Below are 72089 nucleotides of genomic sequence, written 5' to 3'. Positions count from 1 at the left end.
CACACTATTGACAAACCCAAATGAAAGAAAGCATAGTAGGAAAAGTGCGCAACGCTGAAAAAAAGCGTATCTGGATATGTCAACTGTTTTTGTTGAACAGTTATGCTTTTTGGGCTGATAATTTTGAGCATTTTTTTATCTCGCAAAAATTTGTGCATTTCTTTTGCTTTTGCCTATGTTTGTCTATCTTTCTGTTGTTGTACGCCATACACCTGATAGCGACAGGTCGCGATTGCTTCTCTAGGACGTATAAATCAACCTAGTTATAGATTTCAGTAAAAAATGTTTGTTTTAATGCCTTTTAAAATAAAGTTCAAAAAAATTTTTTTCAACTGTCTCTTTTTTGCTTTCAGATTCGTTACCTCAGTTTTTCGTAATTCAATCTCACTAGTTAGAAGTTTTAATTACTTTTGTTGATTAAAACTTTTTTCGCAAATGGTTGTACGTTGTGACTGATTGTTTTGACCATTTAGATTTCTCTTTTGTTCAACTTTTGGGTTTCTTTTTGTCATATCTTCGCATCCCTTCTCTAAGGAAGTCTCGTTCATGTTTAGATGAGGAGAAAAAGATGACTAAAGGTTCTTGCAGGTAACATCTCATAATTATAGTGCCATGAACAGTGTGATGTCGTAAAATTATTTGAAGTTTTGGCTTCTTTATATATTTGTTTTTATTTTGTGGGGTCGTGACTCAGTCTCATTTTAACAAGCCTAATGGGCTTCCTGAAGTGTTGCATTTTAATCTATCGCATTTCGTTAAAATTTTAAGTCTTTTATGACTTTTGAAAATATCTGTTTTCAAAATATTTGGGTTTTTGAGGTTCGTCTTTTTTTAAATAGTTTTCCGGTCAATTTGTCTCTCAGTCTCTGTAAACACAGACACATCCCGTTTCCAGTGAGATAGTATTTTTTCTTTTAGCTTCAAACATTTTTTCTCCGCTCTGTTACTACTGTTTCTACGAGATTTTACAAAATAATTTGTACATTTTAAAGGATTTTTGTTTTCCTTTTAATTTGTAACAATAATCGTAAGTCCCATTGGCTTTTAAATTTTGTGCAAAGGAAAATAGGATAATGACGTGTCTCAGTTGCTTCTTATGGAGGTATAAATGAACATTTTAATAATTTCACTTGACATCTAATGACATTAATAACTGTAAAATTAATTGTTTTCAAAAAGAGAAACGTATTTTTGAATTTCGCACCTCGTTGCTCTTTTTTGTCGATCTGCTAACCAGTCCATATGTTTTTTATTGAAATATAGGCTAAACTGTTTTTTTTAAGATTTTTATCATGTTTTTGTTTAATTTTCATCTGATGCAAGGTTTATTTTGATATGATTTTTTTAAAATATAGACATCGAGTTTTGGTCGTAATTAATATTTATTTGATTTTTTCAGTGTCTTTTCCATTATCAACAACTTTCAACGGCCCTCTAGCGTGGCATTATTGTATTCCATTTTTATTGAACGGTATGTATGTTTTGAAAGTTTTGTATCTTTTCATCATTAAGTTAAGAATGCGGATGAGCGGGGTCGGAACATTATGTGCGTACGCACGTTACCGATCCTCTTTATTGTTTTATATGCATATAAATTGTTTTATATACTTTGTTTTATATGCATATAAATTGTTTTATATATTTGAGAACAATTTATTATCTTTATTAGCATGAAATCATATATAACTCAGTAACAAAGCGATTGTATTATTTACCTAGGAAATAGGTATAGTTTGGCAAAAAAAATTTTTATTATCAGACGATAACTTACAACTACCAATCAACACTGGATGCGCGGAAAAAGACTTCATTGATGTCTTCAAATTTCAAAAAGTTTAAAACTTACTTACACAAAATAAGCTAGTTATGATTTAGTAGTAGAAAGTGATGCAGACTAGTCTGGTGACGTGAACTACAAAAAAAAATCAACGACGGTTTACTACTTCAAGCTCAACGGACGTGGCGCAGCACTCAGCTGGGGTGTCAAGAAGCAGGCCACAGTTAATCTTTCTTCATCAGAAGCAGAAGATCAGGGCATGGCAGCAGCAGTTCAACAAGCATTGTATCTGAAACTTCTGGAGGATTTCGACATCCAACAGAAACATCCAATAGCAATTGGAGAGGACAACCAGAGTTGTATTAAATTGTGCCAACACCCAGTCATTCACAAGAGGAGCAAACACATTGAGACAAAATTTCACTTCATTTGGGACAAGACGGAAGATGGGACTATTTCAATCCATTACATTACGTTCCTACTGACAAAATGGCAGCCGACATCTTCACAAAATATTTACCCGTATCAAAGGTGGAAACAATTAGAACTGTTTTGATGGGAACAGCTTCTACGCAATCAGCTTAAGTCTGAGTGGGGGTGTTAGAATATCGATCAAACCATAGTCTTAAACTTAGTGAGAATTAGAAAGAAAGTTTAACTTACCAGATTAGAGAGACAAAAGCAAATTGATTTTGATCAGAGAATTCATATAAATGAATTGTCCAGAAAGGGTGATTAGAATCAATATTCGTTTCAAATTGGTGAATCTAGATAAATAATATTAGAGTGAGATTATTTGATGTAAAATCTTTGCAGCATTTATTGAATGATTATGATACCACCCGAAATGTGAACGAATTCTTAGAAAAGTGTAAATGCTTACCATCTATGGTACCCCCTGCGACTGATTTGTGGGAAATTTGCAGAAGCAAACCATATTGGGTAACCCTTGCGACCCCCACTGTAAATCATGGTGCTAAGATTAGTTTTGTATCTTGACTTTCTCGCACTGATAATGGGTATATATACAGCTGATTTATGAGCCTTTTTTCATCCCCAAAATCAAATCACCTTCCTGATCTAATAATCAGATCTCTCCTGTAAATCACTAAATTAAACTGTAAAATATTATTCTTGTTATTCTCTTATTTTGAGAAATTAATTTTTCTGCTTAGTTCAAAACGCTTTTCATTCCGCTTGCGAAAATCCACAACCCAACAGGTTATGGGCCCAGCAATTTTCTAAGTCATAAAACTGATTTCTCAAATAAAACTAATTTGTTGTTGACAGTCAATCCTATTCTGCTTATTACCTTTTCTTTTCACAACTGTTTTGCCTGCTCAAACTACGATGGATCAACAGACAGTGAAGCTGCTGACATACACAGGAAAGGCACAAGACTTTCCAATCTGGAGCACAAGATTTGTGGCAACGATGCAGACGAAGGGACTCTACAAATCACAACTTGGGACAGAGGACCAACTCGAGCCTGCACCACTAGCCAATAGGGCGAGCAATGATGAAAAGAAGAACCACAAGGTGCTGAAGGATGCATATGAGAAGGAAGTTGCAGACATCAAGGAGAAACGGAACAATGTGTGGTGCCATCTGGCATTGACTCTAGATAAAACAACCCTCAGGCTGATGAGATATGAATGTGTGGGAGATGACGGCATGAGAGATTTCAGAGTTTGGAGACGCCGACCGTGGTGACTTTGGTGGCACAGCTTGCTCGACTGCAGCTCGAGGATGCTGAGGATTTGGATAGCTTCTTCATCAGAGGACAGGAGTTGCTCACAAGGCTACAAGAAGCAGGGGAAGCAGTCTCAGAGACCCTCAACAACGCCTTGGTCCTCAATGGTCTGCCAATGAGGTATGAAAGTTTTGTTATACTGGAAAGCTTCAACCTGGCAGCGAACTTTACAGAGTTCGGGAAAAGGCTGCAGAACTTCCTTGAGAGCAAAGTACAGGGACACAAGGAACAAAGCGATTTAGTGGCATTAGCAGTGAAGCGTGACTTCAAGAGGGGACCTACGAGAGGAAACTGCTTTGTGTGTGGGATCCCTTTGCCAAGGACTGCAGGAGGAAGGAGACAGCACGATGTAGCAAATGTGGCGAAAACGCCACCTAGACAGGGCGTGCAAGAGACAAAGGGATGGAGGCAAACATGAGTCAGTGGCAACGGGTCCAACATTGGCTTCACCAGACGAGGAATACTGTGCAGCTCTTACCCAGTGAAGACAGCAGGCATGCCAGTGGACAGTGGTTGTACAGATCACATAGTGACGAACATAGATGCGTTCCTGGACTTTGTGCCCATTCAATCAGTGGTCAGAAATCCCAATGGAGAGGCTTCCAGAGTGGTGCGCAGAGGCTGTGTGAGGATCAGCATACCCTCAAACAAAGGGGAATTCCAATGCGAACTCAAAAATGTTTTGTGTGTGCTGGACTATTCTTCAAACCTCTTAACAATCTCAAGATGCACTCGAGTGGGGACGTAGCTTCACTTTCGAGAAAGGAAATAGCTGCATGAAATTCCAGAAGGGAACTCGGGTAAAACTAGCACAAAAAAAATTGTTTTACTTACCCTGCAGCGTTGTAGAATCCAGTATGAGTTCCAACAGCGTGGAACTTGACAGTGCGAGGAAGTGGCACAGAAGATTGGGTCATTTGAATCAAGCGGATGTGATCAGGAATGCACCAGAGACAGTGGTAGAACTCGACGATGTATGCAATGTGTGCTCATTGGCCAAGATCACAAAAACTCCATTACCAAGAGTGGCAGACCCAAGCAGAAGAGAAGCTGGAGAGGGTATTCACAGATGTAGTGGGACCTTTCAGAGTAATGTCACTGTCAGGGTTCCGGTTCTGCATTGTGTTTGCAGACCAGTACACGAAAGTTGTGTTTGTTGACTTGCTTAAGGCAAATAGTGAAGCACTGACCAGCCTGAAGAAGTTTGTTCTCAGTGTGGAGAAGACCAAGAAGCTGAGACAAGACAATGCGAAAGAGTTTCTCTAAGAGCAGTTCAAAATGTACTGTTTAGATGCAGGCATTCTACAGGAGAAAACCATACCAGAGATGCTTGCTCATTGACTCGGGTCTTCTCAAGATGTGGGGAGCAGCAATTCTCCACGCAACAAAGATCAAGAAATTGGTTGTGAGACGAGGAGAAGAAAAATAACAGCAGAGCTCATGCGAGGAATAAAACCTAAGCTTTCAATTAGTAAACCATCTATTTTTGGGTGCACAGTCTTCATGAGGAAGCGGGACAGAGATGTCAGCAAACTTGAACCCAAGGCACTGCAAGGAAAGTTTGTGGGTTACACTGCAGGAGACAACTGATACCTGGTGTACGTAGCCAACACACGCAATGGCAGTTCGAGATATGATCATCAAGGCGTCCGAAGTGGGCTCAATCCCTGACAACACAGAGATGCCCGAACTACTAGATGAGGAGTCACAGCAACTGGGGATCTGGCACCCAGATGATGGTCATCTAGACGATGGCAATAAAGAAGATCAGGGCATATGTACTGCAATAGAGGTGGAATGGCATGACGCAGAGATCGTAAACACTCAAGAAACGACACAGACGAGATGCCTCAGATGTTGAGGAAGCAGCACTGGATGAAGAATCTACTGCAACAAGAGGGAGTCTCAGAGACTCGGACTCACTGGAAGACAGTGAAACGGGGGACTTCTCACAGTCAGAGACAGTTGGCTTCTTTGAAGAGGCACTGGAGCAAGCGGACGGGGCAGAGCCCAGACGAGGGACACGAGCAAGGAACGATCCGCGATTTTTTGGAGAAGTTAGGACCCATCTTGCTGTGACTGAGGTTGACTATGTGGAACCCAAAACAGTCTACGAAAAGAAGCATGGTGACGATTGGGACCAGCGGCACCGGGCAATGAAGGACGAGCTCAAGGCACTCCAAGACAACGAGACTTGGAACCTAGTGAGACCACCCACAGACAGGGACGTCATACCGGGCAAATGGGTCTACAAAGTGAAATTGGGACCAAGTGGTCAAGTGGACAAATACAAAGCACGTTATGTGGCGCAAAGCTTCAAACAGGGGGAGGGACTGGACTACTTTGAGACTTTTGCGCCTACATGTAAGCCAGAGACATTCAGGATTCTACTTCAAGCATCAGCGAGGCAGGGCCATGTGATGCACCAGTTTGATGTCAAGACGGCTTTCCTTCACTCACCAATAGAGGAAAAGGTGTATCTGGAACAGCCACAGACGTTTGTAAAACAAGGCTCAGATGGAGAGAAGTTAGTAGCCGACTTAATAAATCAAATTATGGTTTGAAACAGCCAGCTAACAACTGGCAAATTTCCTACTGAGACAGGGGTTCACCAGAAGCAGGAATGACCATTGCTTGTTCGCAAGAGCAGAGGCAGAGGGTCACACCTTCATCTTGATCAGGGTTGACGACATCATAGTGGCATCAAGAAGCATGACCATGATCTCCGATGTCAAAAAGGCACTCGGAGCAACATTTCACATAGAAGACAAAGGGAGAATACACTGGTTTCTTGTTCTAAGAATCAGACGAGAAGAGGGCAAAGTCACAGTCGACCAAGAACGCTACATAGAAACAATGCTTGAGCCGTTTCAAATGAATCAATTTAAACCCTCAAGAACTCAAGCTGATTTGAATTTGAAACTTCATACAGCACAGAACGGAGACGAAGAAGTGGACCAGAGGATCTACAGAGGCTTGGTTGGATCACTTCTGTATCTGGCGAAACAGACGGTGCCAGATATCTTGTTCACAGTCAACATTCTGTCCAGACACATGAATGCACCTACCAATTAACACTGGATGTGCGGAGAAAGACTTCTCTGATATCTTCAAGGTTCAAAAGGTTTAAAACTTACTTACACAAAAGAAACTAGTTATGATTTAGTAGGGGAAAGTGATGCAGACTAGTCTGGTGACGTGAACGATAAAACAAATCAACGACGGGCTACTACTTCAAGCTCAACGGACGTGGCGCAGCACTCAGCTGGGGTGTCAAGAAGCAGCAGTTCAAGAAGTATTGTATCTGAAACAACTTCTGGAGGATTTCGACATCCAACAAACATCCAATAGCAATTGGAGAGGACAACCAGAGTTGTATTAAATTGTGCCAACACCCAGTCATTCACAAGAGGAGCAAACACATTGAGACAAAATTTCACTTCATTTGGGACAAGACGGAAGATGGGACTATTTCAATCCATTACATTACGTTCCTACTGACAAAATCGCAGCCGACATCTTCACAAAATCTTTACCCGTATCAAAGGTGGAAACAATTAGAACTGTTTTGATGGGAACAGCTTCTACGCAATCAGCTTAAGTCTGAGTGGGGGTGTTAGAACATCGATCAAACCATAGTCTTAAACTTAGTGAGAATTAGAAAGAAAGTTTAACTTACCAGATTAGAGAGACAAAAGCAAATTGATTTTGATCAGAGAATTCATATGAATGAATTGTCCAGAAAGGGTGATTAGAATCAATATTCGTTTCAAATTGGTGAATCTAGATAAATAATATTAGAGTGAGATTATTTGATGTAAAATCTTTGCAGCATTTATTGAATGATTATGATACCACCGGAAATGTGAACGAATTCTTAGAAAAGTGTAAATGCTTACCATCTATGGTACCCCCTGCGACTGATTTGTGGGAAATTTGCAGAAGCAAACCATATTGGGTAACCCTTGCGACCCCCACTGTAAATCATGGTGCTAAGATTAGTTTTGTATCTTGGCTTTCTCGCACTGATAATGGGTATATATACAGCTGATTTTTGAGCCTTTTTTCATCCCCAAAATCAAATCACCTTCCTGATCTAATAATCAGATCTCTCCTGTAAATCTCTAAATTCAACTGTAAAATATCATTCTTGTTATTCTCTTATTTTGAGAAATTAATTTTTCTACTTAGTTAAAAACGCTTTTTATTCCGCTTGCGAAAACCCATAACCCAAAACTCAATTTAAGATATATCTAATGTAGAGACTATCATCACTGATTCCCACAAATGTTTCGAGAAGATATAGCTTGCTGCTGATGAAAGAAGATAATAATCTGACAATAAGGGCTCTATGTAAACAATATATAGGCGATATTTGGCTGCCCATAATATTTGGCTACGGATATTTGGCTACCCATAACTTGAAGCTATAGTTAATAAACGATGATAAATTGAGGAAAATAACTGCGCAATTCCACAAACAGACCGAAAATCAAGTGAGCTTCTGTGAATGTCCGCGTTACGGCTCAAAACAATTCCATTGTGAAGGAAGTTTGGAAAAAGGGTTTCATGCAAGATATACACCTTCAGTCCTCTTCTCTTTGTTTGATGGAGCCCCGCGTAAACAATTAGCTGGTTGGTAAAGCAATCCTTTGTAATTTTGATTAAATTGTCCGTACTGTAGACAATCAGAGGCATCAGAACAAAATTATTCAAAAAGCACAAACTAATATTAAAAACTCACCGATTCTCTTAAACATACTGACTTCAAAAAAAATTGCGTTGTTCATATGTACCCAATTAGTCATCTTAAAAGATTGTGATAAAATGATTGGGATGGATACGACGTGGCCGAAATCAAACTCAAAAGTCCAACGAAAAAATGCAAAATTTATTAAAAATTTTTGTGTTAAAGTTAGAATAATAAGTTATACGCAAAAAAATTGCAGTTATAATACGGAATACGAGATGGAGCGAGATGAAGCCTCATTTAAATATGACAAAACCTTAACTCCACTTTTACACATCAATTTTGCTATTCCATATGGGTTTAATTGTCCGGGAAATCCAAAACTATAATTGCAATCAATTTTGCTATCTGTACTTCATTTTACGCCAATTATAAAAAATTTCTTCAAGTATTCATGTCTCACCCTTGTCTAACGTTCATTGATACTTTTGTATCTTTGCGATATGACGCGTAACTAACTCTTGAAGCTGCCTTCTTTTTAGTACTTCAGTATCCATCTCTCGTCGGATAACTCAACCCAGTAACTTAAGTTAAGATTGGATTTGCGCCACATATCCACATTGATAAATTGAATTCAGTAATCGCCGCGAAATTACAGTTTTAGAATTTCTCCTCGCCACAAGGTACAGTCAGCAGTGTGCGATTTGCAAAAATCTATTCTCAAGTCTATTCTCTATATTCTGTAGAGCTCTTTTGGAAAGAGTCAACATTAGAGCCACCCTTGAGATAGGAACTTAAGAGAGTACAATCGAAAAAGGCAATTCTAGCCCAAGAACGAACTTCTGTTGACACTCTTCAATCCTCCACCAACTGAAGTACAATTGCCCAGTGAACCAGCATATGAAGAAACTTTAAATTACAATGCCAAAGTTCAACGCGATCGTCAACCCCAATGCCCAATTAAAAATCGCATGGAAGAATAAACGAAAGAAGCACACGAATAAATCGCATGAAAGAAGCACCCGCAACGCAAACAAGAAATTTCGCCAACAAGACAACTGATAATCGAGGCCCTTAGAACCCTTGCGGAAACTGTGTCCAAACATGGTATATTCTGATCGTAAACGAAGCTGTCCAGTTCAGGGAAAGACGAGCCTCAACTTTGCAGTGAACTCTCAATTTGCAGAAAAACATAACCACCAACGGCTCTAATTACTACTCATCAGATGACAATTTAATAGCTACTATCTCAAGTGAGAGTCAAATCATCACAACTCTGAATCAAAACGTCACATTTGGAAACTTCAACACTATTGTTATGGTGGATTCGGGCAGCGTTTGTACAATAAATGAAAATGTAGCAAATCGTATTGTAGCAACGGACGAATTTCCTTTCCGGATTTTCGACGCGAATACGAACGAACTACGTATATACTCCAATACACCAATACAAACTTCATTTTTTATCAGCAATCTCGTAGAAATTCCTGTCGATGTGGTGGTAGTGAAAGATGACCGTAAGCCTCTAATGTGCTCAAATTGATTCTTTCGACAACCTCAATTTCCAATTTCTATCGCAGATTTATATGTACTCGTCTACCTTTTTGATGCCGTTCCTTATATTTTCTGCGATACTTCGAGCGAACAATTTAGTTTATTGATTTTCTCATTCAAGCAATTAAATCCGGCAAAATTTAAACCACTTTCGCTTTGATTGAGCATTGATAAAGACCGTTATCAATGGGCTCACTTCGAAGTGCTCTATGAGATATTGTAATTCTCAATTTTCCACAGAGCCTAACATGCACTGCCTAATAGACTGCACTGTTCCCCGAATGCCCCCGAAATTCAGTGAAGTGTGATGATTCAAGGTTCCCGGGTTGAATTTTTCCGCCCAAAATGATGTAAGAGTGGGGCTGCAATGGGATGATGTTTTAGGAAAGTGCAGCTCAAAACTCTTACATCTTTTTGGGCTGCATTGGGCTTCCAAGGGGGGTCAAATGGTGTAAGAGTGAGGGGGTAAAAGACAAATTAACCCCCCACTCTTACATCTTTTTTGGTATGTCAAGGGGGGTAAAACGATGTAAGAGTTGGGGGGTAATTGAGAAATTAACCCCCCACTCTTACATCTTTTTTGGTCTGTCAAGGGGGGTAAAACGATGTAAGAGTTGGGGGGTAATTGAGAAATTAACCCCCCACTCTTACGTCTTTTTTGGTCTGTCAAGGGGGGTAAAACGATGTAAGAGTTGGGGGGTAATTTCTCAATTACCCGCCAACTCTTACATCGCTTTACCCCCCTTGACAGACCAAAAAAGATGTAAGAGTGGGGGGTTAATTTGTCTTTTACCCCCTCACTCTTACACCATTTTACCCCCCTTGGAAGCCCAATGCAGCCAAAAAAGACGTAAGAGTTTTGAGCTGCATTTTCCTAAAAAATCCTCCCATTGCAGCCCCACTCTTACATCATTTTGGGCGGAAAAATTCAACCCGGGGAAATTTGTTAATAGCATCCAGCTTTTACAGATTTATTTAACTTGAGCAACGACAAATTCTTCATCATATTTTGTGATCGGAACCGATTGATTTCAGCGTTTGTTCCAAATGATAAAACGAGATTCATTTTGCTACCGAAGTGATGCTTATTTCCGTTGGGAAAGATTGTAACTGATCAGACTACCTTGTTAATATTAATATTATTGGTTTTAATAGGATGTCGTTCAATAGGAAATTCCCGGGTCTAGGTGTCCACCGTTGAAAATCAGTGAAATGAGTAGAAAGATTGGACAAATTGTGGAATAAAGTGGAGTAAAGGTGAAAATTGGAAAAAGAAAGTGAACCTTCGAGTGGACATTTCGATTTAAAGGTGGAGTTATCAGGGGACATATCGATTTAAAGGTGGAAATAACAGTGGAAATTTCAATTTTACGGTGGAATTTACGCATGATGAACTTTTGAAGAGTTGAAATCTAGGTTTCAGCTATAGCGTTTCCTTCTTGCAACGTAACTAATATTTTGCTCAATCTTTTAGAAAGTTTGTTGATGCCTTCCTTGACAAATGATTTGCTGTATATTGCAGACATATCAGCCCTTATATTTTCTGCGATACTTCGAGCGAACAATTTAGTTAATTGATTATCTCATTCAAGCAATTAAATCCGGCAAAATTTGAACCACTTTCGCTTTGATTGAGGATTGATAAAAACCGTTATTAACCGGCTCACTTCGAAGTGCTTTGAGATGTTGTAATTCTCAATTTTCCACAGAGCCTAACATACACTGCCTTATAGACTGGACTGTTCCCAGAATGCCCCCAAATTCAGCGAATTAAGTGTGATGATTCAAGGTTATCATCACTATTATTTGCAATCGCATAATTACCTATGGATGATTCATAATTGGAATCTTAAGTTGCATTACATTTCTGAGAAAATTTTACATTGTAGTCAATGCAGGGTCATCTTCCACAATTCGACCTTCTGCTCCAACGGTTAAATAGGGAAAAGATACACGCATTTGATCGAGATAGACCAAGGTTTGTCGTCACAAAGGATGCCAATTTCCTTCATTCGCTGGCAACGTATCTCCCAAGCATGTTTTATATGTGAATTGCGTTGCTCTCACGTTCTGTAATTACATAATAATTGGGGATTTGTTCCTAATAAATGGTTTCTACATGAAGTATAACTTTATCCATTTGGGGTCCTAGAGGAGTCTATCGAAATATATCTCCGCTAAGATTGCAGGTTTCAATTGGATTTTCCATTTTTCAATCTTTCAGCCGTCCATCGTAGCGTTCTCTCAAAAATGTGCATTGACGAGCGCGTTTGGCAGTATCACGGGTTCCTGATTGTCCCTCTGTGTTCGAATACGCAACAATTCAATTGTGTAATCTGCGCTACGAATTGGAACTTTTAATAGTCAATTTATATTAACGTTGCCATTTCAAATGGCCAACTGGCGAGGCCAATTTCTGACTGAAAACCTGTATTTGCAGTGCAAAAGATTGAATTTTCAATCAAGAGCGAATCGACAAATCACAAGAGAATAAATAATATCCTTTATAGTTTAACATTTTTGAAATACTTGCCTAAAATCGGAAAACTGCGAATGGTTGGTTAGCAAAGTTCTTTATTTTGTAACATTTCAAAAAATCGAAATACTTTCAAGATATCACCATCAAATTTAGCTATGTATTTTTGCCTTACAGTTTTCAAAAGTCAATTGTGTTGGCAAACATCTGGAACATTTTTGTGTACCTTTGAACTTTTTCAAATCGCGATATGCGAAAAGCAGAGCTCATAAACTCTTCCTTTTGAGAAAAAGACAGCCAGTTATTCCACCTTTGATCAAGTTTGAACTACTCACATTTACTTGAAAAATCAAAATGAATTTGTTTGAAAGATTGTAGTTGACATGAAAACTTGTTTACTCTCAGCTATGATGTTAAAACATAATTGAGTCACAGTTGTGAAGTTATTGAGATTAGAAGAATAAGGAAAACATAACCGATAGAATTCCGGCATAGCTGCCAAAAAGACGCGTGCTGTAGAATACAGATGCAGAAGTCATTTGAAAAAACTATAGGAGATTTAAAAAGAAACTATGTACTATCAAGTAAACGTAAGTTTTTAAAGCGCAAAATTCATTTTGTGGAGTGAGGTATGTGATGATGCTCCCAATGCAGTCATGACAGGCGGGGCACTTAATTTCAGAGGGTTCTATTTTGACAACTTTTTAGGGTCCAACATTCGAGGTTCAAACCCGTGATCAGCGGAATAATTGTCAGACACCTTAACCACTCGGCGATACCACCCTTGCCAACTCAAATCAAGATTATGCCAAAAACACTCAAAGGTCAAGCGAAAGACAATTTCCGGAACAATTGTTTGACGAAAAATGATCGTCTGACGAAACCAAAAAAAAAAGCATAGCCGGAAGACTTCCGGAAGCGACTCGAAGCGTAAAAACTTGACAAAAAACCTTAATTGCAGCTGAAACCATTACCTTTTTTTAATAAACCATAAACTCATTACACCCACCCCCCCCCCCGGTCTGATCTAACCCCCCCCCCCCCCCCCCCCCCGCCGGTCTGAACTGTGGTGAAATTTAAACCACAAACCACTGTCACCAAGAGAAACAAAATGCCGCAAAAAAAATTATTATTGAAAACGTTTGGTAGGGATAAGTGCAAAATAATTAGGATAGTCAAAACACTGATAGTCTCAAAAAGCTGACAGGGCTATCGACTGCCCTCAAATAATTCATGATTCTAATCTCAAAAAGATCGCTAAAGCAAACGTCAGATAATAACTTAGAAACTAAATTAATTTTTTCAAAAAATAATGCTCAAAGTTAAGAATCAGAAAACTACTACAGTTAGATTTGACATCACTGCAATTAAGACAAAAACAAAATATACTTTTTTTCTTCTAGAATATATGCTAGAATACATGATTTCAAACTAATTCAAAAATTAAAATAATCATAGAAAAGCAACAGAGTAATATTTAAAGGCAAAAAATGATAAAGAACAATACCAAGGTCGGAAAATAATAAAACAAAAAGTAATAAGTGGAAATTCTGGAAAAGGCTTTCTGCTAAACTCTTGGTACTGCCTTATGTTGAATGAAATCAATTTCAACCCAAAGAAATGACGAAAATCTAAGAAAAAGCCGAAATCATTCAATTTGTTAATAACTGAAAAACTCAATATAACCATTATAAATGTAGGTGCCAGGACAGAGCTAAAATGATACAAGCTAGAATGTGAACATTATGGAAACAATTTAAGGAACTCCGTAACAAAGACTAATTCTTGATTTTTGAAAGTTCAAATCAAAGTTTTGAAAGTTTAAAAATCAAATTTAAAAAAAACAAGAAAAACTAACACCATTTCATTTTTCAGCATTCGAGACATGGAAAAGGCAACGATTCATCTGAGACAAAAAACTATCCTCCTCAACAGATCAAAAAAAGAAAAAGCAGAAATCAAACATAATAAACTTTGAAACATTTTGCAAAAAAAGGTCATAAAACTTTTATGACTGCATTTATAAAAAATTAACTGTTTTTCAAAAATTTAACGCTAAAAAATCATTGACGTTTTTATTGAAACGAAATTAAAGCCCTTCATGTTGCACAAAAAGAATATTTCTAGTAATTAAAACCAAAATACAGACAAAAAACTGAATAAATAGAAAAACAACACCAAAATCGGATTAGCATATGTACAATTTTATAAAACAAAATTACATCGAGGTAAAAAGAGGCATTGAGTATATGAATTGTCAACGGGAAGTTGTCATTTTGACTGATTTTTGACAAAAAGACGGCTAAAAGATCCAAAAATGAAGAAAATAATAGGAAAAAAGCCAAAAATTAATTAAAAAATCAAGAAATTTATGCCAATTTTGAACTTGAAACTCGTTTTCAGGCTCTGCAAAACACTGTGCTATTAATTTCCAAGGTTTAAATTTCAATACAGCATCGAATAAAAATCATTTCTACAAACCAAAATACAAGCAAAAAAAATGGGCCACTTAGACGAAAAAACGGTTAAAAACGGTTATCTATATGTGCCATTCAGTCAAAAACCACTTTTCAAAGTCAAAAAGTCATTCACTAAACGAAGCGCAAGATCAAAAAACTTCCCTTGCTCAGAAAAAATTAGTTCATATGGCAATTTTTCTCACTTTCGCTTTTAGGTCAAAACAACGTCTGAACGAATAGTACTTCCGGTTAAAAAAAAATAGCCGGAAGAATTCCGGAAGGGACTCGAAGCACCAAAACTTCACAAAAAGCTGAAGCCATTACCTTTCTTATTAAACCATTAACTCATTACCTCCCCGGGTCTGATCTAAAAATCGGTGAAATTTAAACCACTGTCACCAAGAGAAAGAAAATGCAGCAAAATTTTATTACTGAAAACGTTTGGTAACGTTAAAAAAGTGAAATTTTTAGGATGGTCAAAAACTGATAGCCTGACAAAGCTGACAGGGCCATCAATTGCCCTCAGATAATTAATGATTCTAATCTCAAGAAGATCGCGAAAGCAAACGGAGGATAAAAACTTTTAAAAAGGACGGGAAAGTCAAAATTATTCAAAAAAGAGTGCTCAAACTTAAGAATCAGAGAACCACTACAATTAGATTTCTAATCATGGCAATTAAGACAGAAATAATACATGATTCTGCCTTGTTGTATATATGCTAGACAACATGATTTCATACTAATTCAAAAATTAAATTAATCACAAAAAACAAAAGCAACAGAATAATATTCAAAGGCAAAAAATTGTCTAAAAACAATACCAAGCCCGCAAGAAAATTGCAATGAATAGTAATAATTAGAAATGTTGGAAAAGACGTTCTAGCAAATTCCCAGTACTGCCTTATTTTGAATTAAATCAATTGCAAACCGAAGAAACCAAGATCTAAGAAAAAGCTGAACTCATTCAATTTTTTAACAACTGAAGAACTCAATATAACAAATATAAAAGTAGGTGACAGGACAAAACTAGATTTTAAAAAAAAAGAATGTGAAGAATATGGACACAATGTTAGGAACACCGTAACAAAAAGACCAAATCTTGATTTTTGAAAGTTAAAAATCAAATTTAGAAAAAATCAAGAAAAACGATTACATTTCATTGATCAGCATTCGAGACATAGAAAAGACAACGAGTCATTCGAGACAAAAAATTCAACTTGCTGAACAAAATAAAACAAGAAAAAGCAGAATTCAGACATACGAAACAATGAAACATTTTGCAAAAAAGTGGTCAAAAAATATTTAAGACTATATTTATGAAAAAAATTTCCGTTTTTTCGAGAACTTAACACCAAAAAATAATTGCATTTTTATTGAAACAAAACTAAAGTCCCTCATGTTCCCTTAAATACTATTTCTAGTAATTAAAAGCAAAATACAAAAAAAAACTGAAAAAAATTGGCTACAAAACTACGAAAATCGGATTAGCAAATGTACAATTTTATGAAACAAAATTACATCGAGGCAGAAAGAGGCATTGAGTATGTAAATTATCAAAGGGAAGTTGCCATATTAACTGATTTTTGAAAAAAAACAGCTAAAAGATCCAAAAATGAAGAACTTAATAGAAAAAAAAGCCAAAAATGAACTAAAAAATCAAGAAATATGAACCAATTTCGCATTTGAAACGCAATTTCAGGCTATGCAAACTACTGTGCTATCAATTTCCGGCGTTTACATTTCAACATAGCATCGATTAAAAATTATTTCTACAAAAAACCAAATTACAAGCAAAAAGAACTAGGCCACTTAGACGAAAAAACGGCTAAAAACGTTTATCAGTCAAAAATATGTGCCATTCAGTCAAAAACTACTTTTCAATGTCAAAAAGTCATTCACTAAGCGCAGCGCATGATCAAAAAACTTCTCTCGCTCAGAAAAAATTAGTTCACACTGCAATTGTACTCGCTTTCGCTTTTAGGTCAAAACATCGTCTGAGCGAATAGTACTTCCGGTAAAAAAAAACCTTAAGAACATAGCCGGAAGAATTCCGGAAGCGACTCGATGCGTCAAAACTTCACAAATAAAACCGTAATTGCGGCGGAAGTTAAACCATTAACTCATTACCTCCCCTTGTCTGATCTAAAAAGTGTAGAAACTTAAACCACTGTCACCAAGAGAAACAAAATGCAGCAAAATCTTATTTTATTGAAAATGTTTGGTAACGTTAAAAAACCCGAAATAGATAAGAAGGTCAAAATACTGATGGGCTGAAACAGCTGACAGGGCTATCAATTGTTCTCAAATATTTCATGATTCTTATCTCAATAAGATCGGGAAAGCAAACGGCAGATAAATCTTAGACACAAGTTAAATCTTTTAAAAAAGGAATGCTCAAATTTAAGAATCAGAAAACCACTACAAGTACATTTCTAATCACTGCAACTAAGACACAAAACAGCACACACTTCTCCCTTATTCTACATATGCCAGACAACATGATTTCAAACTAAATCAAAAATTAAATTTATAATAGAAAAGAAATACGCAGCAGAAGAATATTCAAAGGCAGAAAATTGTTTATTAACACCAAGGCCGGAAAAAAGTTGCAGTAGATAGTATTAAGTGGAAAGTTCTGAAAATGCTTGCTAGCAAACTCTCAGTACTGCCTTTTGTTGAATGAAATAATTGCAAACAAAGAAATGACGAAAATCTAAGAAAAAGCTAAAATCATTCAATTTTTTAACAACTGAAAAAAAACCAATCAACAAGAAACAGAAGTGCCATAAATAGGTGACAGGATAAAGCTAGAATGATACTAACTAGAATGTGAAGAATCTGGACACAATGTGAGGAACACCGTAACAAAAATAGATTCTTGACTTTGAAAGTTAAAAATCAATTTAAAAAATCAAGAAAAACGAATACATTTCATTATTCAGCATTCGACACATAGAAAAGCTAACTAGTCATCCGATACAAATGATCTATCCTCCTGAAGAGAACAAAAAAATAGGAAAAAGCAGAATTCAAGCATACGAAACATTGAAATATTTTGCAAAAAAAAAAATGGTCAAAAAACTGCATTCATGAAACAGTTTTATCTGTTTTTCAAAAACTTAACGCCAAAAAATGATTGAATTTTCATTGAAACGAAATTAAAGTTCCTCATGTTGCACAAAAAGACCATTTCTAGTAATTAAAACCAAAATACGAACAAAAAAACTGACAAAAATCGGAAAAAGACTACCAAAATCGGATTAGCATATGTACAATTTTATAAAACAAAATTACACCGAGGAAGAAAGCGGTGTTGAGTATGTAAATAGTCAAAACAAATCTGCCATATTAACTGATTTTTGGCAAAAAGACGGTTAAAAGATCCAAAAATGAAAAAATTATTAGAAAAAAAACCAAAAATTAACTAAAAAATCAAGAAATGTGCTAATTTTGAACTTGAAACGCATTTTCAGGCTTCGCAAAACACTGTGGTATCAATTGCTGAAGATCGCATTTCAACTTAGCATCGAATAAAAATAATTTCTACAAAAAACCAAATTACAAGCAAAAAAAATTGGCCACTTAGACGAAAAAACGGTTATCTATATGTGCAATTCGGTCAAAAACTACTTTTCAAAGTCAAAAAGTCATTCACTAAACGTAGCGCATGATCAAAAAACTTCTCTCGCTTAGCGAAAATCTGTTCACCAAGACAGATTTTCTCACTTTTGCTTTTAGGTCAAAATGCCGCGTGAACAAATCTACTTCCTGTGAAAAAAAAAAAACCTTAAGAAAACCAATACTCCTCTTCGAGTCGTAAAAACTAAGAGCTTCGCAATACAGCTAGCTCAGCTTACAGCTTCAGGGCCATAATACACATAAACCCACTAACGTCGGACAAATTAATCTCAAACGACAAGTGGGCAATTCAATTCAGGGTATGTAGTCTAGATAATTTTTTTCTTATGAGTGCAATGAAATCCGAGTATGATTTGGTTTCGTCAAAAAATGTTCTACAAAAGGGAAAAAAAATTGCATAAAGACACACACACACGTTTACAATTATTGAGTCAAAATTGGTTCGGGAACAATTAAACGTAACTGTCAGATTAGCAGAAAATAGCTGACGTAGCTTTCGGAACCTATAGTCTAAAAACTAATACCCGATAATAATCCGTTTCTTTAATGATTGTTGAGATGTTATAATTTGATTTAGAAACTGTAATACTGATGTGTGGTTTCTGTTAGATCTCTTCAAGCATCTCTCAATGAGAGTGGGATACCCTCTACAGACCGAGAAACTATCCATATAATAATATAATTTATCATATGATTCATTTCTACTTTTTCAATGTTGTCATTTGGTGTTGTGTTAGTCAAACACAAAACAAGTCTGCTTTAGAACTGCTCCAACATTTCCCTTAGATCGTTTTAGAGTTGTCAAGTGCATTGTAGTGAGAGTGACATTAGCTAACGCAATTCCAAACAGAGACATTTTTGTGCTTCAAACATAACCGACTAAACGTTGGAAGAATTGCTCTTGAACGACTCGTGGGAGCTCTAATCAATTGCAGCCTGCTTCAGTCATGGGGGGAGGAGGAGGGAGAGGGAGCCTAAATGGGTCTGAGAAGTTCAATAGTGGACTTCAAATAACCACATTAGAGGTTAACATATACCACTATTAAGATTTAAAGTAAAAATGACACCAGTTTCGTCGCACTTTTCATTTGACTTTTAGTATTAAATTGCCGCCAATTGAGTTCAGCTGCTTTAAATTGTGATTGAGAGAGAAATTTAGATCACACAAAACGCAAAAAGTCAAGGGCGTAAAAGTCACTCGAAAAGTCAAAATTGTCAAGCGAAAATATTGCATAAAATAAAAAGACCACACAATTACAATAATTGCTATGAACTTCGTTCAAGAGCAATTAATCACTTATATGATAAGTTATATTATTTTAGTCTTTTTAAAAAATCAGTTATTACAGCAATGAAAACACTGAATGAAATATTCAATTATTCTGTAATATTTTAACCAAATAAACATTCAATCACATTAAATTGGGTGGAAATTTACAGCGGAAACTTCGTTTCCTTCGATATGAACTTTTATACTATTTTCATTGAAATTCGGAACAATTATCAGTAAATCGTCTGTGAAAATTGACTCAATACTTCAGTGCAATTTTTCTAGCTCGTTGGGTAGCATTTTGTGGAAAATTGGTGCCGCATTAATAATAGTCGAAAGGAAAATTAGCCGAAGAGGAGGTTTAATTTTGAATGAACCAAGTGTATTGAGAGCTATTAACAGTTGTCATAGTCAGGGCCAAATTCGCTAATTTTATGTTTGTAAACTAGATAGTTGCGTGTATTATAACTTTTTCGGCTAATTGGTTTAATATTGCGGACAGGTGAAAAATCAAAACACTTATCACGCAAACAATAATTACAACATATGATTAAAATAAGCTTACTTACAGTTCATTCTTAGTAAAGAGCATTTAAAATAAAGATATCTACAAACGTATTCATCGAACACCAAAATATATATACTTCAAAATGGCTACTTTCAGTTTCCCTAAAAGGGGTTGTATTTATTTCCTTCTGGTGGAAATTTACGGAAAATATCCATGGAATATAAATGTTTCATTTTCCCAGTTAGAAAATAACCAGCTTTGATAGAAAATGTTTATTGATGGAAAATATTTGATATTTCTTGACTAACTGCAATAATCTTTTCCGCCTTTTATTAAGGTATACTGACTGTTACTTGAACTCTTGACATATTTTAGTTGCTATTATGGAATTTGAAAATTCTAGAGCTGGTAAATGAAACGTGATAAAAAGTCGGATATTCAAACCCAAATTCGTTAATTATTTCGAGCCATCTTTAATTGCAAATAATAATTGAGAAAATCAGAAATGAAATAAGCATAACAGTTTATGAATCATCCGACTGCTCAAATTAAGCATGATTGCGCGTCACATTAGCTTGATACCAAACCATAACCGTGACATTTGATTTATACAAAGCAAGTTAGTTAATTGTTCACTTTTGCCATGGATCTATTTTTTCAACGTGGATTGAGAGCATGGTGGCTAATTGAGAGCATGGTTGGGGGAGGATTTGTGGACAATAACTTTGTAGATGTTGGACATTTCCCTTCTCATATTACTTCTTGTTGCAGTTGTTCGTTTGTCTGTCGCTTTTCTCTTTACATTGGTAGACTGTAGACCCTGACAGAGAAGACAGGATAGCCCAAATCTCGGCTGATGATGAAAATATTGGATGCAGCGAAGTAGAGGAAGTCCAGGATGGAAACCACCTAAGACAACTTTCTTCCATTTCTATCTTTCAAAATAGAATACCATCCACATAACCAACTTACGTCACATAAACTCCTTCCAAATAACAGGTAGAGGGTAGGTACGTTTTAGACTATAGCTTATCGTCAAGTACATGCAATACTTTCATTTCTAAAACACCTGCATGTCATGCTACTTTCTTTAGAACTTTTTAGCTCAAATATTAACAGATCAGTTGATTTAATAAGTCCCAAAACAGTTCAATTTTTCAGCTATAAATTGACACTAAGTTATGAACTTATAGAAGTCTAGTAAAAATATATGAAACCCTTCTCATTGAAATCAAAATCTTATTTTAAAACGGTCTTTATTAAAACGATTTTAGCAAGTTCTGAATTCTTGAATGACCAGGAAAGCAATTCACCTCAAAAATTGTTAAATTAAAAACATAACCGGCAGATTGCTGGAAAATAGCCGCCGTTGACGCGCTTGATGCACATCGGGATTGAAACAAAAAAAGAAAAAAAAAGAAGAGATAAATTGATCATTTTTTTTTCTTTTTTGTGTCAAAAAAGTTACAATTCGGCGTGCAGTTTCGGTTGGATTCTAAAACTATACTTGCTTCAGCTTCTAAACTGAAAGCTAATAAGCTTAACCCAATGTCAACTAGCAAACACTCAATGAACTTTGATAACCTAATTCTCAATGACTTAGTGACCGGGCTTTATCGGTTTACCCCGTCTCATTTCGATTTTGACATTGACTGTATTCACTGTATCTTGCGTAATTCATTGAGTGAATGGAGTTAAAAACCATTCAATCGAAACAGTGAGTGAGGTAATTCAGAAGTCAAACGTGAAAGTCTTGGACGTACAATTCAAAAAGTTTTCATTCTACAAAAACTAGACCTGGATCGGACTATGAGTGAATTGTGAAAACCATCTCCAAAAAAATCAGATAAAAAAGAGAAAATCAATGTCAAAATGCCGCATAAGAACAAAAAAATTAAATCATACAAAACCCTAGCGAATTCAATTTAGTCCAAAAATCACGTCAACAGGCCCACAATGAATCTAGAAATTTTGCGCAAAGAAATTCAGCACGTAAGAATTTCAGTATTTCTCCACAACTCTATCGAAATAAGCAGACAGAGTAAATAGACTTTTCGCAACTAGCCATTCTAAATTCTGATTGGTTGATAGCTTTTAATCTCATTAACCACATTTCCCAATGTTTTAAGATGGGATGTAAGCATTAACATAAAGCATTAAGCCAAAAATTAGTGAATTTTTGGGTACACCATTGCTATGTTCGGTTGTGATTGATTCCCACGGGCTGCTGATTCCCAAGAGGCATGGCCGACCGCTCTAAATCAATATTTATGTTTTGTTGATTTTAATAGGCCAATAGAACATTTTCTTCTCCGATACCCGAATGCAATCATTTCTACATTAATTCATCTGCTTGAAAACTCGTCACCTTGTCCCCTTATCTTCCACAGCTCCTTCAATAGCAACTCCACCCAAGTGTTTAAAACAGTCGCTCAATTGTTTCTTAGTTCAATCAATAGTCAATCATTTCTCCTAAATTTAGGCTAAACGATTAATAAACAAGGTGCACATTCGCTTTATTTTCTATTCCTTAGAAAAAAAATAGAGATAAAAATCAGTCGATGGTCAACATTTTTCCATCCGAGATTTGAAACTTCCCTTATAACGGCGAAAGCAAAAATGTAACAATACATGCGTTAAAAAAGCCTGAACTTGAAAGACTGAACGACTTGCTGCCGCACTTCAATTCGCCTAATAAGCTTATTTTAGCACCCCATTCTGAAACACAACAACACTCAAAAGAATAACAATTTGGAGTTTCTTTTCATTTTACACTTTTAAAGGATTCTGAAATCAAACTACCGCTGAAGTTTTAACTATCTTTTTATTTAGTTATTTTTTTATTATATATCTTGAGAACATTCAACAATTTATATACAATATGAAATATTCTCAAGAAAGGTCAGGCCAGAAAGCCAACAGAAGGCTTTTAGAAGCCCGCCCAAGAAATAACAATGCAGTAACGAAGTTTTAATTTATTATTATTATTCATACTTAAATTATAAAGCCCAAAATCAAAATTGAATCGCTAATAAAAATTGGGCATAGGTTAACCCCTTGGAACACAATTTTGACTACTTAGGCACATTTTCTATGTACCAAATATTGGATGCTTTGATTTACCCATGACTTAACATTAACAACTCACGCAGAGTCTTTCGTACTAAATTTCCCGGATTCTAAAGACACTGCCAGGCTTTTTGGTGTTTAATTCTTGGTGTTTTGTCACATTAGAAATCTAATTACAAGTCCTACTGGCGTTGAATGGAGGCCCATTCATTTATATGCAGTTTTATACTAGTTAATAGCTTTGGATTTTAATGATTTGGACACTGATTTTTAGCAAATTTTCAATGAATTTTTCATTGTTTTCACTATTTGTTGTTTTTTATTAGTCTTAAGACATATAAATTGGATAATGAGAGGTCTCAATGACGGCCTCTCGGAGTTACAAATAAAGCTATTTAATAATTTCAGTTGATAGCTATTGGTTTTCATGACTTCAACTGTTTTTTGAAAAAAATATAAACATCTTTCTTTTAACTAACCACCTTTGTGTTCTTTTTTGCATTTTACGACTTACATTTAATCCATCCTTAAGAACGATGGAATTCAAATGAAGCCCAAATTTAACCTTAAAGGCCAAATCTTTGATATTTTGTAGCTGTTCTGCTTGTGCTCCCCAGTACGTTATGCACCCCCCAGTTATAGAGCACGTGCCATCCATTACATAGTAAATCATTGTAAAAAATGGCAGGTGTGTCTGGGGGTGCAAATAATATGCAACCACTAAGCTGGGGGGGGGGGGGGGCTCAAACGGAAAAGATTCAATAATTTTCATAGTTTGAAATGCCTCTGAAAAGTTCCGAATTCAATAAATTTCCTTATCTGAAGGAAAATCGATTCTTTTAGATCCTTAACAACAATAAGATGCGTGCCAGTGAACTACTTACACACATACATGTGTACAATCGAATAATGTGTACAACTGCATAATTTTGTAAAAAACCTCCGTTCCCTGTGCATCTATGAGAAATGCAGTCTCAGCTTATGATAACAACGTTTCACTTTATAACTTGATACATTGAACACATTAAGATCAGAGGCGACACAGTTTCCTGTCATTTATTTTTTGTTAATATTCTTCGCATCAACACCAGGTCAATATCACTATACACTTTTAGTTTAGTTCGAGTGTGGTTGAAATGAAACTTACAAATAGTCCGTTGAATACTAGAGACGGTCGCGTGATGTAGTCCATGAAGAGTCCATATCTGAGAAGGATAAACCAAATCATCAGCACAAAAGACGGAATGAGGCAAGGGTCGAAAGTCGGCACATGGCACCTTAAACAACACTTAAATTACAGTGGTTCCTAACCTTTCCTCTTTTTCTAAGTAGGTTGAAATTAAATTAACCCACAAAATTAATAAAGTTTCCAAAAAGGTTAGCCTTGATGCGACCCTGTCCGAAGTATGAAAACTTAAGACCATAATTTAGCGAGGCGTCATTATCAAGAACTGGTCTGCATTAGCTCAAAGCAGTCAATTGCAGGACAATTTTATCAACAAATTTCAAATCTTTGAACCTGATTTCAACTTGCAATTATAAACCCACCAACGTCGGATGAATTGCTCTCGAACGACATGCGGGGTAATATAAATGAGTGGGTAGCCTAAATAAAAGATCAAAAGCCTATTTGACACAAATTAAAATTTGTATGGGTGCAAAAGGCATTACGCTATTCAGGCTGTAGAACCATATGCGCACTCACAATTGATTGACTCGCTTACTATTTAGATCCCTCAAAAAGCAACCAGTTTAGAGTGAAAAATTCACTCCCGAAGAATAATCTAGAATAAAATGGCCAAGCAAAGCACACGTTTGCAATAATTGCTTCCACCTTCGTTCGAGAGCAATTAATTAAAACAAATTGAAGTAAACATGTTCTGGAGAACAAGAATCTCGAAAACATAACGAAGTAAATAAAAAAAACAGAAATCAGATTTATAATAAAACATTCTAAAGAGATACATCAGAACGATTAGAGGCATGAAAAAGATGTAATAACCAATGTAATAAACAAAAATGCATTCGTTGCCTTTTTCCCGCATAGCAAATTTTGTTGCTTAAATCTCTCCTCAGCAAATTGACCCAGAAGTTTACATGTGACGAACTAACTTTTCATCCTTTGAAAATAGAATGACTGATTTAAGAAGAACAGCAGGAAAAGATTCTGACCAACCGATGAGCTACCCTTAGAAGAGAACCGCCACGCAAAAACTTTGCAGAAGAAAAAACATACACGTTCGTTAGAGAGCAACTAAAGAGAAAAATTGAGGACAGCCTAATTTTTTCTAATTATCCAAGTTCAACCAACTTTTGTACAAAGTTTCATCAGATGCCATAAAGATGGCGAATTCAGCCTTTAACTAGGAAGACAATAATCTTAATGCTAATTGTAGCAGGCAGTAAAGCTGTCCCGGCCTTATAGTTTAAACCATTCATTTTGATTCTCCTTTCTGACCTTAAACGTACGTTTTCACAAATTTGAACAAAAACAAAAGTTCAAATCCAAAAAATTGAAAGCAAACTAAATAATCATTGACAAGACCGGCAGACCAACTGAACTTAAAGGCCAAACTGACAAAAAGTTTTAGATATAGAAAACATTCAAACAGCAAATACTTTTTTATCAGTGTCCTGAATACCAAGATTTCCGATCGAGGATGTACGACGTCACAGAAAAAAGTCTTAAATTCCAACAACAAATTGCTGGATCCATAGGCGGGTAGGACGCAAGCAGTTGCAGCCCAAAACAAACAAGATAAACAAAATTTGAAATCAGCAACAAAAACTATAATAATAATGCTATAATCAAGGCGAGCATCCAGCCTTGAGATCGAAAAAGTCTGTACTCTTTAACGAAAAACTCATAAATTCACAAAAAAAAAACTCAAAAGAGAAAAAATCATTGCTAATAAGTCGAATTATTGTATACTTCTGTGTTCACAACCAGTTCCTTTTATCAAAAATTGGCACAAAAACTAACCTGCAGGCTACAAGAAACATATAAAGTACAAACAGTCAAAAACAACAACACATAAATTTTTTAAAAACCAGCCAAAATGTCTAAAAAATTGTTTTAAGTTCTTGAAACTTAGGTTTTCGAAACCTTTTTGCACCTAAAGGTTATCCATCAACACACGTGGTAATCATCGGTCCCAAAAACTCACTAAAACAAAAACTGAAAATTCGCCGCAAATTTCTGCGTTTCAGTTGGCCAAACAAACAGTAAAAAACGTACGAGAAAAATGTATATGAAAAATCTGCCTTCCACAAGACCTCTTTTAAGTGTGACCAATTTTTCGTGAGCTATTTTCTGAAGTTCAAACTTGTTGATTTGATTTTGTAGTTGGACGTATTTCTGTTTCATAATGAGAGGATAATGTGATTAGTATCAATGCCAAAAATCAACAGAGATGGTAAGTAAAACTTGCAGAAAAAACTAAGTATCGGGCATCTAAAATTGATCTCTATGGGTTTATTTCAATTTTATTTTTGATTTCAATTTGAGGATTGACTTTGTTCATTTTAAATTGCTCTGCCGAGCAATTAGTGTTTAAAGGCACTTTGAACAGAACGAGAAGAAGAGTGAAACAAGCCGAGATAAGTTAAAAAGATTTCGCGCAAAACGTTGAACACGCTGAGAACTAAGGTAATACTAATTAAATTGTCAATCGACGAAGAAAAAATAGGTAGGCTATAATAGCCTGTCGAGGAAATAAGCGCGACTGTTAAAAAGCAAAAACGCAAAGAAAAACTTGAAAAACTGCACTTTTCACAATAAATGTAAGCTTTCGCAGCAATAAGAGCACACTAAGAAGCACATGAGAGACTGTTAAAGCCAGCAGAGCTTCACTTGTTTATCCTTAAACGGCATCGATATATATATATATATATATATATATATATATATATATGAAAAACGTTACAAAAAATAGCCGGAAGACTGCAGAATCGACTTGAAGCAAAACTTGTTTTGATCTAGAAGCAATTACATTAATTTCTTTTACTTTTCATTATACTAGGCGATTTGAAAAAAAAGAAAGGCAAAAAAATAAAGAAAAGCAAATGTGCAAGTTCGCAAGTTTTCAAAATAACTGTAAAACATGATTCTTTGATCTTGAGTCAAAGAACAACAATGTGATAAGAAACAAAATAAGGTGGAAACATACAAAGAAGACTTAAGAATAGCCAGGACAACAGATACGAAAAACCTTGAACAGTTTTCTAAAAAACAATCAAGCAACCTCCCAAAAAAGATTAACACAGATAATTAGATATTGTTTGCGCTGACGTACTCACAATCGACAGCAAATACAGCAAACAACACAATAAAAAAACCACGATCCCAAAAAAGCAAATATTTATTTTAAAAAAAACAAGAAAAATGTCACTTAATTTGGGATGAAAAGGATAATAAAACATCCGATTGTCTCCTCGTAATGACACTTCGGGAACTCTTCTAAAAAGCAATTGAATGAAAAAAGTTATTCACAACTTCGCAACAACTAGAAGAAATAGGTAGAAATCTTCAGAAATGGATAAACAGGCCCAACAGCCTAAAGTTGAAACAAATCCAATCAAAAGATAATCACGACCACAAACATAGCCGGCAGATTGCCGGAAAATAGCCACCGTCGACGCGCTTGATGCACATCGGGATTGAAACAGAAAAAGAAAAAAAAGAATAGACAAATTGACTGAAATTGTTTCTGTTTTTTTAAGGGTCAAAAAGTGTTTTAATTTGACGTTCAGTTTCGATTAGATTCAAACTATACTTAATTCAGCTTCTAAACTGAAAACTAAACATACCCGCAGATTAACGAAAAATAGCCGCCGTTGATTCCCATAACCAAGATTGCGATTGAAAGAGAAAAAAACTACTGAAAAAAGATTTTACAAACTGAAGAAGCTCCTGTTTCGTGGTGAGACCAAACAGGGGCTAGTATCAATACCAATAAGCATCAGAGATGGCAACTAAGAAAAACGAGTTCGAGTAACGGGCATCCAAAATCGGGCTTTATGGGTTTATCCCGTTTCTAATTCTGATTTGGTTTTTTCCTAGGCCGACTCTGTTCATTTTGAATCACTTTGCTGAGCAACTGCTGTCTGAAAACACTTTTAGCAGAATGAGAGAAGATTGAAACTAGGCTAGAGAAGTCGAAATGATTTCACGCAAAATGTCGAACAGGCGGCAAAATGAGGTAAAGCGAAAAACTTTTAGTCAACGTAGTAAAAAAAATGGGAGCGCTATAATAGCCGGCTGAGAAGCTGAGGCGGTTATTAATAACCTTAAAAACCATACCAGCTAGCAAACACTCTAAAGTACTTTGATAACCTAATTCTCAATGACTTAATGACTGGGCTTTATCGGTTTATCCCGTCTCTTTTGATTTTGCTCTTTTGAGTTTAACCCTATTCACTATATTACGTAATTCAATTAGCATGAAAGAATTTGAAATCCAATTAGCTGTAACACTGAGTGAAGACAGTCAGATGTCGAAAAACACTTACGTAATATGAAAAACGTGATCAAAAGCTAAAGCGGATTAGGTAAAGCGCATTAGGTCATTAAAAAGGCAGAGCGAAAGAACAAAGAAGGACAAGTCCTGACGTACAATTCAAAGAATTCTCATAAACTAAACAAACCTAGACCCAGATTGGACTATGAGTTGAATTAGTAAGACCATTTCGAAAACTCAGATCGAAAAAATTTTTTTAAAACAGACAGAAAATCGATGTCAAAATGCAGCATGTGAACAAAAAACCACTATTGAGAAAAGGAAACTTGGTTCAAACAAAAAATTAGGCCTGGAATGAGCTATGAATGGACGTGGAGAACCATTTACAAAAAAATCCAATCAAAAATTGAAACAGCTAAAATCAAAGAGAAATTGCCACATGTGATAAAGAAAAACACTAGCGAGATAGTGAATTTTTGTTCAAACGCCATTTTCTCACTCTGCTTCAAAATTAGAGTGAAAAAAAATTCAAGCCGCAAAACCACTCGCTTTTTCGCTCCAATTCCTGTTTCGGCATGACCAAAACCACTACTCCAATTTGACGTCAAAATCATGAAATGTGTAAACAGATCTCTTAAAATTCACTTAAACGCCATCCAACCACTCATCACACAAAACGTTCCCCACACAAATCTTAGGATTATCTTAAAACAAAATCATAAAACAAAAAAGTAAAAACAAGAAAATCAAATCTGTTAAAATACGATACAAAGTCTGATCAAATTTTGTCTTAAATTGAGATCCCCAAATAACTATATCTCCCAAAATTACTTCAGAGAAAAAATTACTGGAAAAACAATTTTGTTTGTACAATTTTAAACTGCGAAAAATTTTGATGTCATTTTGGAGCTGAACATGCTCCTGTTTCGTACTGAGAACAAACAGGGGCTAGTATCAATACCAATAAGCATTAGAGATTGTAACTGAGGAAAAAGTTCGAGCAACGGGCAAGCAAAATCGGGCTTTATGGGTTAATCCCGGTTCTATTTCAGATTTTGTTTTTTTTTCTATGCTGACTCTGTTCCTTTTGAATCACTTTGCTGAGCAACTGCTGTCTAAAAACACTTTTAGAAGAATGAGAGAAGATTGAAACTAGCCAAGAAAAGTCAAAATGATTTCACGCAAAAAGTCGAACAGGCGGCAAAATGAGGTAAATCGAAAAATTTTTAGTAGACGTAGTATTAAAAAAGAGCATTATAATAGCCAGCTGAGAAGCTGAGGCGGCTATTAATAAGCTTAATACTGATATCAGCTAGCAAACACTCTAATGTACTTTGATAACCTAAATCTGAATGACCGGGCTTTATCGGTTTATGCCGTCTCAATTTGATTTTGCTCTTTTGAGTTCAACCGTATTCACTATATTGCATAATTCAATTAGCATGAAAGAATTTAAAATCTATTTAGCTGTAACACTGAGTGAAGACAGTCAGAAGTCAAACAAGACTTATATAAAATGAAAAACCTGATCAAAAGGTAAAGCGAATTATGTACAACGAATTAGGTCAATAAAAAGGTAGAGCGAAAGAACATAGAAGGACAAGTCTTGACATACAATTCAAAGAATTCTCATTAACTTAACAAAACTAGACACAGTGAGAGAATTGGTAAGACCATTTCGAAAAAACTCAGATCAAAACAATTTTTTAATTAAGACAGAAAATCAATGTCAAAATGCAGCATGTGAACAAAAAACCACTAGCGAGAAAAAGAAATTTGGTTCAAACAAAAAATTAGGCCTGGAATGCACTATAAATGGATTTGGAAAACCATTCACAAAAAAAAACAAATCCAAAAAAATCGAAAAAAGTTAAAATCAAAGTAAAATTGCCGCATGTGATCAAACCACTTGCTTTCTCGCTCCAATTCCTGTTTCGGCATGACCAAAACCACTACTCCAATTTGACGTCAAAATCATGAAATGTGTGAACAGAACTCAAAATAGTCGGAAGAATTCCGGAAACGACTCGAAGTTTAAATCCACTTAAACGCCATCAAACTACTCATCACACAAAACGTGCCTCCACACTAATTTATGATTATCTTGAAACAAAACTATAAAACAACAAAGTAAGAAAAAGAAAATCAAATCCGTTAAACAATGATAAAAAGTCTGATCAAAATTTGTCATATACTGAGATCCCGAAATAACTATCTCTCCTAAAATTACTTCATCAAAACAACTAGTACCTCTTAAAACCACTTAAGAGAATTTTTTCTAATACTTGAAGCCAAATCATGAAAAAATAAGCTCTTACCAACAACCCGGACTAAAAACTGGAAAAAGTTAAATAAATTTTTAAATATTACAAAAGCACATAGATCCAATGAAAAACTCTATTCAAGCAATAGGCTATCCAGATTCTAGCAAAACAATAGGCAAGTCATAATAGGCTAAGAAATTTGTCTAAAAACGGAAAAAAAACGAATAACTGCAAAAAATTAAGAATAATTTCAATTTTCGACATTTTTTGTCATATTTCTTTACAAAAACGCTTCATATCCACAAAAACTGAAACCAATTGTTATCTAAAAATTAATCAAGTAATAGGGGCTTTTTCAATGCCCATTTTAGGCAGTAAACCAAAGCAATCTAAACCAAAGCAAACTAAACCAAATTAGCCCAAAAATCAGCAAAATACATGAAAAACCTCCGAATTAGCATAAAATTCATATGAATTTCTAGAAAGCTTCAAACCACTACAAAAACAGCCTAAAAAAAATCAACAACTCTTAACCAAAAAATGAAAATAAATGCTTTAAAATGCCGCACGTGAACAAAAAAAATTCGCTCGCTTAAAATTTTTTTACGCTCCAATTTCTCGCTCTCTAGAAAATAGCGATATGAACTAAAACAACTCTTTTCGCTCCAATCTTCATTTTGTTCAGCAACAAAATCTCTCCAAATTTTTTCACGTGTTTCATTTCCTGCTTCGAAATTCACTCGAATGAAATTGATAAAATGACTTCTCCAATACTCCTCTTCGAGTCCTAATAAAAAGACAGCACCCCAATACAATTCAAACTCTTTGAATTGGAAAAAAGGAGATCGCCTAAATAATAGCCGTTTGAGAGGCTGACGGCGGCTATTAAAAAGCACTAATGGCAAAGAAAATCAAACCAAACAAATTGCTTTGGAAATTCCGCTGAGCAAAAAATTATTTCACGCCTAAATTTCTCGATCTCTATCAATATCAAAATAATTTATATACAAAAACTACTCTGTCTATTCTTTTAACTTTTGTTCAACATTGTCCAAAATCCTTGTTTCGCGTGGGGCAACGACGTTTACATCCGTTATCAGTGGCACTTGACCAGTGAAAACCATAATTTAAGTGCTAAAATCAAAGCTCCTATTCGGGTGGTAAAAAACAAAACATAACCGACTAACGTCGGGCGAATTGCTCTTAAACGACCGGCGGGCGATTGTCAGCACCTAGCCACTGTTTAGTGAGGTTGGCTTTCGCTTGATTGAAGAGGCGTGAGGCTAGGGTAATAGACGATATTATCACGCCACATAACAGCCGCTGAAGTCAACAAAAGAGTTAAGGAGAGAGAGAGAGAGAGAGTGCGAGGTAAAACGTGAGCGAGAAAGAGAAGGAAAGAAACGCCAACCAACACACACAGAGAGAAAGAGAGAGAGCTAGAAATTTTTTCCATGAGATTCTAGCCTTGTTAGTAACTAAATCATATAAAAAACTGAAAGTGCAAAATTCAGAAGAAAACTTTCCACATTTCGCAGTGACGAAAATGTTCAAAAACATTTTTTGCCTCTGGATTTTTGTCATGTAACCCATCTGCAAGACTTAAAAAGCTTCGTTGGCCAGTATTAATTGTTACTCAAAAAAGGACTCAAAAACTGCAAATAAAATGAAAAAAATTTCAAAAAAAAAATTGAAAAAATCATAAGTTTTATTAAAAAATCGATAAAATTTGTGATATTAAGAAGTTCAAAACTATTCTATCGCAATAAAAATTGTTCAGTAACCAATTATCAAAGCCTATACGAGGTTTCTTGGGGCTGGAAGAACTTAGATAATGACAAATTTTGAAAAATTTGAAAAATTCAAGTTTTATCCAACAATTGCTAAAAATCGTGATGTTCAAATGTTAAAAAACATTCTATTACCACTAAAAACTATGCAGCAACGTATTATCAAACCCTTCAGGAGGTTGTCTGAACCCTGAGGCTGAAAAATCTTGAATAATGAAAATATGTGTCAAAAAAATTTTAAAATATAGCAATTTTTGTCAAAAAAATGCTAAAATTCGTGATGTTTAAATCTTGAAAATGATTCCATTACTTCTAGAAACTACATAGTAAACTATTATTAAACCCTCGAGGAAGTTCCTTGGCTCTTGAGGCTGGATAAACCTAAAAAACGACAAAAACTTTCAAAAACATTGAAAAAATTTGCAAAATTTATCAAAAAAAATGCAAAAAATTCGCAGTGTTGAAATGTTGAAACCATTCTATTACCACTAGAAACTATTCAATAACCTATTATCAAATCCTAGAGTGGATTCCTTGACACCTAGGGCTGAAAAAACTTAAAAAACTGACAAAAATTTTCAAAAATCTTGAAAAAAATTGTGAAAATTAGTATAAATTTGCGTTTTTAGCTAGCGGTTGTTCGTCAGTAGCTAGCCACGGGTGGGGGGGAGGGTGCACGGGGGTGCCGATGGGGGTGGCGACAGTCGGGTGGGGGGGGGGGTTGGGGGGCAACAGGGCGGTGGGGGGCAATAGTGGGGGGGGGGGTCAGCAGTGGGGGGGGTCTTCAACCTCTAAGAACCGCTGTTCACACCATAAGTATAAGACTCCAAAACTGTTTTAGCTGAAACAGAGCTAAAAAGCTCTAAGAGCACTTAATGCCCGCTGGGCGCTACCTGTTTATCCCGTTTTTGAGGACGAAAAGTCAAAAGCGTCAGACGAAAAATTGGTCAAGCGAAAAATCGCATTAAAAAAAAAGACCGACAGGACTAATATAATTGCTACAAACTTCGTTTGAGAGCAATTAATCATCATAACTCTCCTGTTCTCATCATCATCATAACTCTCCAATTCTAGTCACAAAAACAGAGATTAGTGCAGAGGTACCCTTAGCTTGCAGCTTCAAGGCTATGAAACGCAAGAAACTGTCTACTTTTTTAAACTCAAAAGCTTACTACAAAATTAGGCTTAAGAAATATCAAACTGTCTTCGGAGCGAATAAGAAATGAATGAACCCCAAACAATTATGCTGATATAGTACTGTAAAAATTACCTGGCCATATAGCCCATAATGACCATCCAGGACAGTTTAGCCATTGGCATTATAACAGTAATGGAGAAGAACTGAGGGATGTAGTCGTATATGAAATAGGACACCAGGAGATAGTTCACGAAGGACAACACTCCCACGCTCACCAGCCACGGAACAGGAGACAGAGTCCTCAAACCCTGAAACAAACGTATTTCATATTGGTCAGTTGACGAAGAGCAGCGTCATCAACACTGTCATCAACAGTGACGAGGAGCAGCAAAAAAATTAGTCTTAACTCAAGTTGAGTTCAGCCAATGTTTCTTGGTCGTGTTACAGATCAACGTTCGCCCCTTTTTGTCGCATTGCATGCCTCGCACTGACTCACACGAGCTGTCTTCTTGTTATTGTTCCTCCTAACAAACAGTATCAACAAAACTTACAGCGTATGTGAGTTTTCCGTTGACGTGACAAATCTCGTACATTTGTGACACAATGTTGACAGTACAGAAGATGACGAGTACGAAGAATATGATATCAGCCACTTCCATTCTTCGCAGGAGGAACTCGTCTATGAAGGAGGGAGTCGGCAACTCGAACCAGAAGAAGTCGAAGCCAAGCAGAATGTTCATCAGGAAGAGGAATTGCACAAAGTACTGGCCTTCAATCGCGTCAATCCTAAGCATCAGAATAAACCTTCCAAATGTACACACGCCAAATGTAATCATCTATAATTGACATGTCTATAGATCTACAACTGAATACATAAACTGTATTAGATAGTCGCTCATCTTATCAGTCTATGCGAATCATTATCACTGCAAGATAACTCATCAGCTTGTTCACATATGGTTATAAAAATTGGGTTCACGGTGAGAAAAGGAAACATCTTAAATCTGTTGTTGAATATAAAACTGAGGATTAGAAAAAAGAGCACAGATTCGATGTATAAGTGGCTTAATTATCAAATCATAGTCTTCAATTACTCAATCTAGTCCTCTAATCTCCAACTTATTTAGTGTCGTTTTTATCTAACAGATATATCTAAGTTGGCCCGCTGCCTCTATGCCAGCGCAGTACAATCATTTTCCTACATTTGCTTATTTCTCGATGCTTACTAAGCTGGGTGAATTTTCTTACTGCCATTTGATTTGCTGATTACTGCGAAGCACCAGCTCAGATACGCGAATCCACAACCAGGTGCAACACATTCCCAGGAAACAAGAAAAATTTCAGTTTTCATACTTCGGCGTAAAGCACTAAATGTGTGTTCTGCATTGAAGTGAGTTCACCAAGCTGATAGCAGCTATGAAAGACAAATGAAAACAGAGTAGCCTCTTTGCATATATCTGTTATTTGTAAAAAAATATTGCAAGGTCTCATGAACTATTAGCAAAAATAGCAAGATCTTAGCAGATAAGCATCTGATTTTATCTAGGGAGGCTTGAATTTATTTTCAACCGAGGCGGTGGATGATGATACGTGTCATAAAAGCATTAATATCCACTATTCGTGTCAAAAAACGAATACCCGTGAGGAAACATTAATGCCAGAACCGATTCTCATCTGCCTTACATTTAAACGGGACTGCCATAATTACAGCTCAAAATAGTACTAAAAATGAAAATCAGATCTTTTCCCCCAAAGTTTTTCGTGTGCATTTATTAGTTACAGAGTTCAGCTTCCAAACTGAAGGCAACTAAGCCCAATACTGAAAACAATTGGCATTCGAGGATCTTTTCCGTTTGCCCCCCAACCCCTTCCCCGCCCCCCGTACATTATGAGCCCCCAAATTACAGAGCACGTGCCATTGCATAGTAAATCATTATGTTAAAATACTGAACATGTTTCCGAAACAGACCTCGAAAATAACAGGCACGAACTGAAAAATTCCGCAATTGCTCTAATATTGAAAACCTATCTTAGTATGACTTAATCACCGGACTTTATCAGATCATCTGTTTTCTTTTGGTTTTGCTCTTTTGAGCGTCACCGTTTTCAATATATTGATAAATTTTTATCAATAACGTAACGTGAAAAGTAACGTGAAAATTGTGACTAGTCAAAAATTTTTCACTGACTGAACCAGACCTCGGAAGAAATTATGAGAAAAAATTGAAAGCGTGGAACATACCGGGCAGATTGCCGGAAGAGAGCCACCATAACCCGGACTGGGATTGAAACGAGAAAATTAATCGTTTTTTGAAAAAAAAATATTTCGATTGGTTTTCGGATTTAGGATATATGAATAAGTATCATTGGTAAAAAGCATTACAGCTTTTAAAAATGACTATTTAGACCAAAGTTGAAATACCGGGCATACGAAACTCGGCTTAATCCCGTTTCCATTTTTGATTTCGACACTGAATGCTCATTTTAAATTCCTAGGTGGGCAACTGCTGGCCAAAATCAATTTGAGCAGAATGAGCAGCATTCGTCTAAAAAAATAAAAATTTGACGCAAAATGCCGAAAAACCGGCAAAACTTGGTAAAGCGAAACAGTAAAACATAGCCAGAAGAACTCCAGAAACAAAACCAAGACATATGACAAAAAGAGACCATTCTGTAATAAAAAATCGGAAACCTAAAAATTTTTGAAGAAACATTTTCTGAAGAAACATTCTTTCTTTTTTTTTCGAAGAAACATTCTGTAATAAAAAATCGGAAACCTGAAACTTTTTGAAGAAATATTTTATCGTAAGGCTTAACCAAAATAAACAGAAAAGTTCATTTATTTTTTCAAAATCTCATAATTTGTGACCCCAAAATCAAACGATCTTTAAACACCACCGTTTGAGAGTTTCTCTCAAGTATTACAGCACACAATTGATTAACAAATGCATCAATTCATACCGGGAAAACAGCAGAAAAATTTGCCATTCACAAAAAAAAATTAGTTTCATAATTTTCCACAGCTGTAGAGAATCAAAAATCAGGAGTCAAAAAAATTATTCAAGTAAACTTTACGATAGCGTTTTTCTCAACATCATTGAGTGTTAATGCAACAGATGGCAAATCAAAGCACAAAAAACGAAAACCCAGAAAAAGAAGAATCTATTTTAAAATGTCCCATTTTTTCGAATAGAAACTGTCCTATCAAACTGTCAAGAGTCTCATTTTATCAACCCAACTAAATATTCAGTCCTAAAAAACTGCACAAAGATATTCTGAAATACACAAAAAATATTCTGAAACGTGCCAATAACAAAAAATCGATAAAATTAAATCAAAAATGACAATTACATCCAAAAAAAACTCAAAATAAAAAAAAAACAGAAAATCAGACACATCAACGACTAACGTCGGGCGAATTGCTCTCAAACGATCGGCGAGCGGTTGTATCCATCAGTAGCTAGCTACGGTTTAGTGAGGTTGGCTTAAATTAATTCAAGGGGCGCGAGGCGGCGAGGGCAATAGATGCTATCACGCCACATCAACGAAAAAGCTAAAGAGAGAGATAAGAGAGAGAGAGAGAGAGAGAGAGAGAGAGAGAGAGAGAGAGAGAGAGAGAGAGAGAGACAGAGAGATAGTGTGCGGTAGATAAAACGTGAACGAGGAGAAGGAACAAAGCCCTAACCAACGCGCACGCACACACACACACACACACAGAGAGAGAGAGAGAGAGAGAGAGAGAGAGAGAGAGAGAGAGAGCTAGGAATATTTTCCATGAGATTCGACTCTGCAACTTCTATTTTTCTCGCCTAATTAATAATTTAAATCACATAAAAACTGAAAAGAGAACAATTCAAAAGAAAAGATTCCACATTTCGCAGTCAAAAGAAGTTCGATATCATTTTTTGTCCCTAAGTTTTATCATGTAACCCAACTGCCAGACTTGAAAAATGGCCAGTAATAATCGTTAAATTCAGATAAGGACAAAAATATTCAAAATTTCAAAAAACAATTGCAAACGCTTACCAAATCTTGCTAACAATTGCAATATTAATCTCTTCAGAACTATATCATTGTCTCAAGAGACTATCCAGTATACCTATTTCAAGCTTTAAATAGTTTCACTGGCTCAAAGATTCTGAAATATGATAACTTTTCGAAAATTTGTGAGTCCTTAAAATACTGAAAACCATTCCATTAACACTAAAATCGATGCAACAGCTTATAAACAATCTTCGGACGAAGTCTCTGGGCCACTGGTGCCGGAAAAATTAAAAAACTGAAAAATTTTAAATTTGAAAAAAAATTGCAAAGAGTTTTTTTGAAAAAAATGCTTAAATTCGTGGTATTAAAATCTTGAAAAACACTCCAATACATCTAGAAACTATACAGTAACCTATTATCAAACCCCAGAGCAGGTTCCTTGGTTCTTGAGGCTGGAGAAACCTAAAAAAAACGAGAAAAGTTTTCAAAAAACTCGAAAAAATGGCAAATTTCATCAAAAAATGCTAAAATTTGTGATACTAAAAAGATGAAAAATGTTCCATGTCAAACGAAAGTTTTTCATTAAATTATCATTAAACTCCTAGGGAAGTTTTCTGGCCCCTGGGTCTGCAAAAACATGAATAATAATAACTGAAATTCAAAACGACAAAAGTTTTCAACAAAAACTTGAAAAAATTGTTGCAAGTTTCATCAAAATTGCAAAATTTTGTGATATTAAAAAGCTGAATATTATTCCATGCTCAAAAAATTTCAGTAAATTACTATCAAAGGCATTAAGTGGTTTTCCTACACCTGAGGCTGACAAAACCTGAATAATGACAATAAATGTCAAAAAAATTGAAAGTTTTGTAAAAAAAAATGCTAAACTTCGTATGCTAAGATCTTGAAAAACATTTTAATCTATCTAGAAACTATTCATGGCTAAGAAATACCACTAGAAACTGTGGAATATTTACCTGGAGGAGGTTTTCTACACCTGAGGCTGAAAACACAAAAAATGACAAAAACTTTCAAAAAGCTTGAAGAAAATTGAGAAAATTAGTAAAAATTTGTGGCGTTTTTATTTGGATTACCAAAACATATAGCTCTTACAAAAGTCAAAAAAATACTTAAGTCTTTCAAAGGACCTTTTTCAATTCTAGCCAGCCTGAGTTTTAGACTGGTCCAACAAAAAATGTGAAAAATGATGAAAAAACACGAAAAATTGCAACATTTTGGGCTCAAAAACTCCTAAAATGACCTTTTAAGCTTAAATTACGGCCTTCCCGGTATCATCATCACCCTAAGCACTTGAAGGACCACTAAACGCGGCTAAGAGCTTCTAATGAAATATAATGCTCGCTGGGCGCTACCTGTTTATCCCGTTTTTAAGGACAAAAAGTCAAATGGGTCAGACGAAAAATTGGTCAAGCGAAAAATGTCATTAAAAGACCAACAGGACTAATATAATTGCTACAAACTTCGTTTGAGAGTAATTTAAAACAAAGTCGAAACAGAAATCAGCGAAAAAACATCGAAACAACTGCCGGGAACACTAAATCCAACCAAAATTTCCCCCTTGGACAGTTATAGTTTAAACAAAATGAAAACTACTAAGAATCAAAAGGGCAAAAATGACAAACCAAAATTGAATCTAAACAATTCATCGAAAAAACCTCACTGGATTCAGCGCAATTTTATTCACAACTACTTTTCTCCCTCTAAGTCATAACTATGCGCGAGCAAAAACCACTCCTTTTTCTCACCCGTTCTCTTCTTTTGACTTCTGTTCAGCAGCTGGTCCTAAAATATTTCTTCTCAAGTGCGGTGGAGCGAGGGAAGGGGGGTTTGGGAGTGGGCGCAAAATGAGAGCGGGCTTTATGATTGGAGGGATATTGTGCACGTATGTATTTGCGGGAGGGCGTGATGCGGTTAACCTATTCAGAATGGCCCGTCACGCCATGAATTTATGTCTCCTCGGCAGTTTCGGTGATCAAATACCTAGTCTAGTAAGGCCTAAGGCTCTAAGCGAACTGCTCAGCGAATTAATGCCCTCCCGGCTTTAAAAGTTATCCGATTTCTGAGGATGCAAAGTCAAATGGTGAGACGAAAATTCGGTAATACGCAAAACTACAAAAGCGAACAGCAGGACTATTATAGTTGGTACATGTTTTGTTTGAGAGCAATTAAAAAGCACTACGGAGAAAATTAACTTTTTTTCTCAAAACCACTCGGCTAGTTACTCCATTTCCTGTTCAAATTCACTTCAAAAATCAAAATGTCCAAACAGATCTATAAAGACAGCTCCACCAGCATAATTCAAATTTTTTGAATTGTAAAAAAGAAGAGAGCATAAAAATAGCCGTTGGGGTAGCTGACGGCGCCTATTAATATTTCAAAAGCAAAATAGGTTGAAGCAAAAACTCAATTTGATGTAAAGTAATTGATGCCTGTTTGCTTGAAGTGTTCAATCACTGGAATAATCATTTTAATAATGTGCTACTATTATCCCGCTATAATATCGATATGATAATCATTGCATTAAGCACTAAATAGTATATTTTAAGCTCAGAATCTGTAAGTCAGATGTTTCAAGTTCACCAGCACCCGTTCCACTTTCACAAGACGGCCACTTTATTTTAGTCAAAAGTGATCAAATTGACAATTATAGTGAATTAACTCACGTTTTTCTTCTGAAACAAGTTCAAGAAACTGACTGTTTTACTCGATGAATTTTGCCTGAACCCATTTCAGTGAAAAAGGCAAAAACAAATTCTTACACGAAAGTTAACTAGTACATTAAAACGAGTAACTATTTTAAGACTATTATGATATTTTTAGAAAAGATCTTCGGTGTAAAATGTAGGTTCCAAGCAGTCTTTAAGTAACCAGATGTTTTTCAAGCTTAAGAGTCTCAACCAATGGAAACCTACCCGGCAGATTGTGGGAAAATAGTCGCCATTGATTCCTATATTACCGATTGGGATGAAGGAACAGAAAAACACTGAAAAAACAAACACAGCCGGCAGATTGCCGGAATAGCTGCAAAAGAATAGACTTGCTTGCCGCATAAAAGAGATAGATACAGATACAGATATATGATGAAAAAAAATTATCGACGTGACTCAAAAATCTATGTAAAAAACTTTCAGCGATATATTAATTAAACTTGTTAAAATTCATTCCGCAGAAGCCTTTTCATTGAGCTTTATTACACATGAGTTCTTTTAACCTAAAAGCAATTTCAAATCAAACTAAGTTTCAAAGTCCAAAAGTCAATTTATTGAATGAGGCAAGTCAATTATGATCGAAACCTAATAACGCAAATGACATAAAAGCTCTGGCTAAAGAGAGTCAGAAAAGACTTCACTCAGGCAACTGCCGTTAGTGAGAGGAAGAATTCATTCAGAAAACTTTTTCAGCTTTGCAGTGCCAACCAAAATTAAAACAAAAAACAACGTCAGACGAAACAAAAACCAAGAGCACCCCAATATAGCTTTCTCTCAATACGTCTCAAAGTAAAACTTTACTGAATCAAAAGATTAGCTAAAACACAAAAAATAAATGCGTTTAATCAATACTCACCAGATGCTAAAAAACCGATTAACATATCAAAAACTGCTAAAACTAAAAAACAGTCAAACAGGAAAAAATGGCAAAATATCGCCTACTAATTTTACTAGATTATCAAAAAAAGCCTCCATACACACTAATACCAGTTTATTTAATTACGATAAACACCATTATTTGATAAAGTTAAGTTAAAAAACACAGCCGGCAGACTACCGGAAAATAGCCAAGCTAGACGCTTGTGGACTTCCATGATTTGAAACAACTAAAGAAAAAAGATAGGCAGATCCAGTCCTTTAATAGATCACTAGACTTTACGGACTGTCAATTTTATGACAAATACGGTCTATAAGGAAAAAGCCCTCAAAGAGCTTTATCAAAATTGATATTCAAAATCAAAAATTCAAGACTAACACACAAGAATTATGGCATATAAGTTTTGCACTACTTAGATGCACACTATTGATTTTTAACTAGTAAATGTTCACAAAAATTAAAGTTCCATACCTGAGTTCAGAAGTCATTTTTTTGGGTGAGTTAAGTCACTCTATTGAGCAGAAATGACGTCACGCACACAAAGCTCAACTTTGAAGTCTTGAAGAAAAGTCCAAGAAGTCAGGTCGTAAAAATCATCGATGGAGACGAAGAGTTAAACAATGTAAAATCTATTCAATTGAAAGTGAGTGAAGTAGGTCAGAAGTCGAACGTGAAAGTCGTGACTAATGAAAAACGAGATAAAAGGTAAAGCGAATAAAAAACAAGGACAAGTCCTGACGTACATTTCAAAGATTTTCCATTGCCTAAACAAAACACAAGACCTAGGACAGACTATGAGTGAATTGGAAAAATCAATTCTAAAAAAATCAAGTAAAAAAATAAAAAACAAATCAATGTCAAAATGCCGCGTGTAAACAAAAACACCAATAGTGAGAAATGGAAATTTGGTTCAAACAAAGAACTAGACAATGAAAGAACTATTAATGGATTGGAAAACCATTTACATAAAAAATCATCAAAAATCAGAAAACAGTAAAAAAAAATACCCGGCAGATTGCCGGAAAATAGCCGCCGTTGATTCCAATAAGCATGATTGGGATTGAAATAACAGAAGATATTGAAAAAAAAAGATTTTTGTGCAAAAACATTTTTTTAAGTCCGATTTATTTTGATGGCATTTCGTGGTTGAACATACTTCTGTTTTAGAGAGAGGCTACAGGGGCTACTATCAATACCAATAAGCATTAGAGATGGTAACTAAGACTTATAGGAACGACGTTCAATTAGCGGGCATCTAAAATTGGGCTTTATGGGTTTATCCCGTTTCTACTTCTGACTTCAATTTTTTATACTGACTCTGTTCATTTTGAATTGCTTTGCTGAGCAACTGATGTTCAAAATCACTTTTAGCAGAATGAGAGAAGAGAGAAACTAGCCTAGAGAAGTCAAAAAGATTTCACGCAAAATGTTGAAAAGGCGGCAAAATGAGGTAAAGCGAAACATTTTTTTATTCGACGAAGTAAAAAAAAAATAGGAGAGCTATAATAGCCGGCTGAGAAGATGAGGGCGGCTATTAATCAAAGAAATTGAGCATGTGAACAAAAAAACCACTAACGAGAAAGCGAATTTTTGTTCAAACACCGTTTTCACACTACTGAAAATTAGAACAAAAAAATTTGACAAAAAAAGACTCATGTAAAATGAAAAACGTGATCAAAAGGTAAAGCGAATTAGGTAAAGCGCATTAGGTCATTAAAAAGGTAGAGCGAAAGAACAAAGAAGGACAAGTCCTGACGTACAATTCAAAGAATTCTCATAAACTAAACAAACCTAGACCCAGATTGGACTATGAGTGAATTAGTAAGATCATTTCGAAAAAATTCAGATCGAAAAAAATTTTTTAAAAAAAGACAGAAAATCAATGTCAAAATGCAGCATGTGAACAAAAACCACTAGCGAGAAAAAGAAACTTGGTTCAAACAAAAAATTAGTCCTGGAATGAAATATGAATGGACGTGGAAAACCATTTACAAAAAATTCCTATCCAAAAAATTGAAAAAACAGTTAAAATCAAAGTGAAACTGCCGCATGTGATCAAAAAAACACTAACAAGAAAGCGAATTTTTGTTCAAACACCGTTTTCTCACTCTGCCTCAAAATTAAAGTGAAAAAAATTTACGCCGAAAAACCACTCGCTTTTTTACTCCACTTCCTGTTCCGGCCTGACCAAAATGACTACTCCAATTCGACTTCAAAATTCATTAAAATGTGTGAACAGATCTTAAAAAACATAGCAAAATTCTGAAGTACAATTCAAAGAACTCTCAATAACTAATACAAAAAACTAGACATAGAATGGGCTATGAGTGAATTGGGAAAAACCATTTCAAATAATCAGACCAAAAAATTTTTAAAAAAGCTGAAAATCAATGTCAAATTGCCGCATGCGAATGAAAAACCACTAGCGAGAAAGCGAATTTTTGTTCAAACACCGCTTTCTCACTCTACGTTAAAATTAGAGCGACAAAATTTCACACCGCAAAGCCACTCACTTTTTGTTCCACTTCCTGTTTCGGCGTGACCAAAAATCACTACTCCAATTTGACTACAAAAATCATAAAACGTGTGAGCAGATCTTAAAAAAAATAGCAGGACAAGTCCAGAAAAACAATTCAAAGAATTGTATTAATTTATGACTTCACAATTATTTACTCCGCTTTAAAAGGCAAATTAGAGCTGTTAGAGAAAAGACTAAACAATAAAACAACACAAGAACAACAAAAACAAGCGAGACTAAAAATAGAAACTTACTTTTAGAGAAGACAAGATCAACATCAAAAAACAAATGGTATGAAGTCAAACGTCAAACTATATTCCTCTATTTCTCACTGTCAATCTGTCATTAGATGTCAATGATTCCTCTGACGAATAACAATAAATGATAAGACAAAAATAAACTCGTTGTAGACAAAAATAAATTCTCAATAAAACTCGCTGAAACTAAAACATTTAGTATAAAAGTCGCAGAACGCAAGAGCTACTGGAGGATACAATTACATCAAAAAATTGAGTCTTCAAGGACCACCGTTGAGACCTGTCACCAATGAGATTAAGGGATAAGACAGCACGAAGTACAACAAAAGCCAGCTAAACTAAAAAAAATCACTAAGATTTAAAAAAACGAACAAGCGTATAAGTCACAGAAAACAATAGCTATGAAATGAAATGACTTGCTTTAATTAAAACCTCTTTAGCAGCCAATGAGACCTGTCAATAAAGAGACTAAGAGTTAAGATGAGAAAGTTAAAAGAAAAACTCACAAAACTCAAAAATACCCGGCAGATTGCCAGAAAATAGCCGCCATTGATTCCCATAACCAAGATTTAGATTGAAAGAGAAAAAACTATTGAAAATATGATTTTTGTACAAACAATTTTAAAGTGCAAACTATTTATGTCGTTCTGAGCTGAACACGCTCCTGCTTTTTAGTGAGACCACACAGGGGCTAGTATCAATACCAATAATCACTAGAGATGGTAATTAAGAACAAAGTTAGAGTAACGGGCATCTAAAATCAGGCTCAATGGGTTTATCCAGTTTCTATTTCTTATTTTGCGTTCTAACACTGACTATGTTCATTTTGAATTGCTTTGTTAAGCAACTGCTGTCTAAAAACAATTTAGCAGAATGAGAGAAGAGTGAACCTAGCCTAGCGAAGTCAAAAAGATTGAAGGAAAAATGTAAAAAACGTTGAAAAAGTTTTGAACAAAAACGATTAAATCGATAAACTTAACCTCTATTAGCAGCATCAGAGCTAATAGAGAGATTAAATGACCCAATGAGATTTAATGATAACACAACAATAAGTACAAAAAATAGTTGCAGAACTCAAAATTTCAATCAAAATTTATGAGAAAAAGTAGCGCCGAAGTCATGAAAATCACTAGCTATTCACTAGCTCCCATAATTAAGTTCTTTATTGCCTCATTAGCAACCAATCAGACCTGTCATTCATAATACTAAGTGATAAGACAACAAAAAATTTTTTTAAAAAAGGTAAAATCTAAAATTCACCAATATTTTATGACATCAAATAGTGGCAAAGTCATAATAAGTTTTAGTGCCCCCCTAATGAATTCCAGCAAAGGCAAATAGGAAATACTAGAACACATGAGTACCGTCATAAAAGCAGCGAAGGAGAGGAAACTGTGCAACCGGAAATCAAACTGACGCACCTGAAAAAAAAATCGATCTCAAAAACCGCCAAATTGTTCAAACAATTTCTCATTCCACTTAAAGTATTTTGGAAAAAATTGACTAACTTGGATTTTCATTGATGTGAAAAAGCCGGAAAAAACGTGGATCTTAAAAAAGACAGCGACAAATAAAATTCTTTGTAAAAAGACAGCGCCCCAATACAATCCAAATTCTTTGAATTGAAAAAACCACGATGCCCCCAATAATAGCCGCTATCGCTTCGCGGCTATTAACAAAAAATAGACGGTAGATTGCCGGAAAATAGCCGCGATAGACGCTTGTGGCCTACCATGAATTGAAGCAACTAAAGAAATAAGATTGACAGATCGACCACCAGCTTTTTAATAGACCACTAGACCTTTTGGGTCAGATTCGACTGTCATTTTTATGAGACACATTTACTCTATCAGGGAAAAAACCCCAATGGAGCTTCTTCAAAATAAACATCTATATATTAATCGCATGAAAACGTAAAGTGGCATGTTTTAGAGGCATCACTAAGCAGCATGTTTCAACAGTACTACTGAGGAGCGAATATTAATGACCGAAAAAGAGTGCTTTACGGTCATTGACCGATTAATGTTTCTAGGAGGTCATTGACCGAAAAATGTTTAAAACCTCATTGACCCAAATTGTTTCTAAGAGGTCATGTCATCTACCGAAAAACGCTTTGCGAAAAAACCTGTTGCCAAAATTTCTTTGTTAAAGAAAAATACAATAAGCGGTGTTTCAATAAATAAAAAAATGTGTCGAAGAAATCATTGGCCGATTAGTTGTTCAAAAAGGGTCTGCGACCAAAAATTTCTTCGGAAAACGGTCTGCTACCGAAAAACGTTTCATGCTGAAGAGATATGAATTTGTGTCAAGACAAAGAGGGTTTACGACCGAAAAAAAACATTGTTTTCGTAATTCATTGTCAAAAAATTAATGTTGATGAAAGAGGTTGCCATGAAAAATTGTGAAGGAAAAGTCACTCACAGAAAACGTCAAGGATTAAAAGGTGGATGATGGCACTTTTTCTGTCAAAGTTTCATTGTACGAAAGTATTTCAATAAAGAATTCACCGAACAAAATTTGTGAAGTCTAAAAGTCCCAAAAGGTGCCGATGCGAAAACAAATGACAGGTGCCAAAAAATATATATGACAAAATTCAGGTCTTGAAACAAATTTTTTAGCGCTCAATAGAGGACTTTTTGTTAAGGGCTGTTACTAAAAAAATTATTGCATACAGAACATGATAGTTTGAGAAACTATTGTTGGTGGCATTAGCCAGCCCTTTAACTCAGTTCTGTGTTTGTTGACTTCTTAAAAGCATTCGCAAAAGCTTGCCAAAGATGCCTTTTTATCAGCGCATTGCTCGTCTTGGGCTCATCCATTGTGATCTCATTATCTCATTCATCTTTTTTATGAGAACGGGAATTCACGGTCTCACACAGGATCTGTTTTCTCTTCGCTTTTGATCTCTGTCTGTCTTCAGTTTCCTTCTCTGTTTCTTTTTTATGTTGTGCGATCTTCTATTTTTTTCTGCTCTTCAAGAGTTTTCTCTAACTGTAATATTATCTTTTTGCACGCAAATTTTTGCCTTTTGCGCTTGCTCACTATCTCGCTGTCATTGTTCTCTCTCTCTCTCATCATTTCGGCTTCTTTCTTTCTGATGTCCCATTTTCCTTCATTCTATCGCGTTTGTTTTTTCTTGCGTTTTTTTTCTCTCGTTCACTTTCCTTCTTTCTGCTTTCTCTCTCTCTTTCTCTCTACCGCTATCTCTCTTTTTCTTTTCTCGGTTGTTTACTAACTTCTTCTTTTTTATTTGTCTGTTTTTGACTCAATTTTTTGTTTGCAATTGTTTTTTTTGCGTTGGGTTCCTGATGTTTTGATGGTTCTGTTTGCATTGTATCATTTCTGCTCTGTCTTCAATTTCGATTTTTCGTTCTCTTTTTCTCGTTGATTCCTTTTTTGTGCTTTTTGCTCCCGTTGGCTTTCTCCCAGACTTTTGTTTCTTTTCTGTTTTCTTTCTCTGCTTTCAATCTTATTTTATTCTGTCTTTTGGGTTTTTTCGTGTTTTTAAATTCATTTCCTCTCCGACTCATTATATATTTCTGCTGCTATCGATCTTTCTCCACCTCTTTATACCTTAATCTATATTTTGGTTTTTTAAAGCTCTGTGAGAACGTCTATTACTCATAACTCGCGCAAAGCCTTTCTTTGACATAATTGGCTCCCCTTGTCCATTTTTTGTTGGTGTGTCCAAAGAAGTTTTTCAAAAAAAACTCATTGAAATGATCGCATGTACAACAGTTATCACGAATAATTCTTCATTGAGAATTTTGACTGTTAAATTTTCACGATAAGATGCTTTCAGATAGCGTTTTTGGACCTGCTCGTTGGATATTAAAACTCAAGAATTAAGGCATATAAGTTTGGCATTGCTTAGATGCCAACTATTGTCCTTTAATTAGTAAATGTTCCTAAAATTTAAAGTGAGTTCACAAGTCATTTTTTTATTGAGGTAGGTCACGCAATTGACCTAAAAGCAGAAATGACGTCACGAACACAAAATTTAACATCATAGCAGAAGTCACTGAAGTCATTGAAAAATTCAATTCCAAGAAGTCACGGTAAGACAAAAAATCTGTTAGACGAAGAAAAAAATTAGGAGCGCAAAAATAGCCGCCTGGAATTGCTGACGCGGCTATTAAAAAGCTTTAGAAGCCACACGTGATCAAAGAAATTGTTCGGTTAGCGAAATTTTTTTCATATCTACTTTTCTCGCTCTCTCTGAGAAAAATGCATGAAGGAAAACCAGTCTAGATGCTCTGTCTGCTTTAGACTTTTCTTCAGCAGATAAACCTATACACTTCTTTTCACGTGCGGCATTTCACTTCCTCTAAAACACAGTCACAGATTGTCAAAAAAAAACAAACCGACTAATGTCGGAAGAATTGCTCTCGAACGACATGCCGGTGGAAAACAGTTGACATCGCCGGGGTTCGAACCACTGCCCTCCCTCTCCTTAACCAGATGCACAGTGCACTCGACTAGGAGGCCCTCCTTTTCGTTATGCTGCAACCGATTTTTTAATAGCAACAAGCTTTACTCCGCATTGAGAGCTACTAGCAGGCCCGCAAACACATATCACAAGAAAAATCTTTCAACCGAATAGAAGATTTAAAATAAATCAGTCTTTATGTTTCGTGCCAACTCCGGCTCCAACCCATATGCCCCTCATTTACCATTCATATATGTTAACGCCTTTTACCCTATGTAGCAGTAAATTTCTGTTAAACAACATTTTGGCTTTGCCGAGTTAAATGTTTAAGGAGCGCTATAACTTGTGTAGATAACGAGCATATACATGGTGGCAAAGCGCGTTTATTACCTACTGTCTATTCTTATTTCTGAATCAGCGAAATTCTTGTCAAGGGCTTTTATGGCTCGTCTGTTTTGGCAAGCTTAATGAGAGCAAAACATGAGCAGATTAGGAGCCAAAATATGAAATAAGAGAAAGATTGGAGGGAAAGAAAAGAAAACATGACAAAAAACCAACTAGAAGGAGCGAAAGAAAAAGAAAATCAACTTCTCAAATGGTCAAGGAAGCGAGTCTTTTTCCGGTTTCAGTTGGACGCGAACCCCTGCTCCTCGCTTAAAAGGCATGGGTCTTATCCTCTACGCTAAGTATGCCGATTGCTTACGCCTATTGAACTTTCCAATGCAGAAAGAATGAAGGATTAAAGAAAGAACGAAGGTAAAAATAACGAATAAAAGGAAAGAAGTGAAGAACGGAATAAAAAGACAACCAAATACCAGTTTTTTTAAACCAAGTACATGCTTTTCAACACTTAATCGGGCTTGAACTCATGCCCCTCGCTTCATAGCCATAGATTTCATCCCTTGTGCTACCGACGCCTGTTGCTTTTGTCTATTGAACTGATTACATTTGCAAATGTTTTATCGTTGGCTATTTCTTCTCGCTGGTTTTTCCTAATGAGCACAGAAACATGATCACGAGTCGAGATCAGGAGCATGAGCATGGTAATGTAGGCTTCATGATTATGGACCATTAAAACATGAAGATAGGAGGGCTGTTAATGATTGCTCTCAAGTGCAACTTTTGCTCAACTTAAAAGATAGATAGATTAGAGGGAGAGAATGAAATGCAGAAAGATGAGGGAATGAAGAAAGAACTAAAGGAAGACGAAAATATCTGAAGAAACTAATAACTGAAGAAACTAAAGGAAGAAGGAAAGAAATGAAAAAGAAAACCAAAACCCCAATTTTTAAACGCCGGTACATAATACATCAATTTCCGCCTCTGCTCGGGCTTGAACCCATGCCCTTCGATTCACAGTCATAGGTCTATTCCCTTGCGCTACTGACTCCTGTTGCTTTTGTCTATTGAATTGAATACACACGCAATTGTTTGGAAATTGGCAAACTTTTGTCTCGCTGGTCTTTTTTAAGCTTCATTCATATTGAGCACAAAAAAATGTGCAGATCAAGAGCTTAAGCATGGTGTTGGCAGCATGTTTAAGGATCGTTAAGGCATGTGAAAACAGGAGCGCTGTAAACTATTCCGCTCAAGTGCAACTTGGATTGAAATTAATAATTACACAGATGAAAGGGGGAAAATGAAATGCAGAAAGAAAGAGAGAATAAAGAACGAAAGGAAGATATAGAAAACGATTAAAAGGAAAGAGATGCAGAACGAAAGGAAAAGATATCCAAATCCCAAACTTTTACCGCAGTAAACTATGCATCCATTTCCGCCCCTACTCGGGCTTGAACCCATGCCCATCGCTTCACAGTCATAGGTCTAATCCCTTGCGCTACCGACGCCTGTTGCTGTTGTCTCTTCAGCTGACTATATACGCAAATTTTTGGTCAATGGCTTTTTGTCTCGCTTGTTTTTGTTAAGCTGCAGTCATAATGAGCAAAAGAACTTGTCCAGGTCGGGAGCTTAAGCATGGTGGAGTAGGCTGCATGTTTAAGGGTCGTAAAAGCATGTGAAGGTAGGAGCGCTGTTAACCATTGCGCTCAAGTGCGACATACATTTAAAATAATAGATAGATAGATAGATGAAATGGAGAGAATGAAATGCATAACGAATGAGTGAATAAAGAAGGAAAGGAAGATATAGAAAACGATTAATAGGAAGGAGAAGAATAACAGAAGAAAAAGATATCCAAATGCAAGATTTTTACCGCAGTACACTAAGCATCCTTTTCCGCACCTACTCGGGCTTGAACCCATGCCCATGGGTTCAAGCTGCATGTTTAAGGATTGTTAAAGCATGTGAAGATAGGAGCGCTGCTAACCATTGGGCTCAAGTGCGACTTACATTTAAAATAATAGATAGAGTTCACTCAAAAATGAAGAACGAAAGTGCGAAAAAGTCACTTGAGAATTCAAAATAGTCAAGCAAAAAAGTTGCATAAAAAAGATCAAAACGTTTACAAACATAAACCGACAAATGTCGGAAGATTTGCTCTTGAACGACAGGCGAGGCAATTGAATTCAGGGGCTGTAGCCTAGATCAATTTTTCTTTATGGGCGCAAAAAAATCTCTCCCCTGCCGGGATTCGAACCACGGACCTCCCGCTCCAGAGCCTGAAGCACTCACCACTGCGCTACAAATCACTTACAACTACTATTCTGCAACCGATTTTAAGTTAGCTTTACTTCGTAGCAATAGAGATCACTCAAAAATGAAGAACGAAAGCGAGAAAAAGTCACTTGAGAAGTCAAAGAATGTTCTAGAACAAGAGCGCAAAAGCGTCAAGCGAAAAATTTGCATAAAAAAAAAGACACACACGTTTACAATAATTGCTATGAACTGCGTTCAAGAGCAATTAATAATTGCTATGAACTTCGTTCAAGAGCAATTAATCACCATTACTCCTCTTCGAGTCGGAATATGAGCGCTATAATAGCCGGCTGCAAAAACGAGGGCGGCTATTAATCAAAAAAATATACCATCTGAATATTTATCCATCCAATCCACCCAAATGGGAACTGGTTCCTTTACCACTGGTGGATGATTAGCCTCAATGAGTGATATTTTATCTCTTTTATAATGCTATATATAAGTTGTAATGGACACTTTCACCTTTTCTTAGGCCATAAAATTCATTCAAACAAAAAACACGCATTAGTTTGCTACAGGCTTAAAACCGAGGCTAAAATTTTGTTCACGAGAAAAGGAAACAGTTTTAAAGGAGGAGCGAAATTTCTCAGGCATCCTCACTTCGAGAACTGCAAGTGTCCGAATGTAAATGCTCTCCAATGTGTGAGGAAGAAGAGGAGATTGCCTCCCAAACAGAACATGAAGAGGCGCGTCTTGAAGTAACTGAATCTGAGAAGTGAACACACGGCCAGGACTACAGCTCCTAAAATCAACAGTCGATGCTATCTATCGACGAAGCGCCGCTTGAAACGAGTCATCAACTGCTCGGCAGAGGCGTCTGCATAATCAAAAACTGTAAACTTGAATAACTAAGGCTAACTTCTGATTTATATGTATGAAGTTCGAGAGTATTTGAAAATTTTACGGTAGCAGAAGATACCGAAAATCTCGAAAATTTTCAACTGTTGACGAGGAAAAACGTGAGATACCAACACTCGTCAGTGAGGCGAGCTGATCAAATTGTCTGAATTAACTGAAGGCGGTCAGTCTTGAGGTTTACAGTTTGACAGATGGTTTCAAAAATACCGGGTTAGGTCTATAGTCTAAGCATCAAGCTTTATCAGAGCCTGTTATAAAAGGCAAACCTAACACAACCTGGAGCTTACACATGTATAGTCCCAATGCATGATATCTTACAGCAATGGGTATTGCTTTATAATCCAAACCAAGAACTACTTATTAAACAATAGCCGTATTTATAAACATACATTGTTTTAACAAGAAGCCAATATGCATGTTTAAACTTCGATAACTTGTTAGTCACAAATTTTAGAAGTCAAAGTTAACAAATGTAAAATAAAACAAGATAATTTTTCAATTTTATTCGTAAATATGAAAACCGCGGCCAAAAATATAGGACTATTGGCATATAAATATTAAAAACGTCACAAAAGCAGCAAAAAATTGAACTCGCCAAATAACCTAAAAAATGCCTATGAAAAAGACGGAAACAACGGCAATAGCTTTCATACTTATTATAAAGTATATTTTGAGCAAGAAAATCAGCAAAAAATGAATTTAGAACATTGACAAAGATAGGTTTGATGACATTGAAAATGAAGTAAAACAAAAAGGCTCGGTAATGTGCGTTCGCACATAATATTCCCACCCTGCTCATCCACATTTTTGGCTTAATTGTCTACCAAATGAGGAAGAAGTAGACAACTTTCAAAAATTCATATATTGTTCAAAAATAATTGGCGTATGAAAAAAATTGCTTCCAACTAAAAAAACGCATAACAAAGTCAAAACAGCGTCAAACAAAATCTAAAAAATAAATTGTACTTAACTAAAGAAAACCTGGGACGAGTCCTTAATGACACTCGGTAACAATTCAAGAAAAACCACCAAAATCGGCAATGTTAGAAAAATACGTTACTGTTTGAAAGCAGATAGGTTTAATGTCAATCATACCTCCATATGAAGACATTGCGATCTGTCATTATCCGAATATTTTATCCTGAATAAATTTTGGGAGAAACCGGTATCGAAGTCGTTTAAACTATAATCTATTCCGTAAAAAATAAGATATAATCACGCCTTATTTGAAAACCAATAATGGGATTTGTGACCTCTGGATAAGACCAAGTAATAATGAAACAGTGAGTAATAAAGGGAAAATTAACAAATGCATTTGCACTTTTGGAAAACAATTAATTTCCAAGTATAAAAAACTTAGCTATCAACTGAAATCAATAAAAAAGGCACATTTATTTGTCCAGAGACAGCTATTGAGATCTGTCGTTATTCATAATGTTACGCGCCCACAAAAAGAATTAAATTAAAATTTTGCGCAAATCCGGCGTCGAAGCTGTTAAAGCAATGCGCTAAATATATTAGATATGTTCAACTAAAAACTAGGCAGGTTTCCAAGAAATCGGATGCAAATCGGAGCTGTCATTAGTAAACCTTGATTTGAACTGTACTGTTTTGGAATTAACATAAAAGAGAGCATTAAACAAGACTGCGACTGATTACAATCCCAATTACTTTGGATTGTAAAAACAGCGATTAGACAGCTAGCCGTGATATTGTTATTCGCCCATTAGGAGAAGGCAATTGTTCCGAGCGTTATGTATGTTGATAATTTGACAAAAAATTCAATATATCAAAAATAAATAAATCATTTTGGGTAATTATCGAGTCATTGAATTAGAAAACAAAAGCGGCAAAAATTTTAATTCAAGAACACTCAAAGGCAGCGCAAGTAAAACTAGCCCTCTTTGATAGTTAACGAAAAGTATGTCAACAGCTTTTAAGTGTGTTAATTCAGCAACAAAGTGGACTAAAAAGCTCATTTCGTGCCATTTTTAACAAAGTGAATTTTGAAAAATTTAGCATGAATTTCAGCCAAAAAATTGGCTCAAATAATTTCACCATACTCTTCTATCTTTATAGGTAAAACCAACAACACTATCATTAACAATTTTAACACATTTTGCAGCAAATTGGCAACAAAGTGCATAAAAATACCGAAAATGTGAATAAAAACAACGAAAATCATTCAAAATTTTAAACCTCAGTGGAAGAACGAAACTCAATAAAATCTTCTTAATTCTGGTCAGGCTTTCTAATAATACCATTCATAATCTTGTATAACGAATATAACGATCGGCTAAAATGATTTAACAAAAAAACCCCTTTAAGTATTTAGTTCTTCCCCCACTAAAGTGGGTCGAAACAACAAGAGGACTCATGTGACTTTTTTGTATACAAACAAAACAAAAAGGTGCAACGAAAATAATTCCCGTCCTAAAATTGCTCACTGTTTCACTACTTCCTTTTTGGACGTGAAAAAAATCACTCTAGTTGCAGAATAAACTTAGAAAATTAAGACTATCATTGCCCGTCTCCAGGTTATAAAAGTGGACGCTCACATTACTCTCCATCGCTCATAAAAAATACGTTAGCTCAAGACCACAAAAAAAGCAATAATGGCCCTAGCTAAAGTTTTGCGGCGATTAAAAATAAAATAGCTGGCAGATTGTCAGAAAATAGCCGCAATAGCTCTGTAGATCTGCAATCTCAAAAAGATGGTAAAAGAAAGACGAAAATAAATTTTTCATTAAATAGTGAAATGTTATATTTTGATTATGAATCTGTATAGTTTATTGCTGCTTCTATTGGTTGCTCTTAAATAACCTTCAATAAGAGTGACATACACGCGCGACCAAAAATTTAATCACGCAAATGAACAAAAAAAAACTCGCTCCAATGAAAAAGGACGTCACGCACAAAATTCAAATGAAAATGCATGAACGAATGACCAAAAAGCGGCTGTGACGTCATATGCTCATAACAAAAATCTTGACGACGAAAAAAAACATAGCAGGACAAGTCCTGACGTACAATTCAAAGAATTTTCATTGACTTAACAAAGGACTAGGCCTCGTAGGGACTATGAGTGAACTGGGAAAACCATTTCCAGGAAACCAGATAAAAAATTTTAAAACAGAAACAGAAAATCAAAGTTAAAATGCAGCATGTGAACAAAAAACCAATAGCGAAAAGGTGAAATTTGGTTTGAACAAAAAACTAGGCCTAGAATGAACTATGAATGGATTGGTAAAACCATTTAGAAAAAATTCCGATCCAAAAAACCGAAAAAATGGTAAAAACCAAAGTGAAATTGCCGCACGTGTTTGAAAATCCACTAGCGAGAAAGCGATTTTTTGTTCCAACGCCGTTTTCTCACTCTTATTTAAAATTACAGCGAAAAACAGACCTTTAAAAAAACATAGCCGGAAAAATTCTGGAAACGAATCGGAGAAAATTGCCCATAATTATGACTAAACAACTGCAACAACTATTGTGCAGCTGAAACCTTCACAATTGCCATGAAAAAAAAATAAGGAAGAATCGAAACGGAATTCAAAAACAATTGAACAAAAAGAAATAGAAAATCTTAATGAGTTTTTTAATAGTACAAGGAAACATAACACCGAATAAAGTTGCTTTGCAATTAGAGCAATGAAAAGCTCTCAAAACAATGGGCAAGCCATAATAGGCTAAGAAACTTGTCAAAGATTTAAAAATAAAAGCTGCAAAAATAGTTGAAATTGTTTAAAATTTCTCATTTTTTCGGTAATTTTTCTTAGAAAAATGTTTTATACAAATAAAACTTAAATCAATTGTTATCTGAAAATTCTTAAGTAACAAGTTTCTATTCAAATCCCACTTAAAGCAGTAAAACCAAAAAACAGGCAAAAAATCATTAAATTTCGTCTAAAAATCAGCAAAACTAATCAAAAACCTCCAAATTACCATTAAACTCAAATTAAATACTTGAAACCTTCAATTCATAAAAACAAGCCTAAAACTAATATAATATCATAAACAAACCTCATAACCATCGAAAGTTACAAAAAACTGCATTTAAAAGCCGCAAGTGAAAAAAAATCGCTCACTTAGAGAAAATTTTTTTACACATCAATTTCTTGCTCTCAAAAACAGCGGTATGAACAAAAACCACTATCTTTTTGCGCCGCTCTTCACTTTTATTCAGCACTAAAATCACTCCAAATTTTCACGCGTTTCATTTCCCGCTTCACAAATCACTCCAATAAAATTGATTTAAAAAAACATAGCAGGACAAGTCCTGACATACAATTCAAAGAATTTTCATTGACTAAACAAAAAACTAGACCTAGAACGGACTTGGAGTGAACTGAGAAAACCATTTCTAAAAAAATCGGATAAAAACAGAAAATCAATGTCAAAATGCAGCATGTGAACAAAAAACTACTAGGGTGAAATGGAAATTTGGTTCAAACAAAAAAATTAGGCCTAGAATGAATTAAGAGTGGATTGGGAACACCATTTAGAAAATTCGATCCAAAAAATCGAAAAAAACAGTACAAAATCAAAGTGAAATTGCAGCATGTGAACAAAAAAACAACAAAAGAAAGCGAACTTTTGTTCAAACACCGTTTTCTCACTCTACTTAAAAATTAGAGCGAAGAAATTTCACGCCGCAAAACCACTCGCTTTTCCACTTCACTTCCTGTTTCGGCGTGACCAAAATCACTACTCCAATTTGACTTCAAAAATCATGAAAATATGTGAACAGATCTTAAAAAAAAGACAGCGCCCCAATACAACTCAAATTCTTTGAATTGTAAAAAACCAAGAGAAGGCCAATAATAGCCCCAGCTATCGCTGTTCGGCTATTAAAAAACAATTAGGAAGTTACAATACATTAGTATTTGAGCACGTTAAAAGCGAGAATAGCAAACATAGCTGGCAGATTGCAAGAAAATAGCCGCAATAGCTTCGTAGATCTGCAGTCTCAACAAAAAGATAAGAAACAGACAAAAAAACTAAGTGGTGAGATGTTATATTTTGTTTAAGAATCTGTTTAATTTATTGCCGCTTCTGTTATCTGCTCTTAAATAACCTTCATTTAGAGTGACACACACTCACTTGACTCTCTCTCCTTGAATTAAAGTGAACAAAAGTCAATTTCAAAGTGAGGAAGTCATTTTTGAGAGCGAGGTAATGTCACGTGTGACCAAAAACTTAACCACGCGAATGCAGAAAAAACTCGCTCGACTAAGAGCAAAAATTGACGTCACACACGCAATTCAGTTGAAATTGCATGAAAGAATGAACAAAAAGCAGATTGTGACGTCATATGGTTGTAACAAAAATCATGACGAAATAAAAAAAAATAGCTTGAAGAATTCCGGAAGCGACTCGAAGCGTCAAAACTTCACTAACAAAACCTCAATTGTAGCGGAAACCACTACCTTTTGTATTAAACCATTAACTCACTACCTCTCCAGGTCTGCTCTAAAAATTGGTGAAACTTAAACCACTGTCAACAAGAGAAACAAAATGCAGCAAAATTTTATATTATTGAAAACGTTTGGTAACGTTAAAAAATCCAAAAATAATTAGGGTGGTCAAAAATCTAATAGTCTGAAAAAGCTGACAGTGTTATCAATAGCCCTAAAATAATTCATGATTCGAATCTGAAAAATATCGCGAAAGCAAACGGCAGATAATAATCTTAGAAACTAAGTTAAATCTTTTCAAAAAGGAAAGCTCAAATTTAAGAATCAGAAAACACCTATAACTATACTTCTAATCACTGCGATTAAGACAAAAAAACACAAACCTGTTTCTTGTACATAAGCTAGACAACATGATTTCATACTAAATCAAAAATAAAATTGATCATAGAAAAGACATAAGAAGCAGAATATTCGAAGGCAAAAAATCGTTAATTAATACCAAGGCCAGAAGAAAGCTGCCGTAAAAAGTCATAAGTTGAAACTTTGGAAAACGCTTGCTATCAAACTCTCAGTACTGCCTTATGTTAAATAAAATCAATTGCAAACCAAAGAAATGACGAAAATCTAAGAAAAAGCTGAAATCATTCATTTTTTACAACTGAAAAAATCTATATACCGAAAAAAATGTAGGTGCCAGGACAAAGCTAGAATTATACTAACTAGAATGTGAAGAAAATGGGCACAAGGTAAGGAACACCGTAACAAAAAGACATTCTTGATTTTTGAAAGTTAAAAATCAATTTAAAAAATTCAAGAAAAACGAATACATTTCATTGTTCAGCATTCAAAACATAGAAAAGATAACTAGTCATCCGATACAAGGTCTATCCTCCTGAAAAGAACAAAAAAATAGAAAAAAGCAGAATTCATAAATACAAAACATTAAAATATTTTGCAAAAAAAAATGGTCAAAGAACTTCTAAGTTAAGACTGCATTTATGAAAAGTTTTAACTTTTTTTTCAAAACTTAACGCCAAAAAATGATTGAATTTTTATTGAAACGAAACTAAAGTCCCTCATGTTGCACAAAAAAACTATTCCTAGCAATTACAACCAAAATACAAACGAAAAACTGGCGAAAATCAGAAAAAAACTACCAAAATTGGATTAGCATATGTACAATTTTATGAAACAAAATTACATCGAGGTAGAAAGAGGCGTTGACTATAGGAATTATCAAAGAGAAGTTGCCATATAAACTGATTTTTGACAAAAACACGCTTAAATGATCCAAAAAAGAAGAAATTAATAGAAAAAAGCCAAAAATTAACTAAAAAATCTAGATTTATGTGCCAATTTTCAACTTGAAACGCATTTTCAGGCTCTTCAAAACACTCTGGCATCAATTTCCGAGGTTGACATTTCAATATAGTATCGAATAAAATTTATTTCTACAAGAAACCAAATTAAAAGCAAAAAAATGGGCCACTTGGAGGAAAAAACGGCTAACAACGGTTATCTATATGTGCAATTCCGTCAAAAACTATTTTTCAAAGTCAAAAACTCATTCACTAAACGCAGCGCATGATCAAAAAACTTCTCTCGCTAAGCGAAAATCTGTTCACCAAGACAGCTTTTCTCACTTTCGCTTTTAGGTCAAAAAGCCGCGTGAACAAATCTACTTCCTGTAAAAAAACCGAGAGAAAACCAATACTCCTCTTCGAGTCGTAAAAAACCAAGAGAAGGCCAATAATAGCCCCAGGTATCGCTGTGCGGCTATTAAAAAAGGTCAAAATTTACCCATTGTAAGCGCATCCAAGCCATGATCAAACAGCTCCCCCAAGGGAGTAGAGCAGCCAAGTCTCCTAGCTTGAGCACCATCCGCGGAATCCAACAGTCCATACACGAACAATGCAAACATGTAACATGCACTCACTTTCTCTGAGACCTAAAGCATCTTAGCTGCTTACAAGCCTCGCTCTTAAATTCAAATTGGTTAACTCATTGCGACAATAGCCAAAGTCCACAATCACAGCGCTGATTGATAAGATAAGTATGTGTTTGCCAATCTGTGCGCAGAGTGATTAGGGGTAGCTGATAAATTTAGACTAACCAGATATGCGAAGGATGCTTTGTCATTGCAGATGACATACAAAGCCGCAATCAGGTGTATCAGAAATCCGACGACTGTTATGACATTAGGAGCCAGCCACGTTGGAAGTCTTGGCACAACAACTTTGGCCGCCAACTAAAAGAGTAAAAACAACTCAGTTATGTGTTCAAATTCCCAGTCATTCAGTAGTAGTAAAGATTTCAATTTACCAAGCTATGGGGTTTAAAGAGTAAAACTGTAAAAAGAACCTATGTATATGGTTTCATAAACATCTAAATGCATATAATGCAAAAAAAAAATCGTGGATTAAAATAATTTGATTAAAGATTTTAGATGAAGTATTTGCTCGCACGTTATTCATTTTCGAAAGGAACTAAAAACTCCGCCTATCTTAGTTTCAGGTCTATTTTAACTCACTCTTTGTCTTAGACTAAACGTCTCATAAGCACTTGAAAGCAATATCAGTACTTTTCAACGGCTTTCAATAAGCAAGACATATCGAAGCAACTAATAGAACCAACAAAATTCCAAAACTTAATTTGAGTCATGATGAACATTTCACTGAATTTTAATGTGCCGCATTTTTGTAGCAGTTGACAGCTTCGGTGATCTATTAGACAAAAACCTTTTTAAAAGCAATAGTGTTCTAAAGAATGACAGATCATTGATCGAAAGCAGAGATATTGGTTACCTTCGCATGGTTAAGCTGAAAATTTGACAGCTTCAAATTTTAAAACATCTCCATCTTTTCAAATATAATCAAACTATGACATCTAAAATCGCTGTGAGGTCATTAATCATGAACACTTACATTAAGATCTGGACAACTGAATACTTTGATCCAGCTCTGTGACAATCAAACTTTTAATTTAATCGTTTTCTCGAATGTGTCGTTTTCATGCTTCTGAAGAGCTGCGAAACCAAGTGTAGCGAAGTGCCACCCTTATTGCGACCATTACGGAGTCATCAATTCTTTTCAATTTCACTCATTTTTAAATCTAGCAGGACCGAACTTTCTGTGGTGCGCTAAGGCAGTGGATAAGAATGGAAAAACAGTCGCTGAAGTCTCCAAACTTTTTCCTTTTTGAAATTTTCCAAATCAAATATCTCAAAGCATAACTGACCCCCTGTCGATAGAATTGCTCTCGAACAACTGGTGGGGTTCCATGCCCGTGTAGCCTACTTTAGTCGTTGAGGGGGGGGGAGACAATACCTAAGATTTTAATGAAAAAATGGAACCAATTTTGGCGCTATTCAGTGACTTTACCAGAACATAACGGCCAACTGAGTTAAGCTGCTTAACATTGTGAATAAAAACTTACATCCTGCGAAACTCAGAATAGAGGACATAATAAGTGACTCAAAAACACAAAAGGGTCAAGCGAAGACAGCGTATTGCGTGAAACACACGAGTAAAATAATTGCTTCAGACTTCCTTCGAGAACAATCAAATATTCAGCAGCCGAAGAGAATTTTTCCCACAACGGGACGATATTTTCAAAGCACCCTACTCGGCAGGAAACACAAATCACTGACATCTTAGTCTCCAAATGACTAGTAAGATTCACTTATTTGAAAGCGACCGGCAGATCAATAATAATTCAAACTAATCAGTGAACAGAAAAAAAATCCTGATTTTTTCTGAAACGTTTACAGAAACTTAAAGGATGTCATTTTTTGCCGCAGAAGTATACTGCAACAGAACCGAAATGCCACTAGTAAAGTTACCCAAATATTTCTTACCGTAATTTGCTATTTATGTTACCCAAAAAATTTGTAGGCCGATTTCTTTCAACAATATTAAATAAGCCAACAGCCAGAAGGTAAGATATTTTCTCATTCACACGGTTTTGGACACTATAATGTAATAACCAATTAAAAAAATGTTAAAAGCTAAATGTTAGATACAAATCTCTGGGTCAGCATGGTGCACCCATTTCACTAGTTGTTATCTCAAATGTATTTCGATGGTGCAAATTGATTGAGTAAAATCTCAACGGTCATACCACAAACAGAGTAAAGGCCGTGGACGGGTGAAGCCCATGGAGTATCCAATGTAAAGTGGACATAATCTTATTCGAAAATTCTTTGTTTCTTGAGCTACATCGAAACACATTCAATTTTAATTTACAAAAACCGGAACACTTGGAAACATATTAAACACAAAAGACGAGGCAAAACACGCCATGAAAAAAAAGAATTTGACCAAAATTCCAACTTGGTATTATCAATATCACTGTCTTAGGTAGTCTTTATCTTAATATTAACAAAAATTAGGTTTTGAGCAGCTAATTCAAAACATTTGTTTCATTCAACAAGAAAAGATTGATTTTCTTCCTTAAACTAATCGAATTTTCGGAACAAGTAGGTTGAATACGTATTGGTGTCTCGTCAGGTTTCCATAGGTTACCTTTCAATCAATCACTTGAGGGAGTCTCGCAGTCGCGATGAAGGAGGTGGTGATCAAGCAACTAAATCTCGAATAAAAAACGCTGTTTGCGTCGCAACCAGTCAAGCTGTTTCAGATCTGTTGCTGTGCAAACCGAAATAAAGACCGACTGCTAGAGTTGATAATTCGGCTAATTTTTGATATCGATTCACGTGACTACTGCAACTGCCAAAAAGGAGTAGTTGCAGTAGCCGGTTCATGGAACTACTCAACAGCACATTAACTCTCAAATGAGGTAGTTTAATTCACTCACTTAAAATTTTGACGTAGGCAGTGTTAAGAACTCCAACAAACAGCTGTAGAATATATCTAGCAACAGAAATAATAACTGAGTTTTAGTTGCTGACAAAATTATTAAAATAAAAATGCTCACTTAATTATTGTCGCCACGCTTTATTCGTAACAGCTTGTTTCTAAAGGACTTATTTACTGACCTTGAAAGGTTTTACAGCAAACTTAACTGTCTCTACTGCTAGTGTTGAAAAGTCATTTAGAGTGAGGTAAATCAATGATGATCAAATGAACCTATCAATAATCTCCATTCAGTTTTAGATACGTTTTCACGCAAAAAATGCAGTTAAAGATGAGCGAAAGAGCACCATGAACGTCTAAAAAAATACTAATCAGAGGTTGGCGACGTGAAAAAAAAACGGAGAACAAAGAGCGTCAGACGACAAAATCGAATAACTAAAAACGGAAGAAAACATCTTCGCTCAGGTTTACAGCTTCAGCAAAAATAACGGACTGAAGTCGGACCAAATTCTCTCAAACGGTGCCAAACGCCCTCAAAGTTTGTTAGCTTTCCCAGTCGGTAGCTTAACTCCTAGGGACCCAATGTTCACTTGGGTGGGGTTGTTGCAGCATAAGTCGTGAGGACGCATCCAAACGGAAAACTGCTCGTTACCCCGTAAACTTACGCATACACTTTGATACGGTTTGGGCGTAGAGCAGGGGATGGAGTGTGGAGGAGTCGAGTCGTCTTTAATTCCAGATTATAGACATTGGTCCGCAACCAAATTTTGAGTTTACTGAATTTCAGTTTGTTTTTGAGTTTTCCACTGGGATTGCATAATTGCAGTAGCAGTTTATTATACAAGTACACGAGTCCTCTATGCTGCTTTTCTCAAAGTATTTCCAGTATTAAAAGTGAGGTCCTTTATGGACATTTTATGTATTTCTTTTCCACCTGCTCTAGAGATGACATTGACAAGGAAAGCGGTTTGGATAAAGAAGTCTGAATTTGTTTTCTAAAGACGAAACTTTGGGACAAGCACATCCATTCGGTAACCTTTTCACGTGTTCTCAGTTGGTGATATTGATGTCAAAGTTGCCTGTAGATCTTGATATGTGCAATAGGATGTAGTACATTTCATTATAAAGAAAAAGGAAAGAGTTTTATTTTTCTGAACGCTCTTTGTAGCTGTTATACGCAATTATTATCCCCTTCATGGCGTTTCTTTGAACTTTTTCTATTATATTTCAATTATTCTTAAATTGGTCTTATTAAAGCGAAACACAGAGGAACCGTAAACCGTTATTAGAACCACGTAGCCGGTATAAGCATTTAGTATATTCGAAACCGGTCAGAATTTCGATAAACTACGTCTAATTGAGTATAGAGACCCAATATCCGTATTGCATATTTTATCAGTATTTGTATTCCAAGATGGATTAGATTTTATTATTAATAATAGGTCCTGAGAAACTACTGGTGTTACTAGATTAGCATTTGATTCCACCTTGAGTGGTTCCTTGAAGTTGACTAGTTTGCATTTTCCTTCGTTTAGTTTCATGCAATTTACAGAACACCACAATGCAATGTTGAACAGGTTTTGATTATTAAGGTCTGACCAGTAGAGACAGCTTTATGGTCGTCGGCATAGCCGAAGTACAGTTGTTCATTTACAGTTTCAGCGACATCGTTTATGTAAATAAAAAAAAATGTGGACCCGGAATAGAGCCCTGGGAAGCCACAAATAACCAATCATTTTTCAGATTTTATTCATTGATTTTGACATTTTGTTGTCATTTGCTCAGGTACGACTCAATCAATTTGGGTACCTTACCTCCGCAACCCTTGTTCTTTGCTTTTTATTTAGTAGTTTATTGGGCGCACAGTCAAAAACCTTTTTGAAGTCTAGGTAGAGAACCCATAGGCTAGATATTGGTTATTGGCCGAGAAGTTTGTATATTCGATGGAGATAGACTAGTAACGGCAAAAGAGCAGATCTCTTTACGAAACCCGAATTGCAATTGATATACGTGATCTTTAACTTTTCGTAGATATAATCAAAAAGGAAATTTTCAAATACTATATAATTACAGGAAGATATCTGTTTATCTGGCTCTGACCTCCACCTTTGAATATAGGGACAACCTCGCTTATCTTCCAATGAGATGGGTATATTCCACTATAAATGAACTTTTAAAACATTAGAGACGAGGATTTTGTTAGAGAGTGATAGATTTTCAGAGGCAGTTTTGCGAGTCCGTCTGGGCCAATCGCTTTACTTGCACCTAGCTTTTTCAACAGAATACTGATTAGTTAGTTATTTTGTTAAACAAAGAATCCGGAGAGATTTTGGGCGCTTTCCAGTTGATAAGTTGAGAAAACGCTACAGAAAAAACTATAAAACGCTTCGCATTTTTCTTTACCAGTGTTTAGGTCTTTCTTTTCAAATTGCATAAGAGAGGGAAGCAGGGGTGTTTGGTGCATGCTTGTATATTTATGTACCACGCTGACTTTTCTTGCACGAAAGACGTCTAGTTCAAAGATTTTTTATATCCGTTTCGACATCTGACTAAATTTATGCACTGATATTATTAAGTTTGACAAGTGTACTCGCATTTGGTTTATAGATGTTTTTGCGTTGAAGTGTGGCTTTTTGTTTGATAATATGGGATGTTTCAAGACTTATACAGGGTGGTAGAGACATTTTATGTTGTGTTACATTTGGGACAAAATTTCCGGTTTTTTCGCATATCCAATCATATCATTGCCGGAGAGGAACGTCCACATTACTGTAGCCGTAGAAGATTTGACTAGTCCGAATTGAGAAATTTGTTGCCTTCCAGTCTGCTTTTCAAGAATAACACTTGAGCGCCTTTTCTTTGCTTTCACGATTGATTGCATTGGTTCTATTTCGGTTGTAGTACATATATAGTCCTCGCAACTTATTTCAGGATAACCGTGCGTTAAAAACTTCAACGTCGAATCAAACCTTACTAAATTCATTTCCAACGTCTATTAGATTTATTGACCAATCTCTAATCATCAGCGATTAATAAATTGAAAGCAAGTATTTCCTCTGCGTAGAGTGAAGAATAGGCTCAAATTCGACACCATACTCCGAAAGAATTTAAGTACTAATCAAGCAGTTCAGTATGTCTCAGATGCTTGAAGCTTCCCTTTGAACAAAGAAGAGCATGTGGAACTATGAAGATCTTTACTTAATTCCTAGTCAATAAGTGCAGCACCGTGAAAGTCCTCGTCAATTTTTTTACACTTTGGGCTGCATATGATCGCATCAGAATGAGAATTTTTTACTCGCTTTTTATTGGCAAACAGAAAATCACATACAAATAATAAAGCAATTGCTCTACAAGAGTTGAAAAGGACCCTAAGAATGCTACAAACTTCGTTTGACAGCTAATATCCCGTACTTTTTGAAAAGAGGATTTTATTTGAAAACAAAACATTTTTCGTAATTGCACCAGGACTTACAATTTCCAAAAAACCTAAACAGTACCAGAATGTGGCTCATGGCACGAACAGATGGAAACTTGGTATACTTTTCCAACGGATTACTATGACCCACAAAATCGAAGAGTTTAATAGGCAGTCAATTAATAGACAGTCAACCAAACCTCCACCAGTAGACATTAACAGTCAACCAAATCTCCAACAGTCAATTTGGTGATGTCAAAGGAAGATCCACCAGCCTCCAACTAACATCAGTGCTAAATGACTGGACGAAGATAGCTGACAGAGGAGGTGGCACTGATTGTATCCATTGCCACTTCCAAAAAGCTTTTGACAAAGTATCTCACAAAAGACTGCTAAAAATAGTGTGGTAACACAGAATATCAAAGGAAAAGTCCTTAAGTGGATCGAAGCCTTCCTAAGTGACCGCAAACAGCATGTCAGGATGAACTGCGAGCAATAGTCAAAACACGATGTCAAAAGTGGCGTGCCGCAAGGTAGCGTCCTACGACCAATCCTCTTTGTCATGTCTTGTCCACTTAGCCCAGTCTAAATGTTTGCAGACGATACAAAAATTTTCAATGAAGTCAGCTGCTTTTCGATCGGTGAGTTGCTCCAGCAAGACTTGTCTGCCTGGAGGATTGGAGCAAGAAATGGCTTCATCCATTCTACCCGAAGAAAGCCAAAGTCCTACATCTAGGGAAAAGCAGACTCGTTGGTAGGAAATATTGTGCAGAGAACGAACGTCCAGCGATGATCGAAGAAGACACTACAGAAGTGGACATTAGAGTTACGTTTGACAACGAGTTGAAAATTGAAATGCACATCGTCAACAAAAAGAGCATAGTAAACAAGACCTTCGGCCTCACCAGGAGAACTTTCATCAGCTTAACTGTGTACAAATTTAGATACCTCTTCAGATCCTTGGTAAGACCTCACCTCGAATACACAACGCCGGTCTGGAATCCTGAAAGCAGAAAAATGATCGAAAATGTTCAAAGGAGAGCTACGAAAAAAATTCCTGAACTGAAGGGACTGAGTTACTCAGAGCACTCGACATGCCAACTCTTTTCTACCGACGAATGAGATGCGACATGATTGAGACCTTCAAGTTGACATCAGGAGGATAAGACCACATAATCTCAGGAGCACTTCTTCAGAGAGACAAGAACACTCGAACTAGAGGACATTCGAAGAAGTTGTTATCTCGAAACAGCAACGGAAAACTGAAGAACAACTTCTTCGCGGAAAGAATAGTCAAAACTTCAGAATAAACTTCCTGAAGAAGTGATTGAATGTGAAGATGTAAATACTTTCAAAGCAAGGCTGGGCAATTTCTAGTTGAACTAGAAAAACAACTAACGTCCAGTAGATACATGTAGCAAAAGAAGTTGCTAGGAAAACAAGAGCTGTGAAAAGAGGACTACCTGCTCACAGAAGAACTGATGATGAACTGCTCTCAAACTGCTCTCAAAAATGAAGCAAGTTCAAATTACATTATATATTCTTAACAGCAATGATTTCAACTTTTAGTTAGTTAGCTAAAAGAAGTTGACGGAAAAAAAATTCAAATATTAACATACCCGGCAGATTGCCGGAAAATAGCCGCCGTTGATTCCAATATGCATGATTGGGATTGAACGAATAGAATATATTGATAAGTCCGATTTATTTTGATGGCATTTCGTAGTTGAACATACCGCACTTCTGTTTCTTAGACAGAGGCTACAGGGGCTACTATCAATACCAATAAGCATTAGAGATGGTAACTAAGACTTATAGGAACGACGTTCAAATAGCGGGCATCTAAAATTGGGCTTTATGGGTTTATCCCGTTTCTATTTCTGACTTCAATTTTTTATACCGACTCTGTTCATTTTGAATTGCTTTGTTTAGCAACTGATGTTCAAATTCACTTTTAGCAGAATGAGAGAAGAGAGAAACTAGCCTAGAGAAGTCAAAAAGATTTCACGCAAAATGTCGAAAAAGCGGCAAAATGGTAAAGCGAAAAAAAGTTTGACGAAGTAAAAAAAAATACGAGCGCAATAATAGCCGGCTGAGAAGATGAGGGCGGCTATTAACAAGTCACAAACTCGTTACTCTTTCCCGTCGATGCGAGTTCAAAACAGAAAAAACCCTCTAAAAAAATTTAAAAAATTGATGTTTTTCTGCAAAAGAGTCATATTCTATACAGTCACGTATGGAATGTGACTATATACACAGCCTGTAAACTCTGTCCCCACGTGTTTTTACGCCCTCAGTTACAAATTATATTTTGTTTTACTATGTAAAAAATTAGCACGTGCGCGGGGGGTGGGGGGTAAAAGATACAAGCCCACTGCGCTATTGTCAACCTAACAGGGTAGAATCCGTTGAGTTGCCTTCAAATTATTGGTCATAAACTGCAGGATTTGATGGGCCTTTCTCATTATAGCACCCGCAGCACTAAGCTGGGGCAGGGGTTATAATGCAGAGACCGGATTTGATCATTGAAGCTCAAAATTGCTCAAATGCGCGTTTTAATGAATGAGCCATATTCATCATACATGAAATAAAGGAAAGGTACTCACACCATCGACATATTGTTCTATGATGCCTTTTCCCCTACAGTCGTACTTGTGATTTTTCAAATTAAGGAGATCTTCTGGTGTGAGGACATATCTGAACAGTTTAAATTTCATGGCTCCCTGAAAATAATTAATACGTTCTGTGACAAAACTAAACTCACAAAAGGCGGCTATTTTACTCTCTAAACTGACTGTTTAAGAAGCCATTTTAAGTCAACATTGGCCGTTTCTTATGATTTTTATATCAATCCACGCATAGTCATCAGAAATTTAACAAAAAAAAACATAGCTGGCAGATTGCCAGAATATAGCCTCAATAGCTTCGTAGAACTGCAGTTTCAAAAAGATCATAAGAGAAACAGACCCAAAAAGACGGATATTTTCCGTTTGTGCCCCCTCCAGCTTACTGGGCGCAAATTATTTGCGCCCCCGACGCACGTGTCACATTTTTACATAATGACTTACTATGTAATGGCACGTGCTCTGTAACTGGGGGGGGGGGGGGCATAACGTACTGTGGACCACAAACGGAAAGGATAAAAAAAAACATTTTTTAAAACCTTTTTATGTTATATGTTAAGAATCTGTTCAACTTACTGCCACTTCTAATAGCTGCTCTCAAATAACCTTCAATTAAAGTTGTTGTTGTTGTTGGGGATTTACAGTTTTCACTGAGGGGATTTTCGTCCCAGTCGTCGTCTTAGAAAATTGTCCTATTATTTCTGCAGATCTGACAGTCACAGCATAGATGCCAGCTACAGATGTTATTTTCGTCGAATCGCTCGTTTACAAACTTCAACATGAAATTTAAAACTCGATTTTTAAGGCCTTTTTTCGTATTAAATTCAATGTTAAGTTGAACAGATTCTTAACATATAACACGCTAAAATATTAGTTCAAATCATAATTTTGACTAAATGAGAATGCATAGGGCAAAAAACATTTTGTGCATGACAAAACGAAATTTGCAAAACCTCCACAAGAGGGATACTTATGGTTAGGGCAAATTCGGAATAACCCTAAAAATACAAGAACATGGAAAAATCCGGAATAGGAATGTTTTTAAGTAAATTGATAACAGATGTAAATATGTGTTGTAAATAGGCTAAATATTGTATATAAGGAAAAATTTTCGATTGAATTTTTTAGAATGTTTCCTAGAATTGTTTTAATTGTCATCTCAGACAAATGTAAATACATATTCATTTTATCTTTTAACAATTTGTAAAACAGTTTTAACCTGACGATGAACGTAAAGTTCGAAAACGTTTGTTTTAAGTATTGGAAGTAATTTTAATTTGACAAATTGGTTTCTTTTACATTATTTACTTTGTCAAATATTTTGAAAACAAGGCCTATAGAGGGGCTCATTACATAATACTTTGAGAAGTTTTCACTGTTTTAGTGTTTTAGCGAGTATGAATTTTATAGATTTCATTACACAACAACCTGCAATTTACCTTAGAAAAAGTGAACATGGATGGGGGTTTGGCTTTTCTTGACATTAACGTAAATGTGAGCAGCAAAAATAATATCACCTGTCATTGGTATAAAAAACCAACTGACACTGGAATAATACTGAATTTTCGCAGCTGTGCACCGCTTCAACATAAGAAAAATGTGATTCAAGGGACGGTTCACAGGGTTTTTAATGCAACCTCTAATTGGTTGGCCTTCGATCAGGCTCTTGAAAAGAACAAATCTTGCTGGACCAAAAATCAATATCCAGAGGAGTGGTCTTCAAAAATTGTGAATCAGACTCTAGAAAAAATAATAAGTGGCGGTAAAGACCAATTAAGAACAACACCAAAAGAGCATCAAAAAAGCAAGACTAAATCTAATGATAAGCCAACTATTTTTCTACAATACAGAGGCAACCTCACTCAAAACTTCGCAAGCAAATTGAAGAAACTATGCGAATTGCAAGTAGTTTTTACAACGCGAAAATTAAGATCGTGCCTCCCCACCCTGAAATCATCCTTTGATAGAGATCTGAAATCCCACGTGGTATATGAAATTAAATGTAATGGATGCGGATCCATCTATGTTGGGCAAACAAGCCGGCATGTTACCACAAGGATAACAGAACATCAAAAGAAGGATTCACAGGTGGGTCAACATCTAGTTGAATGTCGTGGCGCCACGAATGACATTGAATGGAGAATTCTGGACGCCTGTCGGTCAGTAGAAAAACTAATGATCATCGAAGCTATATATATCAGCAAGCTGAAGCCGGCACTAAACACACGCGACGAATATAGGGGGAGGGAACTCACGCTAAAATATTAGTTCAAATCATAATTTTGACTAAATGAGAATGCATAGGGCAAAAAACATTTTGTGCATGACAAAACGAAATTTGCAAAACCTCCACAAGAGGGATACTTATGGTTAGGGCAAATTCGGAATAACCCTAAAAATACAAGAACATGGACAAAATTGAAAAATCCGGAATAGGAATGTTTTTAAGTAAATTGATAACAGATGTAAATATGTGTTGTAAATAGGTTAAATATTGTATATAAGGAAAAATTTTCGATTGAATTTTTTAGAATGTTTCCTAGAATTGTTTTAATTGTCATCTCAGACAAATGTAAATACATATTCATTTTATCTTTTAACAATTTGTAAAACAGTTTTAACCTGACGATGAACGTAAAGTTCGAAAACGTTTGTTTTAAGTATTGGAAGTAATTTTAATTTGACAAATTGGTTTCTTTTACATAAATTCAATGTATTTTTCTATTCGATTTGCTAGTCTGCATGTACGGAAAAAGAAATCATTTCTAGCCTTTTCAGTTCTGGTTTTCGGGAGCTTGAATAATTCATTTGTTCTCCCTTTTTCTGAATTTTGTTTCGGCATTGGTAAAAAGCTATCGTCTTCTGTCAATTTCGATAAAAGTAGAATGTCATTTAGTTGCATGAACATTGGTAGTGGTAGTATGTTAAGAAGTCTCAGTTGATTTGGATACGGCATGACTTTTTGTCCAAGGATCCATTTGACTACTTTCTTTTGAAATCTTTCAAGCTGTTGTAGCTCACCTCGGTTCGGATTTATACATGCAGAGCCATATAAGAGTACTGGCAAAATTAGTGACTTGTAGAGTCCGAGCTTGATCTCTTGTCTTAGTTGAAGAGCTATGTTTCGTCGAAGTAGGTAGAGTACTTTGTTCGCTTTTTTCAGTCGTTCTTCGATGTGTGTCTTCCACGTCAGATCATGGGAAACATAGATGCCGAGATCTTTGATGACTTCGGATGACTCTAGTTTAGTGCCCATAAGCTCGTAATTTTGTGTTTGACCTCTTATGCTCAGCTTTGCACATTTGTCCATGGCTAATTTCATTTTATTTTCGTTTACCCACTGTTCAATACCATTGAGATCGTTTTGAACTTGCCAAAACGTTTTCTTCACTGCAAGAATTTTTAGGTCATCCGCGAAGATAAATGGGTCAGAGAAAACTAACACATCAGGTAGGTTATTGATGAATATGCAAAACAGGAGTGGTCCGAGAAGAGAACCTTGGGGTACCCCACTTGTTACATCTAAAGTTTCCGATCTTGTGTTGTCTACCCGAACGAATTGTTTCCTATTGTCTAAGTAGTCAATGATGATTTCTAATAGGCAACCTCCCACTCCAATATTTGCAACTTTTTGTACAAGCTCAAAATGCGGCACTTTGTCGAAAG

The 72089-nt window shown here is 35.7% G+C and overlaps 1 protein-coding gene across 1 annotated transcript; it reads right to left on the bottom strand.

Moving 5' to 3' along the window:
- Positions 1-19706: 19706 nt before the first annotated feature.
- LOC142337397 (choline/ethanolaminephosphotransferase 1-like) lies at positions 19707-68543 on the bottom strand. The gene is made up of 8 exons (XM_075386565.1): positions 68406-68543; positions 59684-59818; positions 59371-59518; positions 51896-52037; positions 34398-34632; positions 33979-34154; positions 24343-24472; positions 19707-21035 (listed from the first exon to the last, which is right to left on the bottom strand). The coding sequence occupies exons 1-8, from the start codon at positions 68514-68516 to the stop codon at positions 20925-20927; spliced, it is 1188 nt and encodes a 395-aa protein (XP_075242680.1). The 5' UTR covers positions 68517-68543; the 3' UTR covers positions 19707-20924.
- Between the last annotated feature and the right edge of the window lie 3546 nt (positions 68544-72089).

The sequence above is a fragment of the Convolutriloba macropyga genome, chromosome 4 (genome assembly GCF_964194025.1).
Source record: "Convolutriloba macropyga chromosome 4, txConMacr16.3, whole genome shotgun sequence".
NCBI classification, from domain to species: Eukaryota; Metazoa; Xenacoelomorpha; order Acoela; family Convolutidae; genus Convolutriloba; species Convolutriloba macropyga.
The sequence above is the reverse complement of the archived record's forward strand: the minus strand, read 5'-3'. Positions and strand labels throughout refer to the sequence as shown.

Excerpts from the sequence above, each read along its gene's own strand:
- LOC142337397 (XM_075386565.1), bottom strand. The coding sequence starts at position 68,516 with ATGAAATTTAAACTGTTCAGATATGTCCTCACACCAGAAGATCTCCTT. Across the intron at positions 59,819-68,405 it reads TAGAACAATATGTCGATGGT|TTGGCGGCCAAAGTTGTTGT; the intron begins GTGAGTACCTTT and ends TTACTCTTTTAG. Across the intron at positions 21,036-24,342 it reads TAGTATTCAACGGACTATTT|GTGGTTTCCATCCTGGACTT; the intron begins GTAAGTTTCATT and ends AAGTTGTCTTAG.